The sequence below is a fragment of the Physeter macrocephalus genome, chromosome 8 (genome assembly GCF_002837175.3).
Source record: "Physeter macrocephalus isolate SW-GA chromosome 8, ASM283717v5, whole genome shotgun sequence".
NCBI lineage: Eukaryota > Metazoa > Chordata > Mammalia > Artiodactyla > Physeteridae > Physeter > Physeter macrocephalus.
Genome location: NC_041221.1, coordinates 75,276,828 through 75,348,916, shown reverse-complemented (window position 1 = coordinate 75,348,916; position 72,089 = coordinate 75,276,828). Strand labels below are relative to the sequence as shown.

General features: G+C 42.8%; 1 long non-coding RNA gene across 1 annotated transcript; it reads left to right on the top strand.

The window, feature by feature from the left end:
* The first annotated feature begins 26,837 nt into the window (after positions 1–26,837).
* On the top strand, positions 26,838–47,307 carry LOC102987701 (uncharacterized). Its single transcript, XR_008617990.1, has 3 exons — positions 26,838–26,869; positions 27,566–27,667; positions 47,153–47,307. It is a non-coding gene; the product is annotated as an uncharacterized lncRNA (long non-coding RNA).
* Positions 47,308–72,089: the final 24,782 nt, after the last annotated feature.

The window sequence follows — 72,089 nt, the reverse complement described above, 5'->3', positions numbered from 1 at the left end:
AATAAATGAACGTTAGAAAAGCAGGGAGAGTTTTGTAAATCAGGTGTGGTGAGGCAGGGGAAGAGGGAGGTTAAGTCTAAATAAGATGCAGACATTTCTGGGGATATCTGATAAACAAACAGTCAAACTGCTGGGACAGACAGTCTTAGCCAGCTCTGGCTGCTATAACAGAACACCATAGATGGGGAGGGTTAAAAAACAGACATTGATTTCTCACAGTTTTGGAGGCTGGGAAGTCCAAGATCAAGGTGCGGCAGATCCAGTGCGTGGTAAGGGCCCTGTTCCTGGTTTGTAGATGGCCTGTTTTCTCCTGGTATCCTTACCTGGTGAGGAGCAGAGAGAATGATCAAGCTCTGGCATCTCTTTTTCTAAGGGCACTAATCCCATTCACAGGGGCTTCACCCTCCTGACCAAATCAACTCCCATAGACCCCACCCCCTAACATCATCACATTGGGGGGTAGCATTTCAACACAGGAATTCATGGGGGACACAAGCATTCAGTCCACAGCACAGACCATGGGAGACCAAGTCTCCTGAGAGAGAGAAGTCTTGAGGAAAGAGCAGGGTCCAGCCAGTGAGCCCTAAAGCACAGCCTCAGCCATGGGGAGGGAAGAGTGATTTTGTGCACATGGAGCCCATCATCTAGTTTTGCTCCTGGGGCAGCACCATTGGACTCAATGTGGGGCTCAGTGGAGAGCAGCATGGGCAGCAAATAAGAATGAAGTCTCTGGAAAATGGAGAGGCTCAGGCAATCCTGCTGTGATAATGCTGAACTAAGTGTGATTCAGAGTGGAAAGTAAGAGGAAACGTGGTGTGCCACGGGGCTGTGCATGTGGTGCCCAGGGCGTGACCTGGCAGAGGGACAAGGTGGTGTCCAGTGGGAGATGCAGCTTAGGAACAATACCCATTGACAGACCAAAATACTGGAGGGGCATTTAACAGGGCCTGGGCCCTTCGTGGACAAGAGGGATCAAGAGCGTGTGGGCTTGGTGTAGGTTTGTTCATGTATCCTCAGGCTTGGGAGACTTGAATTACACAGGTTACTGCTACTCTGAACTCCAAGCTCCCGTGTCTAGTGCCCTCTCCCCGTGGCTTCTCTCTCTGTGTCCAAGGGCTGTCGCTCAAGCCAACTTTATTTCTCAGAATCGCACACCCAGGCAAAGCCTGTGTACAGATCATAAACTTATTCAAACTGAGAGCTCTTTGAGGTTAAGGATCGTGAATTAACAATGCCCTGAAGAAGAAGGGGGACAGATCACACCTGCACAGGGCCTTGCAGTGGTTTTCAACCCCCTGTTATACATGTCTCATTTGGTCTACGTAACAGGCAGGTGACGTAAGCACCGAGTTAGAGAGCTTGACGGGAAACCAAACACACGTACAGCCGCACATTGAAAATCTCTTTGTTCAAGGGGCTCAGGCCCTCACTAACAACTACCAGCTTCTTAGCAGAGCAAGGTCTAGCTCCTCTTGCGAGCCAGGCTGATGTGGTTATTTGAGATCTTATCAGTTCTGGAAGGGAAAGAAGTGAAATTCACGTGGCCTTATGGAAAGGATCAAGTATTTGGTCTTCTACCTGGAGATTCGATTTTCCTTCACAAGGGGATGGACTTAATGAGCTCATGTAAGGAACCAGTTCGTACTGACTTGGTTTGTTTCGAATTGTATTTGTGAGGTTTGTTTTAAGATGTGTCTGCCTGTCACAGTGACATATGCCAGTGCGTATGTGCTGAAGCAGCCCTTTTAAGAACTCCCCTCCCCCCTAAAAACAAGGGCCTGGAAACTTTGTAGTTAACCTCTGACCTTACAGGTGAAGGCACTCACCACTGTGTGCCTCTAGCCCCGCCACCAACCAGAGGAGCCCTGACTTTAATAGGGATGGCAGAAAACCGGGAAGAATATTATTGTTTGGCCCTCAGAAGCCTCAGGAGTCCTCTGGGTCTAAACCTCCTACTTCTGAATTAAATGGGGGTGGATTTCATGTTTTCTAATGTCTCTTCCTCACATATTAATTCTGTCATCCAATGGGGCTGGGTCTTTACCAGGGGATTTCTGAGGAAAAGTCCCTTTGGGCAAAGAAGGAGATGCTGAAAATTTCAGGAAGCCAGAGTTTCATCCACCCATCTGTGGCAGTCACAGAATTCCTCCTTCTGTTGCAGTCACATTCAGTAAATGTCTTTGTATGTCATGGGGACCCATTTTGTGGTTTTGGAGCTCTGTTTGTGACTTCAATTCACAGGCTTGGTTGCATTCATTCATTCACTCAGTACACATTTCTTTGAGTAACTCTGTTCAGGCACACCATCTACTACTAACTAGATACTAATATTTAGTGGGTATTGTTAAGTGGCAGCTACTATGTTAAACATTTTACCCATGTCCTCCCATAGTCCTCCCAACAGCCTAGGAGGCAGTTACTATTAATATCCTTTTTTTTATAGGCGAGAAGATGGAGGCTGAGGGAAGTTAGGAGAAGCAGGTATCCCACATTAGACAGTCTGACTCCAGAGACCAAGATCTTGACCTTGATACTGCATTGCCTCCGGCAAATTCAGAGGTGAGTCAAGCATGGTTTGTGCCCTCATGAGCTCATAGTTTGGAAGAGGAAGCAGAACTGTAAAATAAGCACAATGAAAATGAAATGTTATCCTAAAGGAATGTGCTCTGAAAATAGCACGAGAAGATGGAGCATCTCAGCCTGCCTGGTCTAGAGGATGTGGGCATCAGAGAGATCACTGGTGAGTCGAAGGAAAAGAGCATCCAAGCTGAGATACAAACTTCAATTACCCTCAAGCTTTCTGAAACTGAAAAAAAATAAAATAAAGCTGAAATCATTGTTAACCAGCTCATCTCTCTTGTGGAACAGGTCAGCCCTCGCTGGTCAGACAGACATAAGCCATGCCAAGGAACTTATAAATGAGAGAAACCTTGCCTGCAGAGAGTTAAAGTATCAGATGTAAGGAATTTTTTTTTTAACTTTTTATTTTATATTGGAGTAGAGTTGATTAACAATGTTGTGTTAGTTTCAGGTGTACAGCAAAGTGATTCAGTTATACATAGACATGTATCTATTATTTTTCAAATTCTTTTCCCATTTAGGTTGTTACATAATATTCTATTGAGCAGAGTTCCCTGTGCTATACAGTAGGTTCCCGCCGGCTATCCATTTCAAACATAGCAGTGGGTACATGTCAATCCCAAACCCCCCAACCATCCCTCCCCGCTACCCTTTCCCTCTGGTAACCACAAGTTCGTGGTTATAGTCTCAGTCTGTTTGGCCTGCTATAACAAAATGCCATAGATGGAATGGCTTATAAACAACAGAAATTTATTTCTCAGAGTTCTGGAGGCTGGGAAGTCAAGATCAAGGTGCTGACAGCTTGGGTGTCTGATGAAGGCCTTCTTCCTGTTTCAGAGATGGCCATCTTTTTGCTATAATCTCATATGGCAGAAGGGGCAAAGGAGCTTTCTGGAGCCTCTTATGTAAGGGCACTAATCCCTTTCAAGAGGGCCTCTGCCCTCATGACCTAATCTTTCACCAAAGGCCTCACCTCCTAATAGCGACACATGTGGCCTTTGGATTTCAACATATGAATTTGGGGGGACACAGTCAGTCTATAACAATAAAAATATGCACGGTCCATGTGGCTCTAGCTCCCTTGCAGGGCAAACCTCTCTGAAATTATTAACATAGATAAATAAGGGACACTCTAACTAGGAAGACTGATCATCCGTGTTTGATGATTTTAGACAACGAGAGATTCAGAGCTAAAGATTGGTGCTGCCCCTCTTGGCACTGTTCAGGAAAGAGTATGACCTTTTATACCAAAGCTTTTATACCAATGTGTCTCCCAATATTTGGCTGTCAATTCCTGATGGCCACATTCAACATTTCCATGGTAAAACAAACTCCCCTATTTCTGATCCCATAACTTTGCTTCCCAACGATCTTGTCTGTAAGGAGAGTGCTTTCAATCATTTGATCCTTCCCTTCAGAATAGGGCAGGACAATATCCCTGTACACATGGAGAGAAATTACTGCAGATAAAGGGAAAGGGTCAGGAAACTAGGATTATGGTTATATTCTTTACTTTGGTTAAAAAAAAAAACTACAGGGTTTTTTTCTTCCAGTGGGGAGATTTTTTGTTTGTTTTATTAGTACTGTTATTGAATAGTGCTGTTAAAGAAGTGAATTTCTCAGAATGATGCTGAGTTCATTTCAATAAATCTGTACTGAACACTCAATGTACCAGGCACTGTGTGAGGCCCTGGGGCTTCCCTGGTGCCCTGGAGGAACATGTAGACCAGAGGGAAAAGAAACATGAAATAGATCATTTCAGAACAATAGGAGAGATTTAAAATATAGCAGGTAATTCTGATATCCACCCTGGGTTAAAAACCTCTCTAGAAACGAAGTTACAGGGGAGGGATAGCACCCAGAGCAGTTTCCATGTTCTCCTTGTGTGCTGTGAAACAGGTGGCTTTGGAGCTAATGTCTGAGCAAAAAAGGGTGAACTTTATGTAAATAAAACCTCAATAAGTCTGAATTAAACAAAAAGTTAATATATATAAAAAAAGAGAGAGTGCTTTGGCCAGCCAATTTGTATACCTACTTGGACTTGACAATAATATTTCTCAGTGTAAAATAGTAAGTTTCTAGCCTCAGTGTAAAATAATAAATTAGCCTCCTACATCAGCTAGGTGAGAAAATTGAGGCTCAGAGAGACACTACAAATTCTCAAGAACTCTCTTGGTAATCCTTCTTAAATTATCATCCTCAAAGTAAGCCATCACCACAGGCAGGGCACCCCCCAGATTGTATGGGCCCTTATCTTTATAAACAATTTGATTAAAAAACATATTATAAAATATTATATTACAAAAAATTACAAAAATATATTCTGAAAAAGAATATATATACATATAACTGAATCACTTTTCTGTACACCTAAAACTAACACCACATTGTAAATCAACTATACTTCAATAAATATATATGTATACATATATAATATATATGTATATGTATATTACAAAATTCATGGGCTCATGTGAGGTACACTGATTTATCAATGGAGATTTGGAACAACAGAAAACAGTACTTATGCATTTGCTGATTGATTAATATGCACACATGAAGATTCTCCATAGTGTCCAAGCACCAGTTCTTCCTGTTCAAGCCCAGGAACTAAACTATCTCTTTGTGTTCTTTACTCTCAAATGCACTATTTCTGGCTAATTTCATATCTGTCACCACAAGAAAAATGTAACAATGCTGTTATTACATACGATGTCACAGCTCTTCGGAAACTGTTTGTACTGAAACAACTTAGCTCTGCCTGCCTCTGCCATCCCCAGTACTGCTGATTTAAGGCCAGTGTCATCTTCATTCATGACACTGCCTCTCTCGTTCTGCTGTTTGTGAATATTGGCTTCCAGTGACACTCTCAAATTTGTTACTGGTCTTCACTGATGATGACCACAAATGCAAGTTGTGCCCAGAGTATATAGGAATGCAGGAGCAATAATTTTTTTTCTGGTCATGTTAAATTTACCATTTAGAATTTTATAGCAACAACAGAGAACAGCACATGTTCCAAGCATACCTTCTCCTAAACGCTTTAGGCCATGAACAATGACTTTATGGATTGTGGTCTCTTTCAATGCTGACTGCACTCCTGACTTCCACACGTTTCCATCAGTAGAGACGATGGACGGGTGGCCTGGGCAGCTAGAAGAATGGTCCCATTCACACAAAGAATATCCACCATTTATCTGGCAGGGATTAAGACCCACCTGGGAGAACATGAGGTCATTCACTGGAAAGGTATGTTGACATCATGGAGCAAAGGCCTTGAAAGCCCTTATGGACACAGGTGTGAGCATCCTGGGGAACCATGTGATATGTGGCACAGAGGGTGGTGTGACTGCCCTGTGTGGTAGTCGGGAGCTTGCTGCCACCCCTGCACCTTCAGGTGCTACAGCCCAGAGGCAGCACCATGGTTAGAACTCAGATGGGTGAGAGCAGAAGCATGAGCCCAACACACAGCTACAGGAGAGGATTGATGATGGAACTTTGGTTGCCCAGAGCCCTGAATTCAACCTCTGCCAAACATGAATTAGAGCCCAAAGTCAGTATGTCAGGACTGTCCCGGCGGCCTGATCCCATGAAAGGAATAACAGGCTGACCAGAGGGAGGAATCTGCTCAACAGGCCACCCTGGTAAGGGTTAGTGTTATGAACTACATATGAATTTGTGTCCTCAAACTCATATGCTGACATTCTAACCACCCCCCCACTGCCCACCGTGTGATGATATTGGGAGGTGGGCCTTTGGCATGTGATTAGGTCATGACGGCGGAGCCCTCACGAATGGGATTAGTGCCTTTATAAGAAGAGACACAAGAGCTTGCTCTCACGCTGTCCTCTCCACCATGTGAGGATACAAGATGGCCATTTGCAAACCAGGAAGAGTGCTCTCACCAGACACCATATCAGCTGCTGCCTTGATCTTGGGACTTCCTACCTTCCATAACTGTGAGAAATAAGTTTCTGTTGTTTAAGCTACACCATCTATGGTAGTTTTTTATTGCAGCCTGACTGACTGAGGCAGTTATGTTACATAACTGCAAACCTTGAGAATCTTAAAAGATCTTGGTTCTTAAATGTATTGAAGTAGCCTCTGTCTTGGAGTCAAGAGCCCTGATTTTTTTTTATGCTACTCTTTATTTTGATATCATTTTAAATTTACAGAAAAGTTACAAAAATAGTACATAGAATTCTATAGGCCCTTTATACAGATTCACCGATTTGCATTTTGCCTCATTTGTTTTATCACTCTAACACCTATCTGTCTATAATATATATTATATAATATGTACATACATGTACTTTTTATATCTGCACATACATGCATTTTTCCCCTAAACTATTTGAAAGTAAATGGAGACATTATGCCCTTAAAGACTTTAGTGTATATTCCTAAGAAGAAAGACATTCTCTTACACACTGTGCAATTACCAAAATCTTTTAAAAAATTGATGTTAATAGAATACAATTACCTAAGCCGTAGAAGTTCTGTCAGTTCCCTCAACACTGTCCTTCTTCACCTTGATATTTGTAAGAGTTCAGACTAGTTAATTTCCAGGGTGTCCCTCACTTTGGGTTTGTCTGATCTTTCCTTATGATTAGATTCTGGTGATGCAGCCTTGGCAGGAGTTCCACAGAAGTGATGATGTGTTCTTCTCAGTGCATCAAATCAGAAGAGACATGTCAGTTTATCCCAGTATTTGGTGATGATAATTTTTGTCACTTGGTTATTGGTACTCACTAGTTTTCTCCATTATAAAGTTAATTTTTCCCCTTTGTAATTAAGATGTAATTTATGGTAAAATCCTTTTAGACTATGTAGATGACTTGTTTCTCATCAAGACTTTCACTCTCTAATTTTAGCCTCCACTGATAACTTTATAAATCAATCATTTCTTCTTGATTTACAAGTTGTCATTCTAGTTAAAGAGAACTTTTCAATACAGAATCGGTATTTTCATTTTATTCAGTGGGTTATAATATACTATGATCCCTCATTTTGATGTTCAAATTGTCCCAGATTTAGGACACATGAATTTTAATAACATTTTTGACTCTAAGAAGCTATGTGAACTGGGGCAAGTCATTGTGCTTTTTGAGTCCAATTTCCCATTTTGAATTACAGGGGAGCTACACTAGAAAACCTTTCATTTCTTTCTCTTTGTGTAGGTCTAAAGAACTAAGATACATAATTGTCCTTCTTTTCCTTTTCTAAAGGCCTTTTTTTCATGGTTGTTTCTGTTGTGAGAATTTTTTTTACTCAACTTACACTTAAAAATCATTCAAATAGCCATAACAGTGGTCAACGAGTCAAAAGAAACACATTAATAGTTCATTTATTTCTTAGCATGGGGAGAAGAAAGAGTGGAGTGTGGCCTTTTATATCAAAAAAGATGGAATAAATTGAAGACCTGTGACGCTCAGCAGGAAATCTTTGCTGCTTCCTCTAACACTGGCACCTCTTCTCAGATGGGGCATTGTTCTTGGAACTAATGGCCAGAGAAGAAACGATTCTCACCTACCTCTTTATCTTCCCTCACTTCCCCCATCATCTCCCCACCCACTGAGATGCCTAACACCTAAAGCCCTAGCTGCTCTTTTTCCCTTTTATCATTTTATGACCTGGGTAGATTTGGTTTTATTAACGAGAATTGGCAGGGTGATTTGGAGATGAAGAATTGCACGTGAGTTCCATTTTGTGTTCTCCAGTGATTCTATTACAGGCAAGCTGGCCTAAGGTTTCTGTTCACAAGCACAGGCACTACCGTGTGGTTAGAGTGTCGTGTTTTGTGTGTGTGTGTGTGTGCGTGTGCGTGTGTGTGTGTGCGTGCAAGCATGCCCCTATACATATTCTGCAAGAAACACCAATTAATAATGTTAATTTTCATTTCTGCCTTAAAAAATTTAGATACTGTGGAATGTACATTGCTATTTAATTGAGTTATAATTTTATTCTTTCTTTGCCATGCTGAGGAAACCATTAGGAACTTTTTTGAATTAGAACTAAGGCCAAGGGAACAAAAATAACAAAAATGAAGAGCATTTATATGATCCTTTAAAAAAGCTTTCCTTTGGTCATTTATGATCAAGGATTTCTGGCAGTTTTGCATTCTCACTCTTCTAGCTTGCATCCAGATCCAGGTCAATAGTGCAGCAGACTACATGGAAAGTGTTTGTTCTTTGTTTGTTTTAAATATTCCTATCAACTTCCTAGAATAATATTAATCTCATTATCAAAACAGCTCTTATCTCGTCTTTCCAAAGACTATGATTTGGGGAGGGCAAGAGAGAGAGATTATTTTTAGACGTTTACAATATTTCCAGCCAAAAATAAGCCCAGTACAAACTTCCCTTCAAACAGATTCCCCATTGTTTGAAAATTCAGATTTTTTCTGTTTGCTAATATCCCCAGACAGCCTCTTCTTTGAGGAATTCTACGGAGAAACCGATGTTCATCTAAATATCAGTCGTACACAAGAGTTTGGACTAACCCTACTACGAATCAGAAACCAAACAATATCTTAAAAGGTTAAGAAAAGGGCAAACACATAGCTTTTATTCTGTTCACTCAGCAGTCTGCAGAGGCCTTTCTGAATGCAGAAGCTTCTAGAGTCTAATGACTCTGAGGAAATGAGTTATTCTTGTTATCAATTGGGGACAGTTGCCATTCATGCTAGAGAAGAAAGCAGATCTATTGCTGGGCATGAAATTAAATTTTCCAGGTAGCAGCAAGTAATTGATACTGTGGGGTGACCTCTGCCCTCGGCAGCCAACTTCAATCTGCAGAGACGGCAATAGAGCCAGCTACCCTCTTTGACCCCCAAGAGCCGAGCTTGAAAAACAAGACGCCCAAGTAACTTCAATTTCTTCCTTATAAATTCTCCCCATGTTCGTTATCTTTGTTCTCGGCAGCCTTTGTTCTCATTCACATTTCCCTGATGGTCTTATCCTTTTTAATGAAATTGTTAATTCACCCACCTGAGCCACTAAATGGGAATCAGATTTATCAATTTACTCTGTGGTTCAGGTTTTTGGTGTTTTCTTTTCTGGGTTTTGGTTTTTTCTTTCGGACACATGAATTTTTCTGGGTTTTCAGATCCTACCTTTAAAAATGTATCATCAGAGAGATTTCTGAAAAATAGAAAAAGTTAAGCCCAGATAATCCACATCATCATTTTTTTAAACTATTCATTTAGATATTCAAAGTTAGTTGGTTTCTTCTGGATTGTGGCAGAGCATCTATCACCAAGAATGAGTTTTAGGATGAGTATTGGGTATATTTAAGTAACAGGTTAGGGTAGGAAAGGCAACCAACAGGAAAGAAATTGGGTGCCTATCTTTTGGAATTGCTCAAAAATTAAATCATTTTGGAAACTCACTCCATAACCTATTGCTAGTCTTGAAATTTTTGACATTGGGTATGCAATAGCTCCCAAATTAGGATTATTTGGTTCAAAGCTCCAGGCCTTTTAAAACCCCTCAGGTAAGGAAAGTGGACCCAAAGTCCTAATGTAGCAATTTGGGGCATAAATTATGTAAGTCCAAAGAGCAGACCAGAAGATCACAACTCCCTGAGCTAATTTACATTTTAATCAGACTTTTCATTCCAACTTTAATTAAAGGGTTTGACTTAGAAAAATGGCTATAAGAAAAACTGACTACCAGGACAGCAAAAGAGAAGAATTAATTCGAAAAAAATGTACCCTGACTGCTATGAAGATTCATGGCATATGTTAGGAAGGGGAGCAGAAGAATGCTTTTTTTTTTTGCGGTACGCGGGCCTCTCACTGTTGTGGCCTCTCCCGTTGCGGAGCACAGGCTCCGGACGTGCAGGCTCAGCGGCCATGGCTCACGGGCCCAGCCGCTCTGCGGCATGTGGGTTCTTCCCGGACCGGGGCCCAAACCCGTGTCCCCTGCATCGGCAGGCGGACTCTCAACCACGGCGCCACCAGGGAAGCCCAGAAGAATGCTTTAATGAGTTATTATAACATATAGTAGTGGTTTTCTTTCTAGACATATAGAAAAATTGTGTGTTGTGTTTTTCTCCTTCTATGCTGACATAAGTAAAAATAACAGAAAATCCCCCCGAACTTTTTTTTTAATTTAAAATCTAATGATACCCTCTATCAGGTTGTAGCTTATCATTAACGTCTTCTGCCTGGCTTGGTCAGGTTCATTTCTACAGCAAAGAATCAATCAGCTAATATTTGTTAGCTCTCTCCTGGGCCAGGAAGATTCCTGAAGAAATTGTGAACGTGGTTCCTGCTCTTGGAAAGTTTGTAAACTTACTGAAGAAAGAGATGGGGAAAGCCTAAGATGATCAGGTCTCAAGCTTAAAAATTGGATGGTGCATCTCTGATGATTATAGAAGTTGAAATAAGGGGGGATCTGTCTGGTTATAGCAACTCCACTAGCATCTATGAAGGTGGGAGATTGAAAAATAGACAGGCTTTGGACAGAGGCAGGGGTGTCCTGAGTTACCTCAATGCAGGGGACCATTTAGCAGGCTGAGGAACCAAACCTGAGCAAAATGGAGAGTTTGTTTGGTGGGGGTGTGGATCCAGGAGTTAAGCTGCCCCGGACCTTGAACACCAGACAAAGGCCTTTACATCAGAGATGATGTATCTAACATTTATTAAGGGCTATTACAGTCTCTCTGGGATTTGCGCATTTATATTATTCCTGTGCTACACTTATCTTTTTTTTCTATAGGCTCTGGAGATCTAGGGGTGAAAGGATGCAGTTTTTAGGAAGAGCAGCCTGGTGGTTTATACAGATTCCATTGTCAGAGGAGACTGGCAGCGGGGAGACTAAGAGGCCACTGTCCCTTCCAGGGGTGAGGTGGGCCTATCTGGGCTGAGATGGATGCAACAGTGATGGATGCAAAAAAGGAGAACTCGTACCACCTTCATTCAGCAAACGTTATTGAACACATTCTGTGGGCCAGTCCTGGAGATAAAGTCAGTAAGACTTAGTGGGGCGCGGAGGAAACTTATGGTTACATTGTATCCAGCAACCAAGAACACTGCAGTCAGTACTTTAGGAAGCAGGGGTGCAGGCTCTATTCCATCTGGCCTGCGACAGCACAGGTTGACATGGTAGGCGTGGGCACAAGTGGCAAGAAAGGTGTCACCCAGAAGATGGCATTTCGCTGGGCTTAGAAGGATAAGTCAAATTTTGCCAGGCAGAGAAAAAAGAAAACAAAAAAGCAGAGGATCAAAATTAATTGGAGGGCTTCCCTGGTGGCACAGTGGTTAAGAATCCACCTGCCAATGCAGGGGACACGGGTTCGAGCCCTGGTCCAGGAAGATCCCACATGCCGCGGAGCAGCTAAGCCTGTGCACCACAACTACTGAGCCTGCGCTCTAGAGCCCGTGAGCCACAGCTACTGAGCTTGCGTGCCACAACTACTGAAGCCCACACACCACAACTACTGAGCCCCCGCGCCTGGAGCCCGTGCTCCTCAGCAAGAGAAGCCACCACAGTGAGAAGCCCGCGCACCGCAACAAGAGTAGCCCTGCTCGCTGCAACTAGAGAAAGCCTGCGTGCAGCAACGAAGACTCAATGCAGCCAAAAATAATAAATAAATTAAATAAATTAATTTTAAAAAATTAATTGGAAAGTTAGGCCAGCAAATTAGAAAATGACCTAAAGAGCTGCCACCATCTTCTTTAGTTTTATACATCGCATCTCTGGGGTTTTCTGAAGGGAAACAAAAAGAAGGCATCACGTGCTTTGGCAAAAACCAAAACATTTGAGATGAAGAGGCAGAATGCTTGTGGTTGTGGGGCAGGGTTTAAGTGCTCCTGCTTTACTGGGAAGGACAGTCACAGGGAAGCAAGAGTGGTGGAAAGGCAGGGAGGGAAGGCTGGGAGGCTGAGGCCAGGACGTGCATTCCTGCATCACAATGAGCCAAGAAGAAACACAGCCAGTGGCCAGGCAGGTGCAGGATGTCTCCAGACAAGCTGTATGAAACTCAGAACAATGTCTTAGAGGGAGGAACAGAGAGAAGGTCCTGCCAATGACTCCTTTCCTCTTTCCCTTTCCCATTTATCAAAATGAAGGCCATGGGAGTTAACCCCCCCTATATTTCTGGGTTGGTCCCCTGGCCTCTTCAGGCAGCAGACCTCTTTTGGGGAAGCAGATCCTCTAACTCATGGCGGTGGCATTTATGGGATCAAAAGACGGGGAAGAGGTGAGGACAACACAGGGCTCTGTGAGTCCTGCATGGAGTCTTCCCCCCAGCTGCCAGTCCAGGAGCTGAGGGCCCAAGGGGACAGGTAAGGCCAGGAGACTCTGATGAGGCCCATAGGATGTGTTCTATACTAGATGTATTATTACCACACAGATATATCATAATAATTGTGGTCAGTCCTTCCCTTATACCAAGAAATTTCCAGACCCATTTCTTCTTTGACTTCTCCATTCTGTATCCTTACTCTCCCCATTTATTTAGATCTTCTTCAAGGGCAACACAAGACAAGAGGAAGCAAAACCCATGCCATTTAGTGCTATCACTTGGAAGCTCACTGACAAAACTGCTTAAGCAAGATACAGATGCATGAGGACAGGACTTCCCTGGTGGCGCAGTGGTTGAGAGTCGGCCTGCCGATGCAGGGGACACGGGTTCGTGCCCCGGTCCGGGAAGATCCCACATGCCGTGGAGCGGCTGGGCCCGTGAGCCACGGCCGCTGAGCCTGCGCGTCCGGAGCCTGTGCTCCGCAACGGGAGAGGCCACAAACAGTGAGAGGCCCGCGTACCACAAAAAAAAAAAAACAAAAAAAAAACAGATGCATGAGGACGGATGGCATTAAGGTGAGGGATGGGGGAGAAGTAGTTTCCAGACCGTGTTTGCTTAAGCTTGGTTTTCAGCAACACCTTTGCTTTCTTTTAAATGGGGGGGCTTTGGGACCGAGTGTGTCCCTTTGCTTGAAACTTGATCCTCTTCTCAGGGAAGGAGCAGGAAGAGGAGGTGACAATGGCCAGGCACGTAGGCACTGAGACACACAAATGTTTACAGTCTCTGTCACTGGGAAGCCACGCAGAAGGCTGCCAGGAGATGTGTAGAGCTGGAATATTAACTAGCTCCCTCACAGCCTGTTCTGACATACTCATAAACTTGAATACGACTTTAGGACCAACATTTGACAACAAAAGAGATGACAACCAGAAAACAATGCTTTGAGTTCATACACATAAATGGTACAGGTGGCCACGCACACAGGCCTTCTCTGGAGGGTTGCTTTTCAATTTGCAAATATTACCAGCAACTGACCAGAAGCTTCAGGTCCATCTGAACTGTGGCTCTGCCTGTCCACTCCTCATTCACCTGTGTCCTGCTGACTGTATCATTCACTGGAGGCCTACGGATGCTCCACTTTTAAGTTAACTCAGGCTGTTGCCTCATTCAAGCTAATTCTCCTGATGCTTCACAAAGAATGAAAAGGAAAAGATTAGCCATACCTGAAGCTACAAATAAGAAGCCTGAGTGGGTGGAAGAAGAGGAGCCATTATCTTCCCCTTTTGTCTGTCTGAGGCTGCTCATTTTCAAGCTGTCCAGTGTAACTAATTAGCAGAGAGAATTCTGAAGGTATCTTCTTGCCATGCTCATAATGAAACAACCAATTTATTTTTTGTGTGTAAACAGATTTGTATCATGTAAAATTTTTACCTGATATTTACACTTTTTTTTCCCCCAAAATTCAGTCATTTTCATACTACCTTTACAGTTTTGGCTATGTCCCTGGATCACCTTTTTTTTTTTTTTTTTCCTGGATCACTTTTAAATTGGCTTACTTTGATGAAAGTAAATAGCTATTTTAGACTTGTCTAAGCAGTAGCATTGTGAAATTACAATTTTGATATGCTTTGTGTGTGTGTGCATATATCATTTTTACAGTGTATAATCTCATACCATGCAAATTTTTTAGGGCCTTGGAGAATAATAATATATGGATATGGCACTCCTTAATTAGAGCACTGAAACAATAAAATGGAAAGAAAAACAGTTTGGAGACCTTTGACCTTCCTGGAAATGTGTGGGAATCTAAACGGATTTGTTTATTTGTTTTTGAAAGGGAAACACTGCGGTATTTACCACCTGCTTTGAATCTTTCAACTATCTGTGTGCTCAGAAGCACTCTCCATAAATCAATAGCCATATTCACATTTATTCATCTTTTTATCTGTATTTTTCCTAGTAAACCTATAAATAACCAACCAAAAAAATGTTACACGTGTACTATATAAAATCATCCTACGTTCTACAGTTTGTAAAAAAAAAAATGGTTCATGAATTTAGTTGGTTAATTGGAAGGGCGTAGGGGAAAGCATTTTGATGTGTGACTTCAAACAGGTTGCTCTCACTGAATTCCCAACCATACAGCTCCTCACGCCCTGGAGATCCAGACACTGAACCTCCTGCCCTGAGAATATTGTGCATATTCATCTGATCGATTTGGGTAGCAGGACCTGGTCTCAGACCTCCGTCCATTTTGCTTTGTAGGGAAGTTGGCCCCATTGGACTCCCTTGAGAAACTGTCATACAGAAAATCTGGATTCATATCAGGTGGGGAGACAGTTCCTTAAACACCAGAGAGTTCATGGAAATACAGTCGGCCCTCCATATCCATGGGTTCCACATTTGTGGATTCAACCAACCACGAATCAAAAATATTAAAAAACAATTCCAGAAAGTTCCCCAAAACACAACTTGAATTGGCCATGAACTGATAACTATTTACATAGCATTTACATTGTATTAGGTATTATAAGTAATCTAGAGTTGGTTAAAGTATTTGGGAGGATGTGTGTAGGTTATATAGGTTATATGCAAATACTACAGCTTGAGCATCCAGGGATTTGATATCCCAGTGGGTCCTGGAACCAATCCCCCGTGAATACCAAGAAATGGTTTCGATTCAAGGCAAGAAAATAAAAGGAGTTCCACCTTCAAAATGGTGGTGTAAGGAGGTCCATAGAATCATTCCGCAGCAAAGCAACCATAACTAGTGAAAACTATTTTAAAAAGCAATCATATACAGTCTCTGGAAATTGTCCTTAGGGCATACAGCAAACTAAGAAACATTTATTTGAGAAATTCTACTAAATCTTGGTAAGAACAGTAAGAATCTGTGGCACTTGAGCCACAAGCCGTCTCACCCCCCTCCCACCTCCCCCACAGTCAGAGAGATGGAAACGCCACTCTGGGCAGGTGTGGCCAAGAAGGGAGACCCTCTCCCCTTACCCCCCAGTCAAGGCATAGAGTATCTCACTGAGAGGGAAAAGACACCAGCATTTCTCACCTCCTTCAGCTCTGATTTGCAGAGAATACGTTTCTGGCAGTGCAGCCAAGAGGTTGCTCCCTTCCTTCCCTCAAGCCCCAACTCATAACGGAGAGGTCCTACCTCAAACATGGAAGGTCCAGAATACTGGAGCTCCAATTGCCCTCACCTCAGCTTGTTCTACGGGTGGAGATCGCATGCTGGGAGAAACACACGGAGAAGACCATAGGCCACTGCCCCTGCCCCGCACCCTGCTCATAAGGCAAGAATGTCACCCTCTTCCCAGCTCTGGAGCAGTGGCTCAGAGGTTTTTCCAGGGAGTAAGGCAGACCACAAGAACAGAGAGTTCCGAATCTCTTCCTAAGGGAGCTAACTTTATTTGAAACAGACTGTGGGGAAGTTCAAGACTAAGGATGCTCTCAAAAACAACTGATATTTTGGTGGCAAGCAATTTAGAGGCAGCTGGTAGCTGTCTGAGAAAAACAAACTAAACTGTAAGCCAGCTGGTTCATCAGAGAGAGCAAGGGAAAGAGGTAGCTAAGAAAAGCCCTCCTGGGATCAGAACAAACCTCAAAGCCTGCCCCTGCAAAGGTGCTGGATTTAAGAGGGTCAGACGGAGGAGCAATTCATGCCCTAGACATTGTCAAAAACACTAGAGCAATCAGCCAGCAATTACAGGAAACTATCAGCTGGGTGGGAGACTAAGCCGGACACCTTAACAGATAAAACCGAGGGAAAAAACAAAGGATGATTGTCATCCTAGGGCAGTTGTGTGCATGACAAAGTCGCCACCCTCTGAGAGGTGACATCGTAAGTTTCATACTATGGGGGAAATAGACATCCCTGCAAGGGGCCAGCCAAATAAACAAACAACATCAAAAACAAGCCCCAGAGAGGGGCAGGAGGTCAGTATCCCAGAGGCGTTATTTTATGTCTCCTGAAAATGTCCAGTTTTCAACAAAAAATTATGAGACATGGAAGGAAACAAGAAAGTATGACCCACACCCAGGGAATGAAGAAAGAAACAGAAACTGCCTGTGAGAGAGCATAGACATTGGATTTAACAGACAAAGCCTTCAAAACAAGAAAGGAAACTAGGCTATAAAGGGAGGTGTGGTAACGGTGTGTCATCGATAGAGAATATTAATAAATTATTTGGAATTCTTTAACAAGGGAGCATCGCCTTTTCTCCCCAATTATTTATTTATTTAATCATTTCTTTGTTTCTGTTTTTGTTTTTTTTTGCGGTACATGGGCCTCTCACTAATGTGGCCTCTCCCGTTGCAGAGCACAGGCTCCGACGCGCAGGCTCAGCGGCCATGGCTCACGGGCCCAGCCGCTCCGCGGCACGCGGGATCCTCCCGGACCGGGGTATGAACCCACGTCCCCCGCATCGGCAGACAGACTCTCAACCACTGCGCCACCAGTTCTTTTACACAACGGAGCTTTGCCTTTTCTCCCCAATTATTTATTTATTTAATCATGTCTTTGAATCAGTATGAACACATGGACATTTAGTTTATTCTATGCTTTGGGTTATAATTCAATACGCCTACACTTTGCTGCTCAAATTATTCCAGCTTTGTCCATTGGAAGCTCTTTCAGTTGACATACCCCCATGAATGTAGGGTTTGATGGGTTTTGTTTGTTTTGTTTTTGTTTGTTTGTTTGTTTTAGCCTTTCTTTACTTCCTGGCACTAGAAGATGCTCCAGGTTCATCTTATATATTTCCTGCCCAGCACTAGAATCAGTCATTTTTCCAAGGAACTCTGGTTTCTTTTATTGGAGAATGGTGTTGGAAACCCCATTCTGGGTGCTAGGTTTCTTTGCAGAGAAATGAAGATGTTCTAAAATAGGTTGTGGTGATGGTTACACAGTTTTGTGAATATACTAAAAAGCATTGAACTGTACACTTTAAATGGGTGAATTGTACGGTATGCAAATCTCAGTAGAGCTCTCATTAAAAAGAGGGAAAAAAAGAAAATTAGTCTGGGGGATTACTCTTTCACAAGCAAAAGAGAACTATATAGACAAAAACTGTGCATAATAAATTCTTTTCCAGCTAGAATCCAGCATGTGGCCCCAGGGTGCCACATGAGGAATTACTGCCTGCAAATAAAAAAGTCTTAAAAACTTGTGGGCACTTTTTAAAGAAAATTAGACCATCCCAAATCATTCAAATGACCTCTTTCCTAGGGCCTTGGGGAGTATAACATGTGGCATTGTTTAATTAGAGCTCTGAAACAATAGGATGGAAAGAAGGACAGCTTCAAAAATTCCTGCATTCCTGGAAATACTACAGAGTTTAAACTAGTTTGTCTTTAATGAGAAACATTGCAGTGGCGTCTAGGCAGCTGCCATGAACTTTTAAGGCATCCTGGCTGGTAAGAAGCCCCCCTCCACCCACCGTACTCAAAACAAAGACCTGGGGCCATATTATGCCTCTAAAGCTGTCAGAAAGCATAAGGCTAAACAGGTGTGAGAGCAGCTTGTTTCCTGAATGCACTCGGAAGCCCAGGGCTCCCTTCTCCCATGTGTGGGGCATGATTTATTGCTATGGAAAAGAGTGGGAGAAAGAGAAGGAGATGAGAATTCAGCCCCAAGCAGTTATATGGCCACCTCTAGTGTTTATTATCACAGTTCCCAGAGAGGCCCTGCTGACCTCCTTTCTTGCCCTCACTTTATAATTTGTTCAAGAGCCAAGGCATGCCCTTGACTGTATGAACATATGTGTAGACATAAGCACAAATGTGTAGAAGGAGTTAGATAAGGACATAGGTACTTACATGTATGTATATACATGTGAGAGACTGAAATGGAATGTGATGGGTAAGGGTGCCTCTCTGGAGTGAGACTTATTGGGTGCCAAGTCTGGCTCAGTCATAAACCAACAGAGGGCCATGAGTGTGCTACGTCTGTGCCTCAGTTTCTTCATCTATAAATGGGAAGAAAATAACATCTACCTCTGTGATCACCGTAATGATTCAATGAGATACTGTATAGAGCTTGGCATACAGCACATGCATGGCATTGTGTATGTCTACTTATCGTTCATCTGTGATACAATCAGCATCCAATTTCAAATGCACACACTATGTCCAAAGAAAAACACTTCCAGCTGAGATGCTTTTTAATTTCTTTTGAAAACTTTCTCTACTTTGTGATCTTATTTTCTTTGCAGTTCTGTAAAAAAGTACTTATTCTGATTACAAAAGTCTTTCATGTTCAGTAGGGACACTTGGAAATAAAAGGACTAAAGAGAAGCTAAAAATCACCATTATTTTCTGTCAGCAATAAAAATTCACATTTTGACATTTTCCTTCCTTTATTTTTTCTATGCTCTTTAACCTGCCTGAGATCACATTATTTATACAGCTTTTTTGTCCCTTTTATTTATTATTTATTAAATTAATTTTTATTGGAGTGTAGTTGCTGTACAATGTTGTGTTAGTTTCTACAAAAGATTTTTTTTTTCTTTTGACGGTGTGGCATGTGGGATCTTAATTTCCTGACCAGGGATCAAACCCGAGCCACCTGCATTGGAAGCACAGAGTCTTAACCACTGGACCACAAGGGAAGATGTCCCTTTTATATTAAGCATTATAAACTCATCTATATTTTCAAAATTATTTCTAAACTTCTCATTAAATGTGGCATATTGACCACAAGTGTTTCTCTCCTCTCTCTTCTAAAACACACTTTGAAAGTAAAAGAATTTCTAAAATATGCAATCATAGGGACAAAGAAAATGAGAGGTGAGAGCAAATAAAAGACTATGACAACAGAGTGAAGTAAGTCAGAAAGAGAAAAACAAATACCGTATGCTAACACATATATATGGAATCTAAAAAAAAAAAAAAGTGGTTCTGAAGAACCTAGGGGCAGGACAGGAATAAAGACGTAGACATAGAGAATGGACTTGAGGACACGGGGAGGGGGAAGGGTAAGCTGGGACAAAGTGAGAGAGTAGCATGGACATATATACACTACCAAATGTAAAATAGCTAGCTAGTGGGAAGCAGCCGCATAACACAGGGAGATCATCTCTATGCTTTGTGACCACCTAGAGGGGTGGGAGGGAGACGCAAAAGGGAGGAGATATGGGGATATATGTATATGTATAGCTGATTCACTTTGTTATAAAGCAGAAACTAACACACCATTGTAAAGCAATTATATTCCAATAAAGATGTTAAAAAAAATAAAAAGACTGAAAAATTTTTGGAGGACGGCAGATAGAGAAGCAATGTAATACATTTTTAGAACAGAGGGGGCTACAGTTCCAAGGCCTGCAGTGGTCAATAGCCCAAGAAGATCTCTTCACCCTACAGAACTCAGGCAGGCCTAGGACTTGGTGGCAACAGGTATCACTGAAGGGTAGAGTGAGATGCAGAGCTGGAAACAGGAGGACTGATTGAAGTCTTAACATGGAGCTGTTGGATTCTCTGTCCTGCCTCTCCGCCCCTTCTGTCCACTCCCACAGGAAATCTGACGTTTAGTCTCTGGATAAATTGAGCCAGAGAGAATCTGGACTCAGGGATACCAGACACAGCAGGGGTGGAAGAGAAGCATGCACATCATTTCAGGAGCATTGCTGCAATCCTGTGTTTGAATTGTCAGAGCTCCCTAGCTCTCTTTTCCTTCTGCTTCAAAAAATTTGACAACCAGACATGTACCCCTAGACAGAAGAATGGAGGATTCTTTCCTGCAAAAAAGACAAAACAAAAAAAACAACACATGCCTTGGGAGAAATGAACTTCAGACAATGATATTTGAGGGTCCCTGAACAAAAAAGCTGGCTTGCTACCACAGTCACCTTCAGGAGCAACATGTTTTACCCGCACACACAGAGCTTCCAATAAGTTTTCTGGTGTCTCACACTTAAAAATAAACAGAAAACCAAAGATCATCACACAACAAGGAAATCCTCTGTGGAAGAGGCTGCTAATGTTCTCTTTTCCTCAGCACCTGCCTCACAACATTGTCCAGCCCCTTGTGACTCGTGGGGCCATATGATGTTTCTTCCCATGTGTGCAGAGAGGTTGATGTCACCTCCAGGCCTAGGTGTTTAAAAACAGATCTGCTTTCTCCAGAGCAAGAAGGTATGGTATCTGCAAATACAGCAGGAAATAAGGGAAAGGAACAATCAAAGAACAGGGGGTTTAGAAATTAGAAATATGAGGGCTAAAATTAGAAATATTAGAAATTGAATAGAAGGATTATACAATAAAGTCAAGGAATTATTATGGACTGAATGTTTCTGCCCCAAATTTATATATTGAAGCTCTAGCCCCCAATGTGATGGTGTTAGGAGGTGGGGCCTTTGGGAGGTAATTATATTCAGATAAGGGCCTGAGGATGGAGCCCCCATGATGGGATTAGTGCCCTTATAAGAAGAGGAAGGGACACCAGAGTTTCATCCTCGCCAGGTGAAGATACAGTGACAAGGCAGCCACCTGCAAGGTAGGGAAGGGACTTTGCCAGGCAACCAAATCAGCCAGCACCTTGATCTTGGATTTCCTAGCCTCTAGAACTATGAGAAATAAATTTCTATTGTTTAAGCCGCCAGTATATGGTATCTTGTTATGGTTGTCCTAGCTGACTAAGATAAGAATCTCCCAGAAAGTCAAAGTAAAAGGCAAATAAATAGAAGAGAAAATTAGAGCACCAATCCAAGAGGGCCAATGCTTAATTAGTTGCACTTCTGGAAACAGTAGGAAAACAGAGGGGAGAAAATGTTCAAAGAAGCAACAAAAAAAATGAGTCTCCAGATTTAAGGGGATCATCAAAATCGCAACACAATGTAAGCAAAACACCCACAACCAAAGAACATCCTTATGAAAGCTGAGAACACTAGAGATGAAAAGAAAATATTGAAAGTTTCTATGGAGGGGAGAAATTGTAGGAATCATATTCATATGACCAATATCACAAGATTAGCATCTGAAGATAGAATATACTGAAGAAGGACTTCAAAACTCTGAGGGAAAATTATTTCCTATCTAGAATTAATTATATAATTGAGTGAGAATAAAATAGACATTTTCAGACATGCAAGGTCTCAAAATATTTACCTCCCAGGCACCCTTTCTTAGGAAACTACTAGAGGTTGTTCTCCACCAAAATGAGGGAGTACATCAAGAGAAAGGAAATGCGGTATCCAGGGAACTTAGAGACACAGCACAAGAACCTACTGAGGGGAAGTCCCCCATTGACCCTGCCCATCAGGTGAGGAGGGCACTGGGTACAGGTCAGAGTGAGGTAGGAGGTAGGCGGGCCCCTGGGCCAAGCAGCTGAAGTTTGTCAAGTGGAGTAATTGGAGCCTTGTTTTCCCTGACACTCCAAGGACAAAATTAATGGCAGGAGCTGAGCTCTGCTGGAGTGAAGAGATAAGAGGACCACATCTATCACTCCTGAGGCCAGGGAAACCTCCCTGACTGCACATGTGCAGAAAGACTCCTCTGGGGTCAAAAAGGGAGGGGGCACCACCCCATAATAGGTGCTGTCAAACCTCCCACAGGCGTCTGCACTGGTATCCATCTTGGCAAAAAGTTGCCCATGCATATTGGGGAGGGTCCTCAGGCAGGTCAGATGTGGGAAAAGAAGTGAGATAATTGGTCAAAGGTAAACAAAGACCTGGAAGAACTGCCCTATATAAATGATTTAACCGCCTCCTTACCAGGCTCCTCCTCATTAGGGAGGAAGCCCACACCCTTACTCTCCAGGAGTATATTTCTGCCTTGGCTCTATCTTGAATAAATAAACTACTTCTCTGTGTGCTTTCCCACTTGTTGTGCTTGTCTCTAATAATAAACTTTGTACCTGTTTTTACAGGTTTTGCCTCTTTGAGAAATTCATTTTTCAAATGGGGTAAGAGCCAACCATGCTTCTAGTTTATAGCCTCTGGTGGACTAGAGGCTAGGATTCCTGATGTTCATCCCAGCTGCGCAGGTTCAATTCCTGGGCAGGGAACTGAGATCTCTCTCTAAGCCACTGCTCACTGCTGTCTCTCTGAGGTCAAGAGCAGATGGAAGAAGGACAAGGGAGGACAAAGGAAGGAAGAAGGAAAAAGGACAAGACTGAGGAGGTCTCCCAGGGGAAAAATGACCCCAAAGGTTTGGGGGGTTTGGAAAATAAAACGACATTTGAAAGATATGTTGGAGTTTTATAACACAATATTGTAAAGCAACTATACTCCAAAAAAATTTTTAAAATAAGGTATGTTGGAGTTTTAATTTTTTAAATATAATATAAATAGGCACATAGAAAACTAAGCAAACGAAAGGCAACATAATAAGCAAAAGATAAATATTGTAAGATTTCACTTATATGTGGAATCTAAAAACAAACAAAAAACCAAAACAGAAACAGATTCAGATACAGAGAACAAACTGGTGGTCACCAAGAGAGGAGGGGGTGGGGGGATGGGTGAAATAGGTGAAGGAGATTAAGAAGTACAAACTACCAGTTATAAAATAAATAAGTCATGGCAATACACAGAATAGGGAAGATAGTCAATAATATCGCAGTAACTTTAAATGGTGACAGAGGGTAACTAGACTGACTGTGGTGTACATCTTGCAATGTATATAAATGTTGGATCACTATGTTGTACACCTGAAACTAACAGAACATTGTATGTCAATGACACTTCAATTTAAAATAAATGAACAAATAAATAATGAATTAAAAATAATCCAATGTTCCATTTTTAAAACGTAAATCAAATCCAGTAAAATATTACACACATGAATTTAAAAGTTCACTTCTCTAAATAAAAATATTATAACTTACAGTCTGGCCTCTATTCCTTGTTCTAAATTTTAAACACAAATAAAAACTCCAAGTGGTCACATGGAATAACAGAATTCAAGTAACTAAAGTTCTGTTTCTTTGACTTACGATCGCTATGTTTTCATTATTTCAAATCTATTCTTTAAATACAGGCATGTGTAGTACAGAGGAGTTTCAGACAAAAAAACGTGCTCTGAAGGCAGCTGAAAAGATCTTGAACCTTAAGAGGCTTGTCCTCAAAACACGCGTAGCTGAGTGTGAGTGCATAGGAGACTGACACAACTGGGAGAATTGGACTTTATTTCCATGTAAAGTGCAGTGATTATTAAAGGATAAATAATAAAAATGTGCTAATCTGAAGCTTACATGTACATCATTAAAACTCAAGAGTAACCCTCAACAATTGTTTAGCGCTTAGACCAACAAAAAATATTTTTCAGGGAGAAGTGTTTTATCAGTAATGTTGTTTAGAATTGCTGGCATATGTTGGTAATAAAAAGCAGACTGACTTATAGTTAGTTTTATTACTGTTTTTAAATTATCTGCAGACAATGAACTGCCCGCTTATTGCTTGTACCCAGGACAGCCACTCCTTCCTGCTACCCTGGGTCACCACTGCCACCAGCCATTTAGGAAAGTTCCAGTAGTTCAATATCCTTGTCAACAGTTGGCATCATGTCTTTTAAAATTTTACACATTCTAGTGGGTGTATAGTATCTCATTGTGGTTTTAATCTTCATTTCCCTGTGATTCATGATATTAAAAACTTTTTCATGTACTTGTTGGTAGTGTATATATCTTCGTGAAGATTCCGTTGAGTTTTTGTTGGAACTGTTTAGCCTTTTATTCTTGAGTTATAAGAGGTCTTTACATATTCTGGATTCAAGTCCTTTGTCAGATATATGTTTTGCAAATACTTTCTCCCAGACTGTGCCTTTTCTATTCATCTTCTTCACATTATCTCTAAATAATGTTACTGCTATCTGTAGTAACTTTTCTGTTTTCATTTTGTATTTGGCATACTTGCATATTTTTTTCTTGATCATTTATTCTAGAAGTCAATCAATAAAGAATACATTTTTTTCCAGCTGCGCCACACAGCATGTGGGATCTTAGTTCCCCCACCAGGGATCGAACCCCCACCCTCTGCAGTGGAAGCACGGAGTATTAACCACTAGACCGCCAGGGAAGTCTAGGAATACTTTCAAAGAAACAACATTTAGCTTGGTTAATCTCTATTCCTCATTTGTGAGTGTGTAAGTGTATACACATGAGTTATTTTATTCATTTCTGAATTTATTATTTCCTTCCTTCTTGTTTCTTTGAATGCTCTGTTACTCTTTCTCTAACTTGTGAGTTAAACCCTTGGCTAACTTTTGCTTTTAAACATTTTATTTCCTTATAAATATACTTAAAGCTACATGTACCTCAGACCTGCTTCATCTGAGTCCCTTTAAACTTTTAGAAACAAGCAGCATTGTTAGAAGGCAGTTTTGGGGTTTTTTTTTTGCGGTACGCGGGCCTCTCACTGTTGTGGCCTCTCCCGTTGCGGAGCACAGGCTCCGGACGCGCAGGCTCAGCGGCCATGGCTCACGGGCCCAGCCGCTCCGCGGCATGTGGGATCTTCCCGGACGGGGGCACGAACCCGCGTCCCCTGCATCGGCAGGTGGATTCTCAACCACTGCGCCACCAGGGAAGCCCGAAGGCAGTTTTTTAAATAGGGAAATTCACCAAATTTGGGGATTTGGAAAAAGAGGGAGAGAATAAATGTTCTTTCATTAACTGCTCTTCCCAGTAGGGTTTTTGTTGCCCTGATTATCACTGGGATGCCAGTGGCCTGAGCTATAGGGCCTGTTTCTACAGCCCTGGGGGCGGTAAGGATGATCCTGAGACCACACAGGAAAACAGAGCTTTGTCTCTCCAATCTATCCTCTCCCAGGTGCCTCTGGAGGCCCTGTGTCCTGCCTGCAGCCACCACCACCTCCTCAGGCCCTCCACTCCCAACACACACACACACACACACACACACACACACACACACACACAGAGAGGTTTCACTCTCCCTAAGGATTTCTCGCTTTTTTTTTTTTTTCTGGAACTAACCAGAAATCCCTGCTTTCTTCTTATTCCACTAATTTCTCTAGGGTTGATACTAGAAGATGCAGCCACAGGTCATGGTGACCCACTGTGGGTACACTGGATCCAGAAATATTCTTCATTTTCAACATTTTCTTAGCTATTCATTACTCATTACACCTGTAGTTTACTTTAAAAATAATTTTGTCTGTTTTTTTCCCCAAAAAGCCCTCTGGGATTTTAATCATGATTGTCTCAGAACTATAAATTAATTTGTGAGGAATTAACATGTTCATAACAAGCAACACTGCCATTTAGCCATCTAGTGCGTGACTTTGGATATTCAAGCGTTATTTTATGTCTCTCAATAAAGTTGCATTATTTTATTCATTTAGGTGTCACACTTCTTGTTAAGGTTTTCTAACTGTGTGATATCTTTTACTGCTATGGTGGGTGGGATATTTTTCCATTTTATTTTGTAGCATTATTGTCGATCTACAGAAAAGTCTCTTGGTGTTTGTAGACATGTTGGCTATTCATGGCTCTACTATCCTCTCCTCTCAATTCTAATAATTAGGGAGAAATTGGTTTTAAAATTTCCTCTCAAAAGCAAATAAAAATTATAACATACTTTCTTTTCATAATAAAGAGAGGGAAAGCTCATATGTGTATTTACTTGGGGCTTTGTCCTTTTCTCTGAGAGTGTTAAGTATCATTATACTTAATATCTTTCTCCCGTCTTAAATGTACTATGTGGTGGAGACTATAGAGGAAAAATTTATAAGATTATTTAGATCAAGAGGGATCATCCCACTCCATGATTTCAATGTTTATATTTTTGTTTGAACACACACACACACACACACACACACACACCCCTGCATATAAGGAGACTGGGTTATATCTGCAAAGTGTTCACTACGTAACTATATGTGTCCATTAACCTGGTAGACAGCAGCCAGACAGAATGAATTAGCACTTTCACAGTCATTAGTGGACATCCACAAAGCAGAGAAAAATCTGAGTCACCCAGATGACTCAGATGAGCACGACCCCATCTGGGGTCAATCAAGAAGACACTGTGCTTTGTTTCAGCTCTCACACAGATGAGCAGAGGATGAAGAGGTAGGGGACAGTGCAGCATGGGGGAAAAAAGCTCCGGCCCTGGGGTCAGTTGAAGGGGGTTTGAATCCCAGCTCTGCAGTTAGTAGTGGGGGCTTTGGCACGTCATGTCACACTCTGAACCTCATTTTCTCTTTTGTAAAATAAAGAAAATAGAATCCACCAGATGAGTTGCTCTTGGAATTGAAGAGCAATATATAATATAATATATATATTATATTATACAATAAATTATATTATATAATATAATAAATTATATTATTTTATTATATAATAAATTATTTTAAATTATATTATATAATAAAACTATAATCTGTTTGAGGCGGGGGTGGGGATGTATATTTTCCTTAGGAGCAATGGTTCAGTATTTGCTAATTGAATTGGCTTGATTTGGACTTTATAAAAATGGTAACATTCTATATGCAATCTTGTAAAACTTATTTTTTCTCTGCTTTACTCAATATTTGTGAGATTCTGCATCATGTGTGTAGTTCTAATTTATGCATTTTCACTGCTGTGTGGTACTCTACTATCACTATCTGTTCTTAAATTTGCCTACTGATGACCTTTTGGATTGTTTAGATAATTTTTGCTCTTACAGTGTGCTATGACCACTTGTAGATGTGCTAGAAATTACCTAGAGGATATGTCCAGGACTAGAATTCCTGGGTGAGTCAATTAAACCCAATCATTTTCCAGGGTCATGGGACCTGCGCCAACACTCCAGAGCACAGAAGCGATCCTTTCATCCAGACTCGTGTCAGTGCTTGATGTCAAACTTCTCAATTGTTTGCCAATCTGGTGGGTATAAAATAGGTTCTCATTTGGGTTTAATTTGTGTTTCCTGCCTACTTCTGAAATTGAGCATTTTTTTCCTGTACATATCCATTATTTGTGTTTCCTTTGCCATAAGATGTCCATTTCTGTGATTTACCTAGTTTTTCGATTTGGTTATTTATGTTGTTGTTGTTGTCGATTTCATACCTGTATTCTTGATACTAAACACTTGCTGGTCTATATGTTGGAAATCTCTTCTGCAAGTTTGGATCTTATCTCTTTGCTTTCTTTATGGTTTCATTTGATAAATGGAAATTGTCACCTTTCATTTTACTATTCTTTATTTCTATGGTCCTAGCAGTTTCTCCCCACTCTGCCTTTTCTGTGTAACTACAGTACAGAAGTGACAATAGAGACCAATATTTCCACCTGTACAGTACCCCCCAGAAAAAAGCTGGAAGATAGCCCTCCATGGGGAGACCGTCACAACCCTCTTGCTCAGAGGGAAGAAAACCTTACTTGGCCCCAACTTACCAGAACAACAGAAAAATGTATTTTATGCCAAAAAAATTTCAAATCAGATTAACAAACCCAGCTGTCTAGCTACCTTTAATAAGCCCCAAGCCATCCTGCATTAATCACCTAATTAAGCTTCCCCTGACTGGCTTTCTCATTTAGTCTGCCCCCACCACTCCTCTTTGCCTGTATGCTCACTCCTTCAAATCTTTTTCTTTACCGATGAGGAATAAATCTGTCGAACGTGGCTCTTTTCACTTTTTTAAGTTCTTTATCATTGTCATGCCCATATGCTTGACACCGTTAAGTTTCCCAGTCCTGAGAAAAAGAGCAGCATTCTTTTTCACACTTAGGTAGCCCTTATATCCAGGCCTTCTGTGTGTTAAAAGAGGAAATCAGATTATTTTTCCACCTACTTGGCTTAAGGGTTTCCTAGAATTTATAAGCAAGTTGCCCCAAAAGAGAATGAAAAGGGGCTGGGAAGGCAGGCAGGACAGAGGGAAGGATCCCTCAAAAAGAAAAAAAAAAAAAGCCCCTTACTTGTTCTGACCCGCTCCTCCTCCTCTCAGCGCAGCTTGCTAAGGCAATGGGAGAGGCTCCTTTAAGTCCATTCCTTGCCTGGGATACCTCTGTGGTTCCTGTCCACGCAGAAGTGTGCAGATGAGTGTCTGAGTTAACCTGAGAAGGGCCCTCACGATTCCTGGACTTCAGTGGTTTGGAAAGAGTTTTGCGCGGAGCACTAAGGATGCTGAGAAAAAAAAAGGTACAAAAAACTAGTTCACCTTCTCCAAGAAAACCCACCATCTAAGAGGGCACGTCTCTTCTTACTGGTCAGTGAGCTTGGCTTTTTAGAGGCACGGCCCTTGTTTTCCAAAAGAATAGACCATCCCCATTCCTCTGATGGCCTCTCTCTTTGGAAACTTTTATTTATGGTCTGATGTGTTGAAACAATAAACATGGGCACCAGCATCTGGGGCTGAGGGAGGCCGGGAGAGGCGTTTCCCAGCTTTGTGTGAGACGTGAAAATGAGGTGGCAGCTTTAGCAGACCCATTCCGGGCCCTTTTCTTCCTGCCAGAGTGCAAGTGCCAGCTGAGGCCCGGCACCTTGGTTTATTGTGTGAAGACAGGAAAGAGATCTCTCAATTATCTTCAAATTAACTGCCTCTTGCCATTATCTGTTCCCCGAGGACCAATCAGAGCCTGTGCTTGAAAAAGCTGGGCGTCAGCCTCCCACTTCATCCACACTCCGGGATCCCTTCCCACCCACCCCCTCCCGGACACGCGCCCAGCCAAAGTCATCTGTGGCTGCCATTTCTCATGACAAACCTGAATGCTTTAATTAGGAAGCATCTGCGTGTCCACCCTTCCCAAACACCATATGGTGCTCAGTACGAAATATGTTTCATTTTCATGAAGGCAAAGCCTGAGGAAAGGGCAGTGTTTTGAATAGCAATTGTTGTTCCCACATTGGGTGAAGAATTAATCTGCTGTGCTTCAAAAGGGGAAACAGTGTTTGGAAGAAGGGAAGGCTTTTTCTCTACCTGGCAAAATCTGGAGGAAAAGATATCTCAGGTTAGGACACAGCAGAAATCTACTTTCAAGGCTCAGAAATTGAAAACCCTTTACACGTATATTCCAAGAATCTGCTAAACAGTCTAAAGACTTCAGATAAAAGATGTCCTATACTAACATTTCAACATCTCTTATGTGATGAATCTAGAAAATCTGGGACCCAGTCTGAGAGTGCTAAAAAGGCACCCACTTACCCGGCAGTCTGCTCATCCTGCTCAGGAGAATGATTCTCCAAGGGTGTCCCGCGTGGTGGGGAAAAGCAACTACTTTGCTTCTCGGACAGCCATAGACTGACTTGGGAAACATGGCCCAGCAGGATATGGTCTTTGGGTTTATTTTCCTTTCAAATATTGTGTCCTCGAAATAACAAATCTAAGCCTTCCAAAGTTCACGTTTCTCTAAAATTCAAGAGCTAAAACAAGGCCACACTTCGAGATCTTTGCTCCAGTGAGAAACAGGGGGAGATACAGGCCAAATTCCAACATGGGCCTTTTCCTGCCTTTATGCAAATCTCTCAACATGCAAATGATTAAATAATTAAACCATGCTGGTGTTTCAATAAGCCATTTGTATTTTCTCCCCTGTCCAGTCAGCTCCCATTCTTTTGTTGGAGGCTACAGGAAAGGGTTAGCAAAATCCCACTGGAGGGTGAGTAATTGGACTGGGAAGGGCTATAATTACTCATTTTCGTTTTAAAATAAATAAAGCAGTGGATGCTATGGAGTGAATGCCATCTCCCGCTTCCTCAGTGAGGGGACTGGTCTCTCTCTTCCTCGTCACCAGGGCCCTTGTTCCTCACGCCAGCACAGGTGTCAGTCACCTCAGTTCCCTCTTAGACTCGACTACATAATTATGAACTACCACATGTGGCTTCTGAGACACAACTTTAATTATCCAAACTCAGAGCACACAACAGACTCTGAATTGACTGAACAAAAGCCTATTAGAAGGCGATCCCCTGTGGTCACATTGTAATTATTGTCAGGGGCATGGCGGCTGTGGAATTATCTCGGCAATATCTCCCTAACCTTCTAGGTCAGAGTCATGTGAATGATGATTTGTGCCATAATCTCATTTCCTTTAATGGTGTGACAGTGAAAATAAAGGAGGGGCTGCCTGGCTTGCGCTCGAAACTCAATTCAAAAGGCCACCGCAGATGTGCAAACACAGCACATCTAGCCATTACTGCCATGAGAGCATCTGTCTTTACACCAGGCGAGCCTGGAGCTGGGAACCGAGGGGCTTTGCGGGTCACAGAGTAGCCAGCCAGGCACTCAGTAAGAGCAGCAGAAGAGGCCCCTGTAAAGGGAAATAAACAGGAACCACCCAGCAACGTGGTTCAGTGTGTCTTTGCCAAAGAAGATGTTCAGAGAAGCTTAAAGAGGTACTCCACGGCAGTGGAATGTCTTGAAATACAGAACATTAATGTGATGCTCATGAGCCTTCTTTGCTCTCACTAAGGACTCTTTGCCCCCAGGAGATGCTCACAGTTTACCCTTGGGACTCCATGAGCAGTACATGTCGCAACTCAGCATGTATCTTTCCCTTCTTAAAAATGTGAAGTCGACTGTTCAGCTTCTGTTCAGAAATCCCAGGTCAGCTTAATCACACCGCTTTTAATGTAACATATAAAGAAAAGGAATTGGGCTTCCCTGGTGGCGCAGTGGTTGAGAGTCCGCCTGCCGATGCGGGGGACGCAGGTTCGTGCCCCGGTCCGCGAAGATCCCACATGCCGCGGAGAGGCTGGGCCCGTGAGCCGTGGCCGCTGAGCCTGTGCGTCTGGAGCTTGTGCTCCGCAACGGGAGAGGCCACGACAGTGAGAGGCATGCGTACCGCGGAGAGGCTGGGCCCGTGAGCCGTGGCCGCTGAGCCTGCGCGTCTGGAGCTTGTGCTCCGCAACGGGAGAGGCCACGACAGTGAGAGGCATGCGTACCGCAAAAAAAAAAGGCATTAAGTTCAAAACTTACTACTGTTTTAATTGCTTATTTAACAAAACTGCGTCAATGGCTTTCTCTGCATGTTACTGGCAGGGCAGATAGAGTGATTTAATCAGAGCATGGACTCCTACATTACAAACATAGGAGAATTCTGATTTGTCATCACAGAACTTAAAGACAAATTATATCATCATATTATCACAAATTTTTTTTCTTTCCTGCACTTCCACCTTTTTCCTTAGAACTATCATGTTTTTGGAAGATGTGCTTAAACAAACCTCACAGCCCCCGTGAGAAGCCAGCTTCTCCTCATGATTTGTCTGTGATCACTTCCAAATTAGCAAACCCAGGCATCCAAGACCCATATGATGAGGACCCAGTTTGCGAATCTTGTTTATTTTCCCTTCCTGACCTGCACATGCCATATAAGCTATCCAAACTCAACTCCTCAGTGACTTTCTACCTGGCCATGTCTGTTCACTCTGTTCTCTCAGGCTGGAATGTCCTCCCTCATCTCCTATCCCATCCCTGCTTATGACATCCTATCCATCCTCCTGGACAATCTCAAGTACTACTTACTTCTGCTTACATTCCCAGGACTTGCCATTTGCACCTAAACCTAAACAGTGCTTTCTTTTAGCAGGCTCACCTCTGATGGTCCTTACCTCATTCCACCATGCATCATGATCATTTGTGTGCTTGCCCCTCTCTGCCTCTTTCCAGAATGTAATCTCCTTAAGGGCAGTGATCAGGAATCACTCATCTATGAACTCATGTATTCATTCATTCAACCATCTGCCCATTCAACAGTTATTTATCTATTATTGATTCAGTAACACTACTGAGCATCTACCAGACATTGAGGGACATTTTAGGTATTGAGGATCTAAGGATAAGAGAGATTAAATAAGACACAGTTCTCTCCATCCCTATCATCAGGGAACTTTTGAGTCTAATAGAGAAACATCCTGTGTATCAGTGTTCCCATAGGAGTGGCCCTCAGAGCACACCTAGAACAGAGCCAAATACATGGCATGTACTCAAGCTATATTGGTTGAATTTTTTTTTTTCTACTGAAGTATAGTTGATTTACAATGTTGTGTTAGTTTCAGGTGCACTGTAAAGTGGTTCAGTTGTACATTATATATGTATGTATACGTTCTTTTTCAGATTCTTTTCCCCTATAGGTTATTACAAGATATTGAATATAGTTCCCTGTGCTATACAGTAGGTCCTTGTTGTTTATCTATTTTATATATAGTAGTGTGTATCTATTAATCCCAAATTCCTAATTTATCCCTCTCCCCCTTCCCCTTTGGTAACCATAAGTTTGTTTTCTATGTCTGTGGGTCTGTTTCTGTTCTGTAAATAAGTTCTTTGGATCATTTTTTTAGATGCCACATATAAGTGCTGTCATATGCTATTTGTCTTTCTCTTTCTGACTTCAGTTAGTATGATAATCTCTAGGTCCATCCATGTTGCTGCAAATGGCAACATTTCATTCTTTTTTGTGGCTGAGTAATATTCCATTGTAGAAATGTACCACATCTTCTTTATCCATTCATCTGTTGATGGACACTTAGGTTGCTTCCATGTCTTGGCTATTGCAAAAGTGCTGCTATAAACATTCGGGTGCATGTATCTTTTCTAATTAGTTTCATCTTTTTATATTGGTTGAATTTACAGTCAGTAGTAAACTGAGTAAGCCCAATTCCCCCTGAATTCACTTTAGAGTAATAATAGCTTTACCTAAGGGCGCAAAGATGTGTTATCTATGACGATTCCTAAACTATACATCTTCAGAGATATATAGCTCCCTTTCAATAATCCAGAAAGGAAAGGACTGATTTTCCTCATGCATAAAGACTTCAGAGATACTTTCTGAAAGCGTATGAGTTAGCACAGACTAGGGGATGGGGCTGGCAAGAAGGAGAGAGGGGAAGGTGTAATAATTTCTCCTTGAACACTTGGGTCCTTTCCCTCTTTCAGCTGGCAGTTGAGTGTCTGTTAGTTCCAGGTGATGCAACATGGAAAGTGTCATAGAGCTTTGTCCTCTAATGTGAACACTAACTACTGCCGTAAAATCCGAGAAGGCTTCTTGAAGAAAGTCGCCTTGATCTGACTTGAATGATGCAAGTTCATGTGCATGTCCCTACTGGGAAGTTGAGTCATCCTCATTTCTATCCATCTTCTCTCCCAAATAGTTTTGTTTTGTTTTGTTAAAATTAAATCAAAAGGTGCTTTGATATTTCATTTTTTACACGATTCTTCCTGCTGAGATTTTTTTGAAAAGTCAATGCAAAACCTGCGGTTTAACTAATAGTAAAGTGTCATGTTGATTTTTTAGTTTGGACAAGTGCACCGTGGTTATGTAAACGGAAATTAGGTGAGGGGATACAGGAATTCTCTGTACTATCTTTGCAACTTTTTGGTAAATCTAAAATTATTCCAAAATAAAAATATATTTAAACAACTGATGAAAGAAAAATTGATACTCTAAGGCAAGTCAAGGAAAATTTGAACATAAACATTTTTCTCTGCCCTTTGGCTTCCTCTCTCCTCTCTACTGTGCATTGTGTATCTGCATTATGCATCGACCAAACCCCCCTCCCCTGCCCCCGCTCAAACCTGCTCAACCGTAAAGAGCAATATTCTCCTAGCATCAACAAGATAACTCCTTAGGAGATAACCTTTCCGCTTAATCTTGTATGGGACCATGATGACCCACGTTTTGTATGTGTAAACCTCGATTGTGTAAACTGTCAATAATATGTCATTTAATGTACATATGACGTACATTTAATGTCTGTCTCAAAATCTTAAATAACTGTGCTTTGACCTCTAACAGGCGGAACAGTTCTCGGAGCTATCTGAGAGGCTATTCTGGGTTATAATCCTCAATTTGGCTCCAGTAAAATTTTCCATTTCTTTCTTAGATCTACTGATTAATTTTTTTGTCGACACAGTAAACAAACAAACAAACACACTTTCCCTAAAGCAGTCACTAATAAACAGGAATATCATTTGGAAGCAGAAGCAAAATGCTCACCCTTGCCCGTCTCCATCTCTGTTTATGCTCTCACACATCCTCTTCTCAAGCTGACACAAAGATGCAAATCACGGATCCGCTCACCCCCATCTGTAACCTCTTGAGCTCTTGAACTCTGCATGCAATTATAGGTCAAAGTCTTCTTGACTGGATTGGACGAGGTGGACCAAGTGACATTTTGCCTTGAGGCGCTAATGGTGACATAGGCTATCCCTGGGGTTCTGACCACGGCTCCGTCATTAGCCAGCTACCATTGTTTTGTAAATCTAATGAATGGTTCCATAGGAAATAACAGAGTAAAGGCTTATTAAAGATGAAGGCTTCATCCATTAAAATGCTCTTTGTCCTTAATGAAGGTCACTGGAAGACTGATTGTAGGAGGAAATCTTGCTTTATGCTCACCCATACGTCTTAATCACCCCGTCGAGCAAGTCGTCAGACTGGATTTGCGTTTGCTTTTATTCTTTAAAAACTGTTGGCGAGGGGATTACTGAGACAATCTTGATACGTTTTTGCTGTTAGAGAACTGTGTGTGACATACAGCATTCTCCAGATTATGTGAGTTTGTTTTTGGAGGTAAAATATTTTCAAGTATGTATTTTTCCTTTAATCTCTAATCTAACTAAAACTTTGAGATTTCCAATGTCCAATATAGTAACCACTAGTCACATGTGGTTACTGATCATTTAAAATGTGGCTCTGATGAATTGAGATGGGCTGTAAGTATAAAATGTACACACGAGATTTCAAAAACTTTGTACAAAAATATCTCTTGGAAAAAGTTTATATTAATGACATGTTGAAATGGTGATTTTTTTTTTTTTTTTAAGTAATGTACTTTTTGGAGCAGTTTTAGGTTTACAGGAAATTTGAGAGGAAACTACAGAGTTCCCATTAATCCCTTCACACACACCCCACCCCCGACCCCGACGTAGTTTCCCCTACTATTACCATCTTGCCTTAGTGCAATACATTTCTTACAATTGGTGAGCCAGTACTGATACATTGTTATCAACTAAAGTCCACAGTTTACATTAGGATACACTCTTTGAGTTTGATATTCTATCGGTTTTGGCAAATGTGTAGTGACATATATCCACTGGTCATACAGAACAGTTAAACTATTAAACAGTTAAAAATCCTCTGTTCTCCATCTATTCATCCCTCCCTCCTCCCAAATCCGTGAGCCTTTTGCTGTATCCATAGTTTTGCCTTTTCCAGAATGTCATATAGTTAGAATCATATAGGACGCAGCCTTTCAGATTGGCTTCATTCACTTGGCAATATGCATTTAAGGTTCCTCCATGGTTTTCTTTTTTGTGGCCTGATAACTCATTTCTTTTTATCACTAAATAATATGCCACTGTATGGATGTACCACAGTTTGTATATCCATACCTGTTGAACAGTATCTTAGTTGCTTCCAGGTTTTAGCAGTTAGGAACAAAGATGCTGTAAACATTCATATGCAGGTTTTTGTGTGGACATAAGTTTTCAACTCATTTGGGTAAATACTGAGGAGCACAATTACTGGATTGTATGGTATGAAAATGTTTATTTTGTAAGAAACTGCCCAACTGCTTTCCAAAGTGGCTGTACTATTTTGCATTCCCACCAGCAATGAATGAGAGTTTTGCATCCTCACCAGCACTGGTGTTGTCAATGATTGGGATTTTAGCCATTTTAATAAATATGTAGTAGTATCTCACTGTTGTAATTTGTAGTGCCCTGATGACATATAGTGTAGAGTATCTTTTCATTTGCTGATTTGCCATCTGTATGTCTTCTTTGGTGATATTTTATTTTTACTTTTATTTTAATTTTTAATTTTGAGTTAAATAAAATGTTTTATTAAATTTTATTTCACCTTTTTCTTTTTCCTTTTTTATGTGGCCAGCAGAAAATTTGAAATTGCATATGCAGCTCAAATTACATTCCTATCAGATAGTGCTTCCTTAGAGGATCAAAACAATATGTTCAGTGACTGCCTGAGCATACCTTCTCTTCAAATATACAGTATATATACATTTTTTTAATTGAAATATAGTTGTACAATATTATGTTAGTTTCAGGTGTACTACATAGTAACTTCACATTTGCATACATTACAAAATGATCATGATAAGTCTGGTAACCATTGTTCCCACACAAAGTTATGACAATATTATTGACTATATTACTTATGCTGTATATTACATCCCTGAGGCTAATTTTATAACCAGAAGTTTGTACCTCTTAATCCCCTTCACCTAATTTACCTCACACCCACCCCTCTGGCAACCACCCATTTGTTCCATGTATCTATGAGTCTGTTTTCATTTTGTTTTGTTTTGTTTTTTAGATTCCACATATAAGTGAAATCAAACAGTGATTGTCTTTCTCTGTCTGACTTATTTCACTTAGCATAATACCCTCTAAACCCATCCACGTTGTCACAAATGGCAAGATTTCTTTTTCTTTCTTTTTTTCTTTTTGGCTGAATAATAATCCATTATATATAACCATCTTCTTTATTCATTCACCTATCAATGGACACTAAGGCTGCTTCCCCGTCTTGGCTATTGCAAATAATGCTGCAGTGAACATAGGGGTGCACATATATATTTTCTAATTAGTGTTTTTGTTTTCAAAAAGCATATTCCACTTCAATACCCAGAAGTGGAATTGCTGGATCATATGGTAGTTCTATTTTTAATTTGGGGGGAACCTCCATACTGTTTTCCCTAGGGGCTGCACCAATTTACATTCCCACCAACTGTGCACCAGGGTTCCCTTTTCTCCACATCGTTACCAACAATTGTTATTTGTTGTCTATTTGATGATGGCCATTCTGACAGTTGTGAGGTGGTAGCTCATTGTAGTTTTGATTTGCATTTCCCTGATGATTAGTGATGGTGAGGGTCTTTTTTTGTGTCTGTTGGCTACCTGTATGTCTTCTTTGGAAAACTATAGTAGGCAGAATAATGACTTCTATTCAGGGCGTCTGCCCATTTTTAAAATCTAGTTGTTTGTTTTTTTGAGGTTGAGTTGTATGAGTTCTTCATATATTTTGGATATTAACCTGTTACTGGATATATTATTTGCAAATATCTTCTCCCATTCAGTAGGCTGCCTTTTTGTTTGGTTGATGGTTTCCTTCACTGTGCAAAAGCTTTTTAGTTTGATGTAATCCCATCTGTTTATTTTTGCTTTTGTTTCCCTTGCCTGAGGAGACAGATCCAGAAAGAGATTGCTAAGACTGACGTCAAAGGGTATACTGCTTATGTATTCCTCTGGGATTTTTATGGTTTCAGGTCTTACCTTTAAGTCTTTAATCCATTTGGAGTTTATTTTTGTACATGGTGTGAGAATGTAGTCTAGTTTGATGGAGCTAAACCCAGGCAGTGTCATTGTATAGTCAGAGGGAAGTAGCCTCAAGCAATTTAAAAACTGACTCAGTATGGGTGGAGATACCATGCTCAGTCTGCTGGGAAAGTGCAAAAAGGGTAAAACTGGCTGTCGTGTCTCCTTCCAACAAGAGCACTGGTACCTAGAAACAAAAGGCCATGTTCCAGCCTTTTCATTTACTAGTCAATTCTGGGAAGACGGTCAGATGAACACTAAGTTATTTTAATGTAGGTAGCAATCTGTCCTGTACATCCAAATGTTGTTGGCATGCACTGGTAACACCCCTGAATATGGTAGCCCCATGCTCTGTGGTGAGAACAGGTGGAGCCTCCACCCATGCTTGAGCACAAAGTGCCAATCAGCCAGGTCAGCCAGGTTTGTTCAAACCCTCATCAGCCATCCTGACAGGGGAGCGCCATGCCATTGTTCTTTAGGCAACATTATGACTTTCCTTTCCTTGCAGCTGTAGGTTGATGCTTCCACAGTACCTGACACCTTGGAGGAACATTGGGGAAAAGCCAATGATCACAGACACATGGCATTACAGAAATGCTCCCCCTTTTCTTATTTTAAGGAGTTATAGGCAAAAGGAGTTTCTACTTCAGCCACCTGCCGTAAGAAGACATTAACACAGTGGTTGTTTCAATCATCTAAACTGTAAAAATGGTTTCTGCATGCTCTTAGGCTATAGTGTGAAATGGTCTCCTAGATGATGATTCTGGGCCTCCAAGAACTTGGCTTGTCATTCTGAACAGCACCTTTTGAAAATTTCTTTCTCCAGTTAGCAATTAAATTTTATACTGTGCATCTTTTGTGAGATATTTTCTTTTCATAGTTGAATCCTACTGATCGTGGAACACACACAAAAAATCTTGTTTGTCATAAGATCTGAAATAAGAAAGCAAGGCAGATGTCCCAAACTTTAAAAAATGTGCTTGTAAGCGGCATTTACACAATATTGTTTTCCTGTCTTACCTAATGTTTCAATGTGTATTTTCTGAAGAGTGTATATTTCTAGGTCTCGTGGGAGTAAAGGTGAGTTTGGGGAATACATAACACAAAGCACTACATCTGACTTGTCTGGGACAGTCAATTCTTTCACGAAGTGTTGCTAGGTATAGATGTTTGCATCTCTTAGATTTTAGACTTGTCTAATTTTAAATTGTAAGCCCTTTGGGCATCAACCATGACTAATTGTATGTTTCGAAGAGTGCTTAGAGCATGGTTGGTGCTCGGTAAATGTTAAATAATTGAAAATGTTAACAATAATTACATTTGTAAGCACATTGAACAGGACTGTTCCAAAATATGTTTCAGTGGAGAGCCCAGTGTGTTGTTGGCAGGCAAACAACATGGAATGATAATAACACCAAATGGTCCTCTTATTTTTTCTAGAAAAAAAACGGGGAATATAGTGGTACTCGAACTGATTTTAAGGTCTATAGTAGGCAGAATAATGGCTTCTCAAAATGTCCATGCCCTAATCCCTGGAACCTGTAAATAAGTTACATGGCAAAGGAGAATCTCCAGGTTTACTAAGACCACTGTCTAGTAGGGAGCGTAGACAGTATTTTGTCCAGTAAAAGGTAAATTTTTTCTTTTTCAAAATTCCCTTTACTGCTGTTCTAATAGCTTTAATAATATTTAACAATATTTTTTAAAGAAAGAAAGCAAAGAAGAAACTATTTTTATAAACAAACATGTAAACCAGTGATTTTCTCATACAGATACATGTTTTTCAAGGGCTGTGTGATCACATACAGTTCTGAGACTTTTTTTTCTCCCAGATCCTCAATTTCTGACTGTACTTTTTCCTAAAATTAATCTGGTCTGAGACTAACATGCCTGTGTTCCCAAAAGCCTTTCTCTGGTTTTTAAAGAAGAAAGGCAATGATATCCTTGGGAATGACTGCATTTCAATGATTCTAAGAGACACAATTTTTTTTCACATTTTAATATCTCTGGAATTAGGGTGCATCTTACAATGATGGTAGGTCATAGCTTGACAGTATTTTTTCTTTCTTAGCCGCACATAATATAACGCAGCATATAAATATGATGAGTAATAGCTTGCAATCAATGCACATATTCATATTCTATAATGTATGATATTTAAACTGAAAATAGAAATTTTAGATGTCAACTTGAAAATGTGTGGGGATACATAGTTTTTCAAAATTCTGCAACAATGTGAGCAAAAAACATTTGTAGACCACGGATGCAGACCGTTTTCTGCTGAAGTTCAGTGTTTTCATCACAGAACAGAGAGGACTGCTTAAACTAGCCAAGGAAGGGGCTGGCACTGGAAGGTGGTAGTGTAAGGATCGCGCTCTCAGGAATTCAAGCCCAGAGCGCTCGGCATAGGCTGGTCTCAGGAACCGGAAAACTCACGTTCCTAGGCTTCGCACCATTTCTTTTGGGCCATGTAGTTTCTCCTCTCTGATCTTCTCTCATGTCTGCCCCCGCTTTTCTAATTCTCTTAGCAGAAAAGCTTTTTCTGTCTACCCATCAGAGCTCAGATAATGGCCTCAGACCTGAATCTACGCAACCTTTCAGCTCAGCAACCCACAGCTCACTGGCTCAATTGCTCACAGGTCCCAAACCATGGAGAGGGTTCTGATTTGTCCAACTCACATAAGACGTCCACTCCTGATCCAAACAACTGTGACTTGGAATACAAACATCACTGGGGGCAGAAGGGGTAGTGGGTGGTGGCAGTCCCTAACGATGGGGGCTGTGAGTAAGCAGGCAGCCACAAACATGTCTACTAGAGTCAGCAATAATAATAACGAACACTTAACAGAGTTCTTACAGTTGCCAGGAACCCCGCTAATCGCTTCAAATACATGAACTCACTTAATCCTCAGTGCAACGCTAGGAGGTGGGTTTTGTTATCCACATTTTCCAGATGAGGAAACTGAGGCACAGAGCGCTTAAGGGAATTGCCCAAGGTCACAAGTTTGGTAAGTGGCAGAGCCTGGCTTCAAACTCTTTGAACTAAACTGCCTCAGCAATTTTCTCTCTTTGTATCTGGACTCGCTTGTGGCACTTAAGCGTGGACTATTCTGTAACCAGGAAGTAGTAACTTACAGGGAAATGGTAGCAACTGACATATATCGCATCACAAAAAACCACTGGATATCTTGGGATTTAGGAGGCAAGGAAAGAGGACCTACAGCATTTTTAATACGTACTTCATTTCAGGCAGTTTGTATACACTGTGATACTTTATACACTAATCCAAAGAAATAAGTACTAAAATCCCATTTTACTTTTGGAGAAATGGAGTCCAGAGGATTGAGTAACTTGCCCCAGGTTTCACCACCACGAGGGAGCGAAGCCAGGGTCCTGTCCCAGGCCTGACACCTGGCCTGTGGCATTTTCTCTGCCTCCTGTCAGGCTACTGTCAAAACAAACCAGGTGACATACAAGGTAGAGAGTAAATCAGGCAGTCATACAACAAACCAAAACAAGAATCAACTTCTCAAAGCAAAGTCATTGTTCAAAATTCACTTACAGATATGTATTTGATTAATCTGATGAAGCATATTGGCTATTTCCTTTTGCCTGTACAAGCATTAATCTAGCTGTCCTCTAACTCTCTGTTACTGTTATTGAAGTTTCGACTGAAACGAGGAAAAAGCCCTGGCCAATTCTTCACCTAAGATACAACTGCCTGATAAAGTTGATTTTTGCTCTGCCCTTCCTTATAGCTAATTCTTTGCTTGTTGACTTAAGATAAATTTCGAAGGTTTCACAGTATAAGAAGAATTTTAACTCTTCTAAGGCACACTGCAAAGGCAGGGACAAATTTTTAGAAAGTCGATTGGTTAAGACTGGTATGCTCTAGGAGGTTGGCAAATGACAGGTAGAGCCTGTTAGGCTCTTCTCAGCACCAAGAAACCGTCTTGTCAGAGTCGGTCCGGTAGTGACAGCAGAAATAACATGTCACCCTTGAGTGGAAGAGCACAAACCATGTGAGTTCAGGGCACACAAAGCATTTCTTAAGTTTTCCTTACCTGCTGGGTTTTTTATTTGTTCAATCTTGCATTCACCCAACTCAACTGCTCAACTGCCATTAAAGAAGGAGCTGTCTCACCCAAAAAGGCAGGCTGGGGATTCGAACACTGGGTTTCAATGTAAAATCAGAAAGTGACTGGGTCCACTTGTTAGAAAGAGCCAAAGGAGAGGCAGCTCCTGACTAGCTGGGCTTTCTCTGAACCAACAGCCTTAATGGAACCACCTGAAAGCAGGGAGGCAGTTGATGTGTACCCGGGCTTACTGTGTGCCGGACACCACGCGAGGGTCTTTATCTATGTCATCCCAGCAAGTGTCCCCCTCACAGCAACCCTTTAAGGGAGGCCTTATTAAGCCATGTGTTCCTGATGAGGAAACAGAGGCTGAGAAGGTAAATGAACTGCTGGTGGTGACACGGCTAGAAGTGACCTAGCAAGGAGTCAAATCCAGGCCTGAACAACTCCCCAGACCACATTCCACCACTTCACCATGAGACTCCCTACAGATACTACCCTAATGGGCTGCACAGAGTAAGAAGCAACAAAGAATCATTAGCTAGGCCTTCCTAGAAGAACCTGCTCATAAGTGTTAAATTGTATTTTGCTAGCTGAGCTGCAGCTCACTTCTTGCCCCCTGCTTCTAGGCCTAGAGTCACAGACCCATCTGGAACACAGCTGCCAGAGCATTCCTCCCCAAATGCCATTGTCATTGTGTTACTCCCCTACTAAGACCCCATCACCTACATGATAATGTTCTAGAGCTTTCCCCTGTGCAGGAGAGGAAAGAGACGGAAAAGGCTTGAGAGAGAATCATGGAGAGGACAAGGCTCTGTGGGAGGTCAAGAAGGGTCAGGTCAAAGGTACAGGAGGGCAAATCACCTGACAAAGGAGAAGGGAACTTCCTTCCTCTGAGATAAAAGGAAAGATGAGACAACAAATTCTAAGTCGACTCAGAGGCGGAGTGTTCTTAAAAGGGAATCTCAGACAAGAGATAATCTGCAAGGAAACCTTTTTAAAAGATCCTCCACAGACATAGATCTTTGGGTGTCTGCCAAGAATCATAAAAGGAAATCTGGCTCAAGAGATGAAAGTAACATTGTGTAACAAGGAGAAAACTCAGCCTGCTGGGCTCCTGTGCTGCGAAAACACTCATTCTCAAGTATGGTCCCTGAGGAGGACCCGGGCTACACCTCTCAGATCTCCCCGTGAGACAAGGCCTGTTGTCCCAGCTTCTGGGCATCTGTCAGTGGACAGCCTTCAGCTGGTGGCCCCTTCAGGGAAAGCCTCACTGCAATGAGCCATCTCCATCAAGATCATGCCCCTTCCCAGGCAGCCCCTACCTAGTAGCCTAGACATTATGGAGTGTGAAGACCTGACCACCTGGCTCAACTCAGGACAAGCTGGAAGGCCACCCTAACTCAAGAGCTCCCCGCGGGGATGGCCAAGGCTCTCACTGGCCCTGCATCACATCTTCCTTCTCTATCCCCACCTGCTGCAGGCTCCCCCGCAACCACAGGTGTGGAAGTCAAGGACACCCCTTAATAAATATCCTGCCCGCTACATACAACCTCGGGGCTGCTTCTGCAGCAATCCAACCTGCAACAGAACTGCCATGAGCAAGGAGCCAAGAGCACACTAGAAAACTGGTGTCCCTTTGGCCTTATCCCAAGTCCATTCAGACTGTCACAGAGCAGCACAAAATCTCTCACCTCGGGGCTTGGACAACTGCTTGAGCAGGTCTGTTGGTTGGCTGCATTATTACCAAAATAGCTTCCCATGCTACAATGTTCTTATTTTCAAAGAACTCACAGTGATTTCTTCTTATTGGTAAAACTTCTTGAGGTTAGGCAGTTTCATCTTTACTATCCACATATTCACTCAAATAAAGACTTATTAAACACCTACCCAGGCACTGTACTAGGGGATGAAAAAGTGAAAAAAAGTCCCAGGCCTTACAGGACTCCCAGGTGGGTAGAGGACAAGGCATCTGAAACACTGTGAATAGGGCTTCAGTGGGGGCACAACACAATCTTTTTCCAGTCTAAAGGAGGGTGTGCTTGGAGTCTCAAGATGGCAGAAAGAGGGGTGGCTAGAACACATGGAGGTCGTGGCCTTTATCACAGGCAATCAACCATAGTGGAGAACGCTGACCCTGAAGCCAGACTAAGTGGGTTTGAATCCTGCCTTTATCACATTCTAGTTCTTAGTAGGCAAGTTACTTAACTTCTCTTGGTCTCAGTTTCCTCTTCTGTAAAATGGTGGTTGTATTAGTCAGCTCAGACTGCCATAATGAAATACCACAGACCAGGTGGTTTAGATGGGAGTTTATTTCTCACAATTCTGGAGGCTGAGAAGTCCAAGATCAAGGTAGTGGCTGATTTGTTTCCCTGGCAAGAGCACTTTTCCTAGCTTGCAGTTGGCCACCTACCCACCATGCCCTCACCTGCAACAGAGAGGAAGCAAGCTCTCTGGTGTCTCTTCTTATAAGGACACTAATCCCATCATGAGGACCCCACCCTCCTGACCTCCTGAAACCCATTACTTCCTGAAGGCTCCACCTCCAAATACCAAGACATTGTGGGGTTAGGGGGGGCCTCAGGATATGAATTTGGGAGGCACACAAATCAGTCCATAGCAGTGGTACGAAGAATGCTTTCCTCATAGGGTTTGATGAAGATGAAATGAACCAATAAATGTCAGGTGCCTGCACCCGTGATTGCCACATATTAATTAAGCTCTCTTTGCAGGTGCTAGCTGTTTTTATTATCAGAGTCACAGAAACTGAATCAAAAACTGGGAAATGTCAAATGCATCAAGACTTTCCTCGCTGGAGCTCAGTGCCTTTGGGCACATTGTCTCTCAAAGGAAGAGAGAAAATGAGCTTATCCTTAGGAACTAGGAACAGGCCTATTTTCATGCAAATATTGGCTTGGAGAGCCCCTTTGCAATCAATTATTACTAAGGTGAAAATCTCCAACCTCTCTATGTTCTTTGCTTTCATATCTCTCTCTTCTTTCCTTTGTGATCAAATGCCTAACAGTCTTGGAAACATGTCCACTTAGGGGATTACTCCTGTTAAAGAGTGTTTAGCTCTTAATCCCACAGGTCACAAGCAGGTTGAAATATAAGACATCATAGAAAAAGAAGAATTTAGTAGGGTTAAGCTAGAGGTGAGAGGTGAAGAGGGGTGAAATGGAATCCCAAGGAACCCCACCTTGATGAAAATATCAGTTAGAGATGGACAATGGATAATTTTTCAGCCCGACTTTCAGTAGCTCTGGAATTGGGTTCAAAAATAATAGTTTTTATTTGGCTTCAAGGCCTTTTTTTACGTCCATAGGGCTTCAAATATATTTTCTACTGGAGACAGGTTGGGTTGTTGGATGAAGTTTTGCATTCAGGAGATGTGGTTAAGAGATTCAGGAGATCCTTAGTTAAGTAAACAAAAGGAGATCTCAAAACAGTTTAGGCTGAGAGAAATGTGTCCTTCATCTTTTCTGGAATTTTTGTTTTAAGTCTCATTCCTACAGGACTGCTGAATTCCCTGACAGTTATTGACAACTTGGTTATTTTCATTCTTGCCATCTCGGTCATTTCCACTGTTGTTAGACTGTAAAGTTGACAGCCCAAATCCTTAGATCCCCGGCTGGCCCTTTAGATCTTGCAACTTATTTCCTGCTTGGTCCACCTCCTTGGAAGAATGGAGAAAGACTGTTATAATTAGAATGAAGGATGATGGAAAAATTTGAACGTACACTGTGAAGCGTGAGGGGGAAACAGATGCCCTCATTCATTTCTTTAAAATAACAGCTTTATTGAGATATAATTCACATAAGGTTCATTCTTTTACAGGGTACAATTAAGTGGATTTTAATATATTGTGCAACTAGCACCACTATCTAAATTCAGAACATTTTCATCAGCCCAAAAAGAAACCTTGTACCCATGAGCAGTCACTTCGTATTGTCCCCTCCCCCCAGCCCCTGGCAACCAGCAATCCACTTTCTATCTCTGTGGATTTGCCTATTCTGGACATTTCGTTATAAATGGACTTATATAATATGTGGCCTTTTGGTTACCTGCTTCTTTTACTTAACATATTTTCAAGCTCTCATACATTCTTGATAAGGTGCAAATTAGCTCAATATTTGGATAAAAATGTGTCACTATCAACCAAAAATTTAAATGCATATACTCTGATTCAGAAATTTTATGTCCAAGAATTAATCCCTCAGAAACGTTCCCACATAAAGGCAGTTGTGTGAAGACATTGGTTGAAGCATTAACAAAGGTTAAGAAAAAAAAAAAATCTAAAGTCTATCAGTTAGGGATCTGGCTGAATACATTACAGTCCAATTCTACAATGGAGTGATGTGCAGACATTCACAGAATGAGTAGGTCCTATATGGAATTGTGTGGAATGATCTCCAGAGGCTATTGATAAGTGAACACAAGGGAGCATAAGGGAACATAGCAAGACCGAGAACAGTGTGTAAAGTCGACTTTCACCTGTGTAAAAAAAGTGTGCACATATATTTATGTGTGTGTACATATGTATATGTGTGTATGTATATATATGTATGTGTGTGTATATATATATATATATATATATATATATATATATACAGGGAGGAGGGAGGGAAAAGACAAAGAAGGAGGCTCAGGAGGATGAGGAGGAAAATATCTCTCGTAGGATGTCTAAAAATGACAAACAGTGGTTGTCTCCAGGGAAGGGACATGGGAAAGGGGGTCTAGAGGACAGGGAGGGGAACAGAGGGAGACTTACTCCTTATTGTATACCTTTTAGTGTTGTTTGAGTTTTATTTATATCCTTAAAAATTAAAATGGACATGATGTCGATAGAGTTTATGAAGTCACTCCGTGGGCATATTAGGACTTGAGCCTCTGCCCTCAGGGTTCTGTGGTCAGTCCCAGCTGGGACCGACCGACACCCCAGGGGGAGAGGACCAGTTTTAGTGAAGCAGAAAGATCAATGATTTGAAGCTCAGCGATTTCTCTTCTAATCTTCCCAGAGGCCTGGTGTCACCTGCACAGCACTTTCACCTGCCATGCAAAGCAGACACATGCCCTTTGATGTCAAAGACTGCCTGGGAGGAGAACTTCAGAGCTGCTCCATGAATCCCCCATTCCCACTCCCCACATTGTCTCTCTCCCTAATGCTCCTGACCTCCTTGTGCCTTTGGGGAGTGGTTCTGAGTCTGTATTTACACCACTGAACTTTAAAGGGGGATGTCAGCATTGGGTCTGCGATGCAGGCCATTATCTTAATCCTCCTTTGACCTTTGGTGGAAGCACTGCCACTTCCCGTCCTACTTCCTCAGCCTCTCCGACATCTACTGAAACACTGACCCCAAGCGGGAGAGAAGATATAGTCAAGTTCTCTGCCTCAACACTGTTGCTTCCTGCAAAGTCAAAATCACTTCCAAGTTTGACTCCAGTCAGAGCTCATTGCTTCCCACTAGTGTTGGAATGAAAGCCAAAGAAAGTGACAGACAGATTGTGTAAATTTTATTTTTAGAAGGGGTGTTTAATTATGGAAGGCATGAGTCGTATTTCAATACTGTTTATAATGGCTTTATTTATTTATTTATTTATATCCAAAACGAAGTGAAAAATCCTGTATCCTTAGCCAAAATCTGATATAATTCTTCCCCAGCTGTACAAAAGTCTCTCTGTTGCTAGCTAGAATAAAAATGTCAATGCATATCATGTATTAAAATTCCCCTGTATTTACCTGACATCTTTTAAGATATCTCTCCAAATTGCCTCAGTAACCTCTCACATCCAAGACTGGTGAGAATATGTGTTTTCCTTCCCGTTTGAGTAATGCCTACTCAGAAGGGTAGTAATTAAAAGCAAATCATAATTTTTAAGCCTTAAGGGAAGCTATTGCATGTAGTGTTCCTGGAAACAGTCAGTTATTGGAATGTTAGCTAACACCTACATAAACTGCAATGAGTAATGAAACGCCAACTCCAGCAAGCTTTAAAACAAAACCTCCCCTAAAAAAAAAGCATCATGTAAGTAACAGTCACATTCACATATGTGTATGAAATGTCATCCTCTCTCCGAACTGTGCAGCTCTCTGTGTCGCCAGTACTCTGGAGCGCTGACTGCTCACATGCAGGCCCTGGGAAGATGGGCGCCTTGTCCCTGCAGCAGTGGTGCACCCCACGTGTGCCAAACTGGCTGCAGCCTCCAATCTGCAATGCCAGCGGCAGCTTAGCCTGGAGAGATCAACAGAGGATGTTTCTCAGTGTGCCTCTGCATTCCTCAGCAGTACACTTGACCTTGAAAGCTACATGGAATGAAAGAAAACCCACTAAAGCTAGCTTCGTGGGTGTCTTTCGATTAATATCCTGTTCAGAGATCCCAGCCACGAAACATCAAATCCTTCTTTCCTTTCCAACTGCCACTGCCCTAGAGAGTGGTGGTCTTATTTCCGGCCACACATTGTAGTCACTTGGAAGGGGTCAGGGGGTTAGGGGAGCAGAGGTTAAAACAAACGCCATGCCAGAGACTCTAAATTAATTAGTCTGTGTTGTGCCTTGGAATTAGTATTTTTTAATACCTCCCTAGGTGATTCTGAAGTACTGCCAGGGTCTGGAAACCGCTGGAGCCCAGCACAGACCTTTCTCATTTTCTTACTTGGATTATGGCAAAGGCTTCCTCAAAGCCCTCAGGCTTTTGCACCTGAGTTGTCTTACTTTGTTACAGTAGCTGACTTATTTCTTTTATTAATTCATGTTTCCTAAAGCACAATGAGAAAATAAAGACGCTCATGATGAAAAAAATAACAACTCTGATCAGAAATAACATTCAATATTTTGTTGTCTTTTTTCCCAGATTTTTCTTGTGTACATGTATATAAAATATATATTTACAAAAATGAGCTCCTGCTACGATAGTTCTCCATAATCTTCAATTCTTCTTTAGTGATCTACTGTGGGCAAATTTCACTGACAGTGAATATAGAACCATATCTTTTCTCTTGGTCACATGGCACATGGCTGGGCCACAGTATTTTTAACCAATCCTTTATTTTAGGGTGGAACATTTACATTGTTTCCTTGCTGGGTTTTTTGGTCATTGTTTGTGTTAGGTTTTGTTTTGTTTTTACTATTATAAGCGACATTGGAATGAATCATTTGGAACAAAGATTTTTGTGAATGAATCTATTTATTTAAGATGTATTTCTAAAAGTAAATTTGCTGAGTCAGTGTATCCATTCATTGTAACACATATTGCAAATTGCTCTTCCAAACCACCTGAAAGCCACTAGTACTTTAAAGTGCCTGTTTCTCTAGCCCTTCGACTAACACTGGGCACTACCTTCTTAAAAAAAAAACCTCTGGTCAGGGGCTTTTCTGGTGGCGCAGTGGTTGAGAGTCCGCCTGCCGATGTAGGGGACACGGGTTCGTGCCCCGGTCCGGGAAGATCCCACATGCCGCGGAGGGGCTGGGCCCGGGAGCCATGGCCGCTGAGCCTGCGCGTCCGGAGCCTGTGCTCCGCAACGGGAGAGGCCATAACGGTGAGAGGCCCGCGTACCGCAAAAAACAACAACAGCAACAAAAAACCTTTGGTCAATCTGGTAAAAATGAAAAATGGCATCGAATGTTTCGCTTGCTAGTGCACTTGAATATTTTTTATCTGTTTTATTGGACGTTTGAATTTCTTCTTTTGCCCATTTTCTAGGAGGTGCTCTTTGTCTTACTTATTGTGTAAGAGCCATTTGTATGTTCAGGCTATTAAGGCTATTAAATTCTCCCGAGTTTGTGCTTTTTAACTTTTTTAAAGTTTTTTTTTTAACTTTTGTCCTTTTAATAGTGATTTGGTGGTATACAACTTTTAAATCTTTACCTATTCAAATCTTTTTCTGTATGGTTTTAACTTTTCCATGTCATACACTGACAAAGTTTTCCCCCAAGTTAAAATTATATAAATGTTTACCTGTGTCTTTTTCTAGTACTTTCATGGTTTTGTTTTTTAAATAATGAAATCTTTGTGACTAATTAACTTCGAAAGCACAAATCAGATCATTCCACTTTCCTCCTTAAATCCTTCCCTGCCTCCCCATTGCCTATAGGATTAAGTTCAAGTTCCTTCATGCCCCTAACATTACCTGGTCACCCTTTCACTTCTATGCCCTTTCCATACTTGTTCATAGGGTTCCTGTTTTCTAGAATACACTCTAGGAGTCCCCTTCTCCCTCTATAGATAGGCAACCAAGACTGTTTTTATCATCCCAGCACCCAACACAACCTCAGGAAGAAAACAGATGTTCAGTAACTATTTGTTGAAAGAATGAATAAAATGTTACCTTCCCTGGGAAGACTCTTCCCACGCCCCTGGGTAGAACCTGTTCTTCTATTGTGTTCCTAAAACGTGCCTTTCTGGACGCTGTTCCATTATATCACACCATATTTTGTCATTATATTGTATTATACGTCATCAGACCCACATCTATCTATCGATCCGGTCCAACTCACATCTTACCCCTTGCTCCTCAGCAGGAGTGGGACATGCGGTAGGTACTCAATATATGCTGTTGGAATTCAGATAAATGGCTTCTGAGGAGATCTCCCTGCTGGAAGTTCTGCCTTTGTTGTGCCCAGATGTGTCCTTGTATTTACAGGTAAAGACCCTGACAGTCTCTAAAAAGACAAACTAAGTTATTAGGTGACAATATATGCTCCCAGATAAAAGCTATAGGGGGGTCAAAATAGTGCACCATGAAAACAGTGCCTCACAATAATGGCGAAGCATGGTAATAATGCCTTCAGGCACCCCCTCTTGAGCGCTATCCAGTCATGCCAGTAAGGATCAGAGCATCATTGCTGGCCCCAGAGCCCTTCCCTTAGTGGATTCAAAACAAAAGAAAACAAAAAACTCTTCAATGGGTGAGGAATGGTAAGGTAACCATCTAAATTTTCTATAAGAATGTTGTACCTGAAGAATTAATATATTTCAACAGATGATGAGAGCTGAGTTACTCATACTGTTCTCCTTCGCTGCCTTTAACTTAGAAGTTTAATATGGTTATTTACTGTCCTTCTACAGAAAATGCTTTTTAATTTTAACAGCTTTATTAGATGCCTCCCTTTCACTACAAGCCACCACAAATCCTTTAGACAGTTAGCGGAGTCCTCATTATAAATAATAATAAAAACACTTTCCTCTGCCTCAGTTTCCTCTGCACAGAGCTCCATGCGTGAACCACAAAAATGGAGGCTTTTTTACCAAGAAATAGCACTGAAGACCTTTAAGAAAGTTATCTTACAAACTGGTTCCACTTTGTAGCTTGGGGAAAGAATTGAGATTTTCTTTGGATGACATCCCTGATCATAATCTCTGACATTAAACTGACCTTGGGCATGTCATTTTACCACTGCAAGGTTCAGTTTTCTTATCTGCAAAGCAGCAATGCGGGTGGGTCTATATGATCTCAAGGTTCTTTCCTAACCCGGAGCTGTATCTAATCATCTTTTCTAGGACGATAGGAACAAAGAGACCACCCCGGCAGAGAAGAGAGAGCCCTCTCGCCTTCTGTCTGGCTCCGTAACCCTACCTTCTGGCAGTCACCCCGCTACAGATAAGGGGTAGGGGAGTCAATTCCCAGCCCAGCCACACAAACACACGAGGACCGCTGAGGGCACCTGCATCGTGCCAACCACATGGCTTCCCTCGACAAAGGAGCCCGGCTCTAAGCCAGCTAAGTGTCTGCTAACTGCTGGGCCGCTTTTTAACGACGCTGTGCTTTCACTATATGCCTTAGAGGCTACTAGCAATGGGATAATTTGGTGCTTCTACAAAGGAAAGCCTTTTTCCTTTTCTTTTCAACTGTATCTTGGGTTTTAATTGCCAGATGTGGGGCTTTAAAGCAGAATTGTTTTGGAGCTGGGAGCCCGTTTACACTTACTCGAAGGGACTGGAGACCCAGGCTGGACCCTACCAAAAACAATTTTCTATTCCTAAGGGATATCGCATACCCTCCAGCCTTTACCAGTTCCTGGTGCCCCCAAGTCCACCAAAGAGCCAAAAAAGAGTGAGCTGGCAGGACTGGGACCACCTCTCCTGGCTTCCCCTGGCGAAGCCGAGACCTGGACCAAGGAGAGGTTGTTGAGGAGTGGACGGGCTGTGGAGGAGTGAGTGGAGCAGCCTCTCTCCTCCACGCCTGGCCGAGCCATAAACCCCAGGTGAGGGAGAATGGAGGTAAGCATTCCAGTGACTGCTCAGCTCACCTTGCAGCTTCCGGATGAGTCATGATACATGGCACAGACCTCACATCCTACATTCCGAGGCTTTCACATAGCTCCAGGGACCAGCTTACCCTAGCAGGCTGTACTTGGGACAAAGGACAGAGCCCAACTGCTGCCCAAGCAGACATGACACAATAGGGCAGCAGTTAGCCTCATGGGTAAAGGTACCGGCTGCAGCCCTAGACTGCCTGGTTTTGTAGCCTGGTTACGTGAACGTGGGTAAATTGCTTAACCTCTCCCAGTCACAGTTTCCTCATCAGAAAAACACAGCTGCTCTGTGACAATTAAATGAGTAAATACAGCGTGTGGAATACAGTCCTGGCACAGAATAAACCCTCTAAAGGTTAGTTACTTTATAGACATCAAATAAGCCTCTATCGCCCTTTGTCCCCCTAGATGAAGCTCGTAGAATAATTCACACTAATGTTCGTGTTCAACCTTTTGAATTTTTGTTCTCCTTCCAAGACTTCCTTTGATGGTGTTCATTTTGATGGTTTCTACTAGACTATAATGCTGACAATAGGTGGCGTTGGGAGGGCAGGTAGTGGGGGGAGGGGGGAGAGGTAACAGCTATTAACTCCCTAAGAGATATCTCCAAAAGAACATATGAATATGGAACAATGATTAGATTTTACTCATAAAACACATGTAATACTGCCTCATATCCTTTTTGCACCAAGGCAAGGTAGACAAGTCATCAGGCTTGAGAGTGAACTCGTTACCAGAAAATGCAGACTCTTAGGCTAGGGGGGGTTTTGTTTGTTTGCTCAGTTTTGCATATATCTGACCCAACTCTTGTGTTATTTCAAACGGTGGGAAATTTACATGTGCTTGTACATTGCATAACATCAATATGCAAAACCAATGCATTTTTTTCCCCTGGGGGAAACATTATCTCCCAAAGCAGGTCCATTTATGGTCCCACTCAATTTTTTTTTTTTAAATGAAGAAATTTGGATAAACTTGGTGATTCAGAAGGGTTGACTACTACACATAACCCAGTTATGCTTAACTAGCTCTTGAACCATAAATGCATGAACTTTGATTTGTAAGTCTCCTCCTCTGTAGCTAGCCATGTTTAGTGATGTTAGGAGGGCTGAGTAAAGTGCCACACTAACGAGGAGGAAAGGCTTTTATAAGGAGCTACTAATTTCGTCAGTTAACCACTGTAGAGCTCTCCATCCCATTCAGTCTGGGAGATCCATGTCCATCACACTTTCTACACCTCCCAGCTGCACTGCCCCACAGATGCATGTGGGTATTGAGCGCTAGAAGTGTAGCTAGTGTTACCAAAAAACAGAAATTTTAATTTGATTTCATTTTAACGAGTTGATATTCAAATAGCACATGTGGCTAGCGGCTACCGTATTGCACAGCGCAGGTATAAGAACATTTCCACTCAAATCTCCGCAGTGACATAAAAGCCTGCAACTAATCCATGATGATCTCAAAGTCAAAAACTGCAAATAATATTCCTGCCACAAATCTTTATCAGATTTTTTTAATAGGCAGTGAGCTTATCACCCAAGATATTCAGTCTTCAGCCTCTGCTTCAAGACCACAAAAATATTAGGGAAAGAGATAAACTTAGAGAATTTTTCCTTTATTTTCAAGTGCCTACAATTCTCAGATGTTAGACTGATTTCCTCCAATGACTGGTTCTTAGATCAAAGTGTCCAAAAATGAATAGGCAAATACATTGTCAGTGATTTCAATTCAGCATGAAGCTGCAACTGAATCTCATTACTCTGAATGACACGGAAGAATCCTTTACACCTTGGCCATTCCATATCTCGCTCTTTTCGGCTGTAAGCTCTGTGAATCCCATCAACAGATTTTCCTTCGGTTGCCTGAACAATCCATGAGTGACTCACAGTTTGGAACACTTTGCTGCTGAACTACTTTGAAGGGTGGAAGATGGGAGTGTGTAGCAAGAATGGGCCGAGAAGGGGAGGAATGGCTAATATGTGCCTTGTTGGCAACTTTTCATTTCAGTAGTTTAAAAAGCAATTAAGGAAAGGAATGAGGGTCCTGAATAGATAGAATTCAATTCCCCCCTTTTAATGGATTCAGAACATGAGGAAACATAAGGGTAAGCCACCATTGCATCACTGCTATCACTGGAGTTTGTACTTCAGAGAGCGTTCATTCCCTTCACCAAGAGGACACAGACCTCTGTGTGCTGATTTGGGGGTCAAAAACTACCAGAAAAAGATGAACAAAGAGAATTGGAAGCAACACCTCTCAGATCAGCGATGAAAATGTCTGCTCTTTATTCTGTGGGTCTTTGCTTCTTGTGTGTCCAGACACCTGGCATGGACTGGGATGCTGTGGGTGGCCCTATCTGTAGGATTGCCAAGCTCATCTGACTCTAGATAAACCTTGATGTTTTTCAAGGAAGGGCCAGCTTAGGTGCTGGACCGAACAGTGAAAAATTGCTTTCTGACTAATTCATGAGCCAGGGTCCTTTGATGTTATAAGGGTGTGGTTGGAGCTTAGCGTGGCTGCTTCATGAGGAATCCTGCATCATCCACGGATGTGGCAAACCACTCGGGAACTGCTTACAAAGAGGTGAACCATCCATAATGAGATGGTTTTGTAGCTGAGGTTATGAGTCATTGACGTGCATGCCAGGTAGAGGCCGGTGCTGGGCCTCAGTGACACAAAGAGGATGTTTATAAGCATGGGTTTTAGGATAATTTCCCAAAATCATAGCAACCACTTATTGAGCACGGGGTGTGCTTTCCACAGATGATCTCTAATCCTCACCACGACCACTTCTGATGGGTGCCATCATTTCCCCTTTTTCCCGGATGAAGGAATCCAGGCCCAGAGAGGATAAAAACCTCACCCAAGATGACACAGATAAAAAGTGATTGCGCCAAGGTTAGAACTCTGGTCTTTCTGGCCCCAGAGCCTGTGCTTCTTCTGTTTCTCTAAGACAGGTCGCAGATGGCTGCCTGTCTCAGTTCTGTTTCCCAGTATGATAAGTCCAAGGGCAAGAGGAGGAACTTCAAGGGTATACTGGCTTCCTGGTTTTAGAGCCGGCGCAGAAAGGAAGGGGAACTAAAGGCCAAAGCCCGGGGCATCCTTGGCTGCAGTGAGTAGTCCGGGTGCCTGCCTAATACTTAATCCTCTGAAGGAACTCAGCTGGGGTCCTCGTTAGCTGGGTATGTCCTTGGCAAACCCACTATGCAACCACTGTATGCAAGTACTTTCTGTCTCACTTTGGCCTTATCAAAGTTTCTGGTGAGTATCCACAAAAAATTACAAATACAACCATTTTACCTCAGCAGTTCTACTTTTAGCAATTTAACTGACAGATGCGCTTGTACATGTGCTAAAGGAAGAATGTACAAGTTACTCCTTGCAGTATTTTCTAATAGCGAAAAATAAGGAACAACCCAAATTTTCATCAGTGGGGCACTGATTCCATAAATGACAGGACGTCCATATAATGGAAGACAGTACAACTGTGAAAGAGATTGAGGAAGCTCCCTGTAAAATGATAGGGAAAGATCTCTAGGAAGGAGAGTTAATTGAAAAAAGGATGAAACAATGTTTTTAATATGCTAACTTTTGTGTGAAAGCAAAAAGAAGAAAAGAATCTCATATTTCCTCTTAGGACATAAGGAGACCCTGGAAGAATGTAGAAGAAACCAACACCAGCGGGCACCTGTGGGGCTGGGGAGGAAGAAGTTGGCAGATGAGGGAACAGGATGGTAGGAAGAGTTTTATCCTTTTAGGGTTTTCATACATGTGAATGTTAATCGTAATCAAGAAATAAATCAAAAGAGAAAAATGACACATCCTATGCTATAAGATGCACTCTCTCTCAGGATGTATTTACAGCAGGGCTGTGCTCTTTTCTCTAGTAAAGAGAAATACCAGACTCAGAAATACCAGGCAGATGGCCAGGGTCCAAATGCTGACTTTCCCACTTCCTAACTGGGTTAAGTTTTCTGAACCTCCGTTTTCTCTCTTAAAATAAAAAAGGGAGGGGCTTCCCTGGTGGCGCAGTGGTTGAGAGTCCGCCTGCCGATGCAGGGGACGCGGGTTCGTGCCCCGGTCCGGGAGGATCCCACATGCCGCGGAGCAGCTGGGCCCGTGAGCCATGGCCGCTGAGCCTGCGCGTCCGGAGCCTGTGCTCTGCAACGGGAGAGGCCACAACAGTGACAGGCCCGCGTACCGCAAAAAAAAAAAAAAAAAAAAAAAAAAAAAAGGGAGGAAATGACAATATCGCTGTGTTGATAGCAGACCAAGATAATGTGTAAAAGTGCAAAGTTCACCCTAAAATGGTCCCAGTACATAGTAGCTGTTAACCATTCTAATGCAGTGAACCCTGAGAGCTTGGGCCTTGCTGAATATCATGAACCCAACCTCCAGGGCACCCCCTTTCCTCCTCTTCTGGCTTTGAATTTCACCTTCTCTAAGAAGTCTCACTAGAATGGACCTGAAGACACTTAGCAGTGCTTCTCCTGTACCTCCTATCCTAATGATGCAACCAGCCTCACCATCTTACCGCCAGGTGAACCCATTGTTACCTGGCCACATGAGTGATCCTGGTAGTAAAGCAAATCAATATCTGATGGTAAGTCCTGGGAGGCCAGTTTCTTACCTAACGCGGGTGTCTCGAACTCATCTGCTGTAAATGATGTTGGTGACAATGGCACATCTTCCGGGAGAAAAAGCCAGTAGTTCGCAATTACTGAAATGGATGTCATGCACCTGCAAATCGCTGCCCAGGTCTCGGCTTTCCTGACCGTGAGATGGTAAATGGAAAAGAACTTCTTCAAGACTGCATTTGCATTTAGGAAGCTGAAATTCCCAGGCTCAGCGGCCCATTTTGACGGCCACTTCTGGCCCTCTCTCCCACCTAAGGGCTGTGGCACAGCATTGTCGGGGTGCTATGCTCCTGCAGCACGGCCCGCTGTGCGCTTTACAGTGGCTTTTCTCCTCGATAGCAACACATTCCAGGAAGGACTACCGCCTGCCTTTCAACACACACTGAGCAGGTAAGCTGACTCAAAGTTCTCTGTCCACTCTCCTAAATCTAGAAAGTGCAATGCAAGAAGGGTCACCATCTTCCGGCAGCTAAAGTTCCCTTCCTTCCTCTCCTTTTTCCCTTGCCCTTTCCCTCTTCCCTCCCAATGCTGAGAGGAGTTTTGTTCAATGATGATTTGAACAAAACAATATATCAGGCCTGGTTATCGCCCACCACCCACCAAAAAAACCTGAGCACCAGATTCAAACCTATCCCCTGCCTCTCAAGAAATGAGAGAGAACTGGACAATTTCTCCTTTCCAGCCACCACTGCTTTGCCTCTTCTCCCTCAGCTTCCCTCCTCTCCTGTTACATCCCTCGGACCCTGAAACCTAGGACACCGGAGACTCCACCGCTCATCACTTATGGAGCTGGGCCTGGTGTGCCTGCATCCTGCTTGTTCACTTTCAAGCCTGACTGACCACCCCGGACAGCTCTGGCCCTTGCCTTTTTTAGGCACTCAAGCACAGCCACTAAAAGAAACATAGTTTAAAAGACAATTGATTGTGGAAGTCTTTAGTTTTCAACTCCGATGACAGATTTGTAGGCCGCTCAGTTCTAAACAATAAAGCCTTCTCCAGTTCATACACCTGACTAAGACTAAAAATTTGATTATTTTCAATCCTTAATCATTGCTAACATTTACTGAATGAGTACCAAGTGCCAAGCACTCTTTGAAGTACTGGTCTCAGGTCAAGTTGCCTAGAGGAGCCTGAGATGGGGATTCCTGGGCCTGCCAGGGAGAACTTTTATTGAGGAGAAACCAGTAAAGGAGTGAGAGAAGCAGGGCAGGGCAGGGAGAGAAGCGGGGCAAAGTGTGTTTTCTAGAGAAGTCTAGCCTCAGCCCGATTCCAGGGGAGCTCCGGATGGCGAGTTGTACCCCAGTGTTGATCCCTTCCAGAAGCAACGGTGCTGGCTCTTCTATCCCTGGACCAGAAGGTCATTGGCTCTGAGCCACCCCCAATGGGGTCGGGTGGGGAGAGCACCTAACAAGCGTGGCCAGCAAGACAGCTCCCATCAGCCAAGGGCAAGTCTCTTGGGGAGGTGCAGGTGTGAGTAGCCCAGACCTGCAGCAGGTGGGATGCGTGTGGGTACCTGGATAAGGGGTCTGTGTGGAGTAGGAACGGTATCTGTTATCACTTTACAGATATCAAATGATTTAATCGCCACACCATTGGAGGTAGGTTACTATTATTATTGATACCATCCATATTTTACAGAAGAGGAATCTGAGACATAGAGAGCAGTAAATTGGTGAAGTCCACACAGAACCATGATTTAAACCAAGATGGTCGGCCTTGAACACCTGTGCCTAGCCTCCATATGGAGCTGCTCTTTACATGGGAAGATCTGAAGCAGCATAAATGGGCAAATCCATTTCCTTATATAGTCACTGAGTCACTTAGGTTAGCAGTCTCCCCCACTCAGGTAAAATGACCGTGACATTTTATGAAGAGATAATAAATATTTTTTCATTACTGCAACACGTAAAGATTGACTAAGACCAACACTTCGGAAAATTAAAGAAGAAAAACTTGTTGGCAAGGCTATTGCACCAAAACGTACATCTCTCATGCAATGATGTATATTTCTTACTCCATTTCTAACTTTAAAGCACAGCGCATTACATTTTACTAACTGTATTTCCCATACTTTTCATCCATATCTTATTTTTAAAGGCCAAAACAAAAATTATAGACAGTAGGAAACAAACTCCTATATGTGTTATAACAAAGTTTTAAAAATATGGCTTCGAGCAGAAGTTCATATCCCACTTGCTGTGTTTATAATCATGTTTGGCTATTTTCTTTCTCCTGACATCTTCAGTTTAACATGAAAGATGAGACAGAGTTACAACTTCCAGCGCTAGGGTTGTGTAAATGGTATGAAACAGAACTAGATGTTCAAGAAAGTGTTTGAAGAGCAGAGATTAATGTAGTTCTATGAAGGGTGCAGAACAGGGCTCTGTTGCTCAAACTAATGACATGCCCCTAAAAAAAGCATTAGCACGTGGAGCAAGGCCAAGGTGAGGAGGCCACACCCTCTAGGCAAACAAAAGGGGAAAACACCTTTGACAATATCCTTTCACCCAACAACTCCTGGCTCCTCTCATAATTAATAATGCCACGATACTATCTGAAAATAATACAAACTCTAGGAAACAGACACATTTCATCCCTTTCTCCTGCTATTAGTTAAAGGCTCCTAGTGCAGACGGCTTTGTACGCTGTCTGTTTAGCATTATTCTTCGAGATCTAGACAGTCTCTCTGGGAACCCCAGCCCATGTGTTTCCTGCAGTGTCTTGGCTGAGCTCAGCAAAGCCTAGGATTTCACAAGGTGTTAGGTAGTAAGATCTACCATGACAGTGTGGACTTCCCCTCGAGGGACCTATTAGTAGGTCAAAATACCTAGCAGACCTTCCTAAAAATGGTCCCAGAGGGGCCAAGGAGGTTAACCCAGAGTCGGTGTGGCTGTGAGGGACCAGCTGAAATAAATCAACTGAAAGCTCCATGGGCCCTTAGTTTAGATAAGCAAAAGCTAGGAAGGGAAGGAGAGAAATGAGGTCTCTGTTCTGACTCTCAGAGGGAAAGAAGGAAGTTTGCTAATTAAATTTGGGAGCCCAGGTGAGGGAAAAGACTCCATGATTTGGTTAACAGGGAGGAAATAAATTTGTTGGAAAATTAGAATACTGAAACTCTCATTTAACCTTTGGTCCTTTCTGAATGCTTGAAAGTGGAGAGGTTGGTCTTGGGAAAAAGCAGACAGCTCTGGATTTGAGATTCCCAGGGCTGCGTTGGTGCCACCACGCTCTTTGTTTTAGTAAAAGGAGAGTCTTGCTTGGAGCCCATCCAAGGCTGTCTCATTGCCAGAACACCTAGAGGACCTTGTTATAAAGTGGTCCTTTGTCCCAGGGCTTTCCCTCCCACCCTCTCATCTCCTCCCAGACCCTGCGGCATCAATCATCTCCTCTTGTTTTACCTCTTTAATCTTTCTCTTTCCACTGGCTCCTTCCACTTGGCCTACACACTTGCTCTGGTCCCCTAGATCCTAAAACGACAACAAAACCCACCCATGATCTTGTTTCCCTTTCAAGTTACTGTCCCATTTTCTTCCTGTCACCACTCAACTCCCGCTTCCTCTACCTCCTCACCTCCTATTTATTCCTCCACTCTCTGCAGCCTGATCCTGCCCCACCTTGGACAGCGCACTCTTGAGGTTCCCAATCCACACATCCAAAGGCCTCTTTCCTCTCTAGCAGTTTACACTGTGAGCCACTCCCTTCCTAAAATCTTCCTCATTGTCTTTCAGTGCTTTCACTGACAGCATTCAACTACCTCCCCAATGCCTCCCAGACCACAATTTCCGAGTCTTCTTTGCTAGCTCTTCTTCGCCAACCACTTTAGACATTCGCTAAGGTTCTGTTGCTTACACCCTTCTCTCCATGTGTTCTCCCTCCATGAAGATCTACTCTCCCAGTTTCTACAATCTTCTATATGTGATGCGCTCAGACATAAATGCTCAGACCCAGCCTCTCTACTGAACCCAGGATTGCATTGCAAACTACTAGATAACTTGTAGGCACTTCAAATTCAAGAGATACAAACCAAAGTCATTATCTTCCTTGTTAAATCTTTCTTCTTCCTAAAACCCCTAAGTCTTCTGCTGGCATTGGTACTCTGGCTGCATTCCTTAGGACCATCTTTGACTTGTTTCTCTCCCTCATCAACCGCATGCAATTTAATTTTGCAACTCTGATGATATTCCCTCCACTTTGTCTTTCATGGAGGAATCCTTCTTTCTATCTCCACTGGCCTAGTTTAGACTTCCAGACGACCTCCTTTCACTTAGAGAATTTTAGAAGTCAGCCAGCCAACTGGTTTTCTCATCACTTCCTCTAATCTGTCTCTCACACAGACGTAAAGCATCAGGTCATTGAGTTGGTGACATCATTCCCATCCTCAAAAACATTTGGCAGCCCCCCTGTTATTCACAGAATAAGTCCAACCTCCTTAGCCTGAGCACCCAAGTCTTCTAGAAACCAGTGTCCAACATCTCCTCCTATTACCCTTCCTTCTCCAACACACACACTCTGGTATTTTTTCAGCTTGCTGCAGGTACTCTGCATTTTCCCTGACTTTTTAGTATTTTTTCTCCATGAAAACACTTCCTCGAGTTGCAGCTTACTAAAGGCCTAGCCATACTTCTAGGCTTTGCTTAAATACTACTTCCTCCATGAAGTCACCCCAGATAGCAACTCCCCCCCGCCAGAAAAAATAATTCATTACTCTCTTGCTCCGCTATAATCCACCCTGTAATTTTTGACTTCTGTTATAATAGTGCTCCTCAAAGGATCAGCATCACCTAGGACTTTGTGAGGAACGTAATGTGAATTCATGGGCCTGATCCCTAACCTACTGAGTTAGAATCAGTGGGGATGGAGTCCAGGATTTGTTTTAACAAGGTTGGCAGATGATTGTGAGACAGGCTAGTTCAAGCACAACTGTGTTAGAACCCATGCCCTAGTGCCAATATTATGTGTTTGCACATGTCTCCCCACATAGACTATGACCTTCCTGAGGGCAGAGCTTGTCATAATGCTTGGCCCATCTTGTAAGCATAGGAGTTTAATGCAAGCTTGTTGAGTAGCCACTGGTTGTATCTTGGTGTGGCCTGGAGTACTACTTAAGTACAGTGATCCTGTGAAGAATTTTGCTGCACATCAGTTAAAGAATCGACTGTCCAGTTGCAATGTATACATTGTATTTGTCTGTCTTTGTTTGCTGGATTTGATATCAGTGGTGGGAAAAGAGGAGAATGTGTCATTTAATATAAATGTTCCAAAAGAGTTTCCTGCCCAGCCATTGACTTCACCTTGGCTTCCTACTGTTGAGGAAGAAAGTGAGTGCTATCAGACACTGATTATCTACCAGGCACCATGCAAGTTGTTTAATCCTCCCAACAACCTATGTAATACATACTATGATTATCTCCATCTGAATGATGAGCAAATAAAGGTTAAGGTAGGTCATGATCAGCTAGGAGCTCAGCTAGGGGGTCTGAGGCTGTAAGTTCCACTCTGAGCTATTACAACAAATCCCCCCTATGGCTTCATGCCTGCTAACTAGAACTGGGCTTTTCCTGGAAGCCACAGGATTCTCCACTGGGTCTCCTGAGATCATTTGATTTCCCAACCCAGTTGTGAAACCAGGTTTTACTCTGTCTCCATGTGCCCTGGCTTTGCTTCCACTCTTCTCAAGCACTGAAAACTCCAAGGCTACAACAGCATTTTTCTTGCCAGTTTCTACTAGACTCAAGGTCAAGGCAGTTATCACCTGGGCAAAGCCTCCCTCCCATCTTCAGACAGCAGTGAGAAGAGATGCTCATGAAACCCATTAAAACCTGCCCGGGACACCTGAATCAGCAGCCCTGTGAGTCACGGAACCCTCTGAGGTGGAGCTGGCAGCAGGGCCATTGGTTTTTATGGCAATGTACTCGGTACTCCCAGGGTATTGTTAATTAGCTTTTAAGGCCCTGGAAATCTCCAGGTTGGACATGGGATGGTTATTCACAGTTATCCCCTGGCTAGAGGGAGATTGATTTTGGACAAATCCTGTGGTCTGGAAGGCTCTGCTTGCTGAAGCATGTGCCCCAAACACCCAGGATGCACCCCTGTCTAGAACTCTGGGTCTGGTTTCCTAGACTTGGACTTGGGAGCTGAGTAAAAAGAAAGGTCAGACTCACAGTCTGCCCCCACCCCCCCGCCCACCTCCATGGGCTTTTCTCAGGCACAAGTTTACCAGAGGACCTGGGGAAAGACATGTGTTGGAGCTTGGAACTCAGCAAGCTGGCTTGGACCCTGCACAGGTTCTCTTTTATTGTGGGTGCAGGGGAGGCGGCAGGGGGAATGACTTGACTTCGGCGCCTACTCCCATTCAGCATCTAGAAAGAAAAGCTCAGTTATCTGCTTGGCAAGCCAGCTTGTGAGCACTTTGACCACAGTGTTTAAAGAGAACGTTAACCCCAAACACCAGCTGTCTTCCTTCTTCATGCATTCATTCACTCAACAACCACCCTTTAGCACCTACGTTTACGTCAGGTGTTGTAAGTCAGCTGGGGCTGAGTTATGAAGAAGACACCACAGCCCCTTCCCTCACAGAAGTCCCAACCTAAGAGGGTACCTGTATTATGTATCTAGTGACTCCCTAGTCTCTTGGGGTCATCCCCTGCAGGTAAACCCTTGACTCACAATCCCCAGAAGAAGTAGGAAGGAAAACGCAGCCTCCACCCCACTCCCCACTCCCCCTCTCCTCTCCTCCCCCCACCCCCCCACCCCTCCCCTCTCCCACTCCTCCTCCCTCCTCCTCCCCCGCCCTTACTCACGCCCACCCCTCACCCCGCACAAGGAGGCGCCCCTCTGGCTCCTCCCTCATGAGCCCTTCCAGCGTTCTCGTTAGGCAGCCTCAGCCTCACTCAGCTGCTCAGCTCCTCCTGAAGCCCTCCCCCAGCCTCAGCCAAGAGAATTCTGTATTTTTCCCTAGCCCTCCTGAGAGCCCTGCTCTACCTGCATTAGAGCCCTCCTTGTTCTTTCTAGATAGCTGCAGAGAAAAATATCTCCTCCACAAATGCGGTTGCCCACCCCAGATTCCAGTCTTACCCACAAGTTAGAGACTAGAAAGTTCAAAAGTTATTGGGGTCAGCCACATTCTTATTCTGAAACTCCCCCCAGAGGTACTTTAAGAACCGGAGAAACAAGAGAATCCCATCTACCTCCCGCTTACAGTGTCATCTCCCAACTGTGGAAAAACGAGAGACACGGAGAAGAAATGGTGGGCAGCCAGGGTTGGGGGGAACGGTGGACCTCAGGCCAAAGAAGACCCCTGGCACATCCTCTCAGAACGTGCTCCTCTCGCTGCTTCTGACGACCCCCTGCGTGAGGAGACAGGTCAGTGAGGTGAACACCAGAGTGGGGGACCTGGGAGCAGTGGCGGGGTAGAAGGGGATCCGTAGGCGAGCGTGTGCCGAGGGCGCCCCTGCTGGCCTCCTCCAGCACTGCAGACCCTGCCTACCTAGTGTGAGGCCTCCTCTAGGGGCACACAACCTGCAGTGCAGTCTCTGCCCCCTTTCAAGGTGGGTGCGAGGTTTCAGGCTGAGGAGGGGACCGGTGGACCCCAACTGTTATAGTCCCCGAGGTAATTAGCCGTGCATGGCAGCAGAGAGCTAAGTGGTAAGCTCTTCCAAACCGGCAAGCTTGGATCTTCACGATGAGAAGGAGAGTCCCTTAGAAATACCCGAGGTGACGTGGGAGGTGGTAAGGGAAAGAATGGGGTGCCGACAGCTGTGGGACCCAATGAGCAAATAAGATGTCAATAGAAACAAGAGTGATTACCTCTCAACAGTGAGGGGCAGGGATCGGCAGGTGGGAGTCAATATCCCTGCATGCCGCTGCTTCTCTTTCCTAGAATAGAGCAGATGGATATGCAGAGTCATCTTTGCCTGTCTGCCCTTTACTTTTAGGCTAGTTATAAGTTGCCTAGAGTTTGGTTTCACTTCAAATAAGTACAGCAGAACTACTTTAAACTATATGAAGTTATTACACATAAAGACATCCAGTTATTTCCTCCCCTCCCGGTGATATGACATCACCCAGTCCGTTGTGCTGATTTTTCTGTTTAACCTTCCCTCCCCAGATGCATCTCCACCTTCATCCCCCGACTCTGAGCTGGGTTCAGGGGGGTGATCCCTGTGTACTGCCTCACTGGGGCCCCATTGCCTCTGGCTTCCAGTCGGTGGGTCGGTGGGAAGCACCAGCGGGAGACTGGAGGGCAGGAGAGAGATCAAAGTATTTCTTCCTGTGCTCCTATTTTCTTCAGCAGCATCTTTCGGGTGCCTCCACACTTCTCGAAATAGAGCTCCTACTGGGCAGCCCCTCTTCTGGGCTCCAACCCTCAACATGGTTGGGGAACATGGTTCCTAAGACTTGGAGGATAATGGGTTCCTGGGAGCCTCAGGTTCCCTTACCAGTTCCCTGCACTCTGCACGCACCTCTGTAAATAGTCCTTTCCATCTTCTGTCTACAAAATCTCAGCCGGGTGTGCCTCCTGGTTCTTGCCAGGATCCTGTCTGATACTCCCATATGCTGTGCAAATGCCCTTCTGCTCCAACACCAGTGCCATCCAATGGTTAATCTAGCTTTTTCGTAGGCGTTTGAGAGGGGGTTTGAGAGCTTACATTTGTAAATATGGAGAATCTGACTAGATGTCCAGTGTAGTATCTTCATTGGCTATTGAGAGAAGAGACTAGAAAATATAATGTGGAGGGGGGACCAAAAGGTCTTCTGTGCAAAAATAATAATAATTTACTTATTTCCCCTTTTTTCCATGAAGGCTTCATGTGCTGAGCACTGCGTTAGGTCCTGGGATGAAAAGACACCCAAGACACAATCTCTGCCCTCAAGTTGCTCACAGCTTAGCGGGGGGAGAAAGAAGCATAAAGAAATAATTATAACAGTATGTGCTGTAGGGCCATGTCAGAGCCATGCACAGGTCTGAGACAAATACAGAAGATGGCCCCTAACCAGAGGATTAGGAAAGGGTCCCAGACGAGGTGACCTTGAATCTGAGCCTTACTAGTGAGTAGGAATTAGTTAGGAGACAGACGCATGGAGGGGAAACTTCTAAACAAGGATATTCCAGGCAGAGCTGGCGAGATTACCATGTGCTTTCACACTCATCCTCACCTCAAGATTTGGACCCTACCTCAAGACTCTCACACTGCAATTGTGCATGTTGGAATCACTTGGGAAGCATTTATGACTTACTGATGCCTGGGCACCCCTAGATTTACCCTGAAGCAGTAAAGCTAACCTTCAGGGACACTCACTTGCACAGACCCCTCTGGAGGCCCTGGGAGGAGAGGGACCCTGCAATGTGTTCACATTTTTATAACATTTGCAAAAGTAAGGTACTGTTTTGCTCTTCTTCTTGACAGGGTCCCCTCAAACTATATGCTCTTCTGGACCTACAAACCTAGATCAAGGCCCTACCCAATCCAATTCAATCAGAATCTCTGGGCAGCACCATGCCTTAAAGCTGCCCAAGTGAATTTAACGTTGGGACAGAGTTGAAACATGGTATATTTTCAGAACTGGAAGAGATCTTAGCGTTCTCGGTAAAACTCCCTACCTTTAAAGCTGAAGAAACCCTAAGTCCGGAGGGGTTGAAGGTCCCACAGCTGCTCATCATTGCAGAGCAGAGTCCAAACCTAATTCCCGAGCTCCAGATCCATGCCCCTCCTGCTTAGATATCTGGAGACAAGCGCTAGGTACCAAAACACATGTGCTGGCCCTCCCTTCCTTCAAAATCTGGGCCCCAGGGCTCTGGGTTGGTTGGCATCTCGTGGCGCCTGCTGATTCATGGAGGCCCAGCATGACAAGCTGAGGGGGTGAGGGCAGCAGGCCTAGGGCCTGGGGAGGTCCCTTAAAGGCTGGAATCCACAGGGAACGCCTTTGGCTCATCTGCTTCAAGGTCAGAGAGAAGAGGTGCAAAACTGTAGCTGCTGGAGCCAGAACATCTTGCGAGAGGCTTTTCTGGAGCCAGTTTTCACCACACTCACAGCCTATGCAATGATCACCTAGGCAGAACCTCCCTTTTCAAACACTTCTGTATGGTGAGAAGCCCAGGAAACCCACTAACATGTGCCCAGGGGCCCCACTGAGTAAGGCAGAAGGTTTTCCCCCAGGTCTGTAAGGTCGTTCGTTTCCTAACAGTGCACGTCCCAAGGTATTCATAATTAGTCTTTAAATTAGACTTCAAAATGCCTCTTCAAAAGTACTCTTGTATATTCAAAAATCAGCAGGGATAGGGAAAGGATGAGACAGTTTGGGGAAACTAGGATAACTTCACTTTGCTGGGAAGTCTATGAGCCCCTGGGGCATCTTCAGCTTGGGGACAAGGGGAGAGATGGAACTTCAGCTCTGTGTGGTGCGGCAGGTGGCAAGAGGCTTTGACCCTCACAAGGAGGCTGTGTTGCAAAAGCCTGTCTATTGAGGCAGGAGGTGGAGAAGTTCTGAGCTGCTGCAAAAGAGGCAGAATCACATCAGGAGCAAGGAGGAGAAGAAATGCACTAGCCAACACACGCAAGATGAAAAGCATTTCCCACCATCAGGATGTTGGACGATGTCTCTTGAATGCTAATTTACTCTTTACAAGATTTAATGGGTACTATTACTAGGACGTTAATGAGACATAGGTGTCTAGTAATGACGCTTGTGAGTGCCTGGGACTGCTGCTTCCTCCCACCCACCACTTCCGTGGGCCTCTCCTGCTCTTGACAGCCATGTGGCTGATTCGGGCAGTGCCGGGGTGCCTGGGTCCAGGCACGATCAGCTGGTCAAGGCTTCAACCCTGGCTCTCTCAGCTCCCACAGCTTCAGACCTGTAGTCAGGAGGCAAGATGCTTGTGTCCATGGGGAAAGAGAAGTTGCTTCCTTGAAGAGACGCTTATAGGAATCTGCTATCCAGTGAAAAGTCAATTTAAATTTTGAAGAAGAAACGATCTCGGCCATGGAGTGTTAGTCGGCCTCCTACCACAGGTGGCTGATTTGGTGGTATGGGTTTACAGAATTTGCTAGTGAACCAAACGTTGGAATCCAAATAGGATGGATTGGAAGAGAAACATTGAGTACCTTAGCTTCAGAAAATTATGGTCATTTGTGCTCCTTTGGTGTGGGAATATATCAGTCCCTGATGCATCTAAATCATGCATTTCCATTGTTTCCATTGCTGTATCTTAACTGACAAAATGTATGTCAGTTCCATAAGACGATGAACAGTTTCAGGCCATAAGAAACATCTTATATAGGCAGGGGAGAGAGAGAACTTTACGGGGAATGCCCAGAGAACTATGCAGGCAGCATACACTTGGACGAACCTCCATGAAGCAGATGAGTTCAGAGGACAGGAGATTCGTGTTCTTCTTTTCAGGGGCTGATAAAGGAAGAGAATGAAATGAATTTAGGGAACTATGATCAGCTTGAAGTTACTTTTTCACTTTTAAGTTTGTCACTCTGACTTTCTATTTAAGAAAGGCATTTACAAATACATGCATTAACTTCTAGCGTGTTTCCAAAATTAATCACAATAATCTTTTATTTCTCTTCCTGCTGTTGTAACGGAAGTCAATCAATGTAAACTCTGTCAAGTAGAATCAATATTTATGTTTTTTTTTAATTTTTAAAATTTATTTATTTATTTTTGGCTGCGTTGGGTCTTCGTTGCTGCACGCAGGCTTTCTCTAGTTGCGGCGAGCAGGGGCTACTCTTCGTTGCGGAGCATGGGCTTCTCATTGTGGTGGCTTCTCTTGTTGCGGAGCACGGGCTCTAGGCATGTGGGCTTCAGTAGTTGTGGCACGCAGGCTCAGTAGTTGCAGCTCACGGACTCTAGAGCGCAGGCTCAGTAGTTGTGGCGCACGGGCTTAGTTGCTCCATGCCATGTGGGATCTTCCCGGACCAGGGCTCGAACCCATGTCCCCTGCATTGGCAGGCAGATTCTTAACCACTGTGCCATCAGGGAAGTCCCAATATTTATGTTTTTGATTCCATAAGAAGGAAATGCAATGTGCCATAAAATGTTTTGGGTATGGGGTCTCAGTCATTCATTGTAGAACATTCAAATTTTCAAAGCATATGATGTCTTGAATAATGACTAGCATCTATTGAAAGTTTTTCATGTGCCAGGCCCTCTAATGAGTATTATCTCTTTTAATCTTCACCATAACTTCACTAGCTAGATACTATTATTAGCCTATACCACAGACACACACATGCATTACAGACGAGGAAACTGAGGTTCAGAGAGGTTAAGAAAACTACCACTGTCAGAGCCAGACTTTGAACCAAGGCTCTCAGTTCCCAAGAGTGATAAGATGAACCCTTTAGCCCATGGTACTTATGGAGATACACTGCCCCAATCTCTCTTCAAGGAGAAACGTGCTGCCTAGCTGGAGGAGTATGGTCTAGCCTCCAGCTTCAGCAAGTCCAGGGGCTACCTCAGTTGCATTGAGACCCCCTCCCCCGAGGTCACATCCTTCCTGGGAAGGCATAAAGGCCAGCCATTTTGAGCCAATGCTGAATGACTCTGATGGGCGCTACTTACCCCAAACTGACCAAGACCTTGTCAGGTCCGTATCACAGAACACCCTTTTCCTCTTTCCAGTCCTGCTCCCTCCAGTTTCCTTTCACAGGCGTTGGTCCCTAATAAACACACGGCAAACACCATCTCAGTGTCTGCTCCTGGAGAATCCAGCCTGTGGCAATACTGTTCCCTCCCAAGACTTCTGTGTGTGAACATATAAATACTCAGAAGCCTTTGCAGGAGTACATGATGTCCTGTTTCTCGGGCCATAGCTTCCTCACAAAATCTCCTGATGTTTGAAGCTTTCAGTTCAATTTCTCTGGCTGCTTAGGGGGCGGTAGTGGAGCTTAATGGTCAAGAGCATAATTTGAGGGTTAAACTTGACTTGAAATCACAGCGCTCTCCTCGTCTGTGAACACCAAGTGTGATAATGTGCTTGAAGATCTTACACAGCACCTGGCTCCTAGTAAACCTTCAATGAATGGCAGCTACTGCTGTTGCCATCCCAAGTTTCCAAGACTTGAGTCCAGGCCAAACATGCACTAAGGAACATTTCTTCCTCTCACGGTGAGACAATCTCTACTCCCAGCTTCTCCTGCCCACTCTCTGCTGATCTACAAGGGATAATTCAACTTTCTTGCTCGCAAGAAAAAAACAAAACAACAACAACAACAGAAAAACCCTTGGTTCAAACTTTCATTATCATTTCCTTGCATTGTTGCAATGGCTTCCTAATTGGTTTCCTGCCTCTTACTCAATTCTCCATTTCCAATCCATTCTCCACTTCGTCCATAGTGATGTTTCTAAAATGTTGATAATGATCTGCTTGAAATCCTTGAATAATTTGCAACCCTTTTATGGTCTTTTCTCTCTAAGTCTTAAAACATTAAGCCTGACTCTAATGTTAGAGAAAAGCTTGTATTGCTTTTGAGCCATGAGTTATTTAAAAAAAGAGAAAAGTATAATGTGAAATAGAAATTATTACAGGAATAATATAAACTCTACACCCATCAATTTGGGGACTTATGACATAATTTTTTAAGGTAACTCCTAAAGGGTGCTGCACCCTACCAGTAGGAGAGAATCGTAATTGCTATTGCTTGGTCATCCATTACGTTCCTTGCCTCCTAGTTTTGAACATTTTATTGGTAGCACTTAATACAACATGGGATGATTTTTAGATAACTCTTTCAGTGGGAAAAATACATAGCATATTTTAACTATGATCATTTAAATCATTTATGCACATATACATCATTTAAACCTCAGAAAACTGTGTTTCCAATAGTAGCCTAGTAGCCTGAGCATCGCTATAACTTATTTCAGTGCTTCTTAAAATGTGGTCCATGGAACACCTGCATCAGAATCCTTTAGGTGGTTTGTTTAAAATGCAGATTCATAGTCTCTGTCCCTTGTTTTCCCCCAAAGTCTACTGAATTAGATTCTCATTTTTAACAAGGTCCCTACGTGATCCCGGGCCCAGCAAAGTTTGCCAGCCAGGGCATTTCACCTCGGAGTTGGTCAATGACGATTTTCAAGTATTTAATATTTTCATTCCCTGAGCCTAATTGAAGCTGGAGAAAGAATCCTTTAGGTAAATTCACTTAAAATATAAATGACAAAGAAAAACTTAACTTGAATTTTATGTTAAAAATAAAATTTAAATTCTTAAAATAAGTTCTTTTATTAAAAAATTTAGAATATGTTTAAGTAGGCACTATTTTTTTGAAATAGTATTGGGGGATGACATTTCTCAAAAAACTGACAGCATCTATGAGGACATTGCAATTTCAGGTTGGACTGTTGTGTCTCAAGTAAAAAAAAATACTTTTGAAAAAAATAATCAAGATTTTATCGTTTTTCACTAGGATCTCTCTTATATTTTGATAAGTAACTCCTTGGTCATTTTCCTTCTTTAGTTGATAACTGATTAAAGTCTCTCCCATCTTTATTTGCCCATGGCTATGTGTGTGTTGTGGATAGTAGCACAACATCACTTCCACCTATGTCATAAAATCTAACATCCTTTGCCAGATACTGAGCTTCACCCTGCCGTTTATTTACACTGAATTTTTATTTTGAACAACAGGCAATAAGTGGTCCAGCAATGATACTGATTCAAAGGGCATGAATCAATCCAGTGATTTCCTGGTAAATCTTGAACAACCAGTTCTCAGAAAAACAAAGAGCTCTGATTTAGAGTGTTTTCCAATTGCCTAGTACAGATACTGTACCATGGTCAATTCCAAGTGACCCATGTGATGTCACTGAATGAAGAGTTGAGAAGACACGTGTACACTGCTTCTGAGAGCCTGTATGAGCCAGCTCCAGCACCCCACTGAATAAATACCAGGGTTAAGCAGAAAGTGAGGTTTGAGTGGTCACCAATTCTTAAATTGGTTAGCTTTTAGTGGATATTTCCATGCTGTGATGACATTTGCCTTCCTAGTAAACCTCGTATTGTAATATAACCTACAGGATTCAATAATTAAGAATCTCATATACATCATATAAAG